The sequence below is a fragment of the Pelophylax lessonae genome (genome assembly GCF_965119305.1).
Source record: "Pelophylax lessonae genome assembly, chromosome: 6".
Taxonomy (NCBI): domain Eukaryota; kingdom Metazoa; phylum Chordata; class Amphibia; order Anura; family Ranidae; genus Pelophylax; species Pelophylax lessonae.
In genome coordinates this window covers 173,921,979-173,982,926 of record NC_138773.1, presented here as the reverse complement: position 1 = coordinate 173,982,926, position 60,948 = coordinate 173,921,979, and the positions used below count along the sequence as shown (strand labels likewise).

The following is a 60,948-nucleotide window of genomic DNA, read 5'->3' as shown; positions in this document are numbered from 1 at the left end:
TTTATTTAGGTAAATTTAAATCTGATCGCCTATATACTAACTTGGACGTTACGACCAGGTCCATCTGAAAAACCTGATTGGACCACCTGTGTGAAAGGAACCTAACGATAAGAAAGTTACATAGTTAATCTGGTTGAAATGAGATGAAGTCCATCCAGATTAACTTAGAGTCGGGCTTTCCAATTAATTTTTCCCTTGGAACCCTTTGACATGGTATAGCAAAACTTTGGAACCCCAACAAAAAAATGGGTGCCGTAGAGTAGTGCGGGGCAGCACAGCGCAAACCTTTCAATGAGCAGGGTGTATTGTTCTCTTTTGCTGGCAAATTCATTTTATATATGGTTTAATTGTTGACAATTGTATTCGCAGTTCTGCAGTTACTATACGTCCAGTCGATTTAGAAACGTTGTTTTTGTTGCAGAGTAAAGCGAGAATCCAGTTTCAAATAAGTAAGTGCTGGTGAATGGCAACAGAACTTTGATTGCCCGCTTGGACAATTCTGGGCATTCTTTGCGTAAATCACCCCGAAAGCGATAAGAGAAACTTCTTTATATTTTTTGCTTAGTTAACTGTCAGAAGTTATATCGATCAGATTCTCAAAATCTACATCAGAACCATTGGCTGGCTTGTCTTTTATGAATGGATTTCAAACCAAGTCATTATTGTTTTCATTCCAGATTGGAAAATACTGATTAATAGATGTGATTAAATGGTGAAGATGATCTACAATTGCATTGCTAATTTCATCCTCAAGTTCAATTTCTGATTCTTCAAGAAAATCCTTTAGTGTTGGCAAAGAGTTCAAATTATTGAGGTCAAAAACTGCAGTTTACGAGACAGTGAAAATAATTTTTCACTTGCATGAAAAATATTAGTGTTTTTTCCTTGGAGTGATAAACATACGTCTTTTTAATTTTGTGAATATGTCTGCAAGATATGCTTCTTTGGATAACCACAGAGTGTTTGTTAATCGATAAGATAATCCAAATTTATGATCCTGGAAATATGCAAACAACTCTTGATGCAATTCATACATTCCAACAAGGGCTTTACCTCATGATAGCAAACGGACTTCTGAATGCAAAAGCAGAGCAGAGTGGTGACTACCCATATCTTCCCATATAATTTTAAATATTTGTGACTGTAATGGTCGACTTTTTATAAAAATAATAATCTGGATCGATTTGTCTAGCACAGGTTTAAGTGAGATTGAAATATTTTTACCTACCACTGCATGTCTTGTGAAGAACACAGTGGGAACTGGTGCCTTCTTTGCTACATTTCTTATTTGTGTCTCAGCACCTGACACTTTCCCAACCATTGCTTTGGCACCATCACTGCACACATCTACACATTTGTCCCAATTTTTACTTTGTGTGTCCATGAACTTCTGGATACAGTTAAATATGTTCTCACCAGTGGTATGAGTTTTCAAAGTTTCACACAGAAGCAAGTCTTCAATCTGTTTGTCAAAATGATATCTAACAAAAACCAACAAAATTGAAAGTCCTGCAACATCTGTGGACTCATCTAATCGCAGTGAGTACCCATCACATTGATGCAGTCGAGAAATTGGTTCAGTATGGATGTCATCAGCAAGATCATGAATACGACGCAAAATTGTGTTGTTGGAAAGTGGCACAGCTTCAATTTTTTTACTCAACTTCTCACTTAAAATTCATGATACTATTTCTTTTGCACATGGTTTTATTAGTAATTCCCCAATTGTGTGTGCTTTTCCTGCAAGTGCTATGCGGTAACTCACTCTGTTAGAAGCCTCTGTGGCTTTTTTATTAGCATTCTGAAATTTTTTGCTCACAAATTGTTTACTCTTCTGATACTCCTTTAACTTTCACTTAAAAAGGCAATGTCTTTATCTTTGTACTCTGCTTGGTTTTGCTAAAAATGATGATGTAATTTAGCAGGTGCTAATGAACTGTTTGGCAATATTTTATTGCAAAGTACGCATTGTGCTTCAGGACAATCTTCATTTCTGGCACTTGTGAATCCAAATGACAAGTAGCTATCATCATATTTTCTTTTCTTTGTTTGAGAAGATGATTGGCTAACATTGTGTGCTTTTCTTTTTTGACTTGTCACTTGTCTCTGCTATTTGAGGAACAGTAGATACAACTATTTCAGGCATGTTTTCTGGATTTTTAGTTGAATCTTCTTTCTCAGTTTCTATAAGTGCCGAACAGGTAGAAGTAGTAACAATTTTTCACTGAAGAGTTTCCAAAACACTTTGAAAAATACAGATCTCACAACCTGACTGAAAAGGATGCTGATTTTGATAACACTCTTAAAAAGAACTGAACTTAAGCAGGATTTTTGAGTTAGACGTAAAGTAAAAAGATTTAAACACTTTGAAAAATACAATTAACAGTTTTTTTCCTCTCACGGAGTCATTCAATACCCATGACAGAGTCTTTCCTTTCAATGCCTTTGACAGAGCCTTTTAATGTCCCTTACAGAGCCTTTTAATGTCCCTAACAGAGAATTGCAATGCCCCTGACAGAGCATTTTAATGTCCCTAACAGAGAATTTCAATGTCCCTAACAGAGTCTTTTAATATCCCTAACAGAGAATTCCAGTGTCCCTGACAGAGCCTTTCAATGTCCCTAACAGAGAATTTCAATGTCCCTAACAAAGAATTTTTATGTCCCTAAAAGAGAATTCCAATGTCCCTGACAGAGCCTTTCAATGTCCCTGACAGAGCCTATAAATGTCCCTAACAGCGAATTGCAATGCCCCTGACAGAACCTTTTAATGTCCCTAGCAGAGAATTTCAATGCCCCTGACAGAGTCTTTTAATGTGCCTGACAGAGTTTTTCAGTGCCCCTCAAAGAGTCTTTCAATGACTCTCAAAGAGTCTTTTAATGCCCCTGACAGAGCCTTTTAATGCCCCTAGCAGAGTCTTGCAATGCCCCTGACAGAGTCTTTCAATGTCCCTGACAGAGCCTTTCAATGCCCCTGACAGAGCCTTTCAATGTCCCTAACAGAGAACTTGAATGTCCCTGACAGAGCCTTTCAATGTCCCTGACAGAGAATTTCAAGGTCCCTAACAAAGAAGTGCAATGCCCCTGACAGAGCCTTTTAATGTCCCTTACAGAGCCTTTTAATGTCACTAGCAGAGAATTTCAATGCCCCTGACAGAGTCTTTTAATGCCCCTGACAGAGTCTTTCAATGCCCCCCAAAGAGCCTTTCAATGTCCCTGACAGAGCATTTCAATGTCCCTAACAGAGAATTTCAATGTCCCTGACAGAGACTTTCTATGTCCCTAACAGAGCCTTTCAATGTTCCTAACGGAGAATTTCTATGTTTCTAACAGAGAATTTCAATGTCCCTGACAGAGCCTTTCAATGTCCCTAACAGAGAATTTCAATGTCCATGACGGAGCCTTTCAATGTCCCTGACAGAGAATTGCAATGCCCCTGACAGAGCATTCTAATGTCCCTAACAGAGAATTTAAATGTCCCTAACAGACAATAACAGAGCTAACAGAGCTTTAGCAATGAACTCCACTCTCTATCACTCCTCTACCACGATAGAAAATGGCCAATGGCAGGGCTGGCTGGCTGACTGCTAGGCGGGCTCTCTTATGGACGAGCTTTCTAAGTGGCTGGCTGATCATGGCAGGGCTGGCTGGCAGACTGCTGGGGGGGCTCTCTCATGGATGAGCTTTGTAAGTTGTTGGCTGATCATGGCAGGGCTGGCGGCAGGGTGTGCACTAGGGCGGGCTGGCTAAATTCAGGGCTGACGTCAGGGCCGGGTTAAAAATCCCGCTCCCGCGATCTCATGATCGCGGTTGCGTAATCTCTTATGAGATCATGGTTACGTGATCTCTGCTGTTTCCGACCTTCCAGTACCAGCAGGCGGTGGCCATCTTGGATGTGGCAGACCGCTGTGGAACCCCAATTTTGTTCTCATGGAACCCCAATTGGCAAACGCTTACTTAGAGAAAACCTTTAGTTAACAAAGACAAAACTTGCAACTTTTGTACCTCCCTAGTTTTGTGATTTTACTTGTGGCGAAAATACATTGAGGGTCTGTGGAGCTTAAGTTATTGTAGTTTTTTGTGTACCTCATTCTCAACATCTGCAATAGTGACATTGGAAGCATACACTAGTGACACTAGTGACATTGGAAGCATAAAGATGAACTGGAGTTATGTACCTTCAGGTGACCGAAGTGGGGGGAGTTTTTAATTTCCTGAAGTGCGTTGATATGATACCTTTAGTGTTCTGTTCATAAGATCATCATTGTCCCTGCCAGTGTGCCATTCCTGAAGCGTGAGTGCACTCATTTTGCATGTCATTGCCTCTGCAGATTGACAGCTCTATCCCCAAGTGTGAACTGGATGATGTAAAAAGTGCTGCTAAAGAGGTATCTTTTTTAATATAAGTGAAGTGCATTTACTTTCCAGTTGTTCACATATCTCTCTCTTTCGTGTAACAAGCTGGTTTGTGTTCATTTGGCCATAGATGTCTCAAGAAAATCCTCAGCCAAAGAAGAGCACAGTGGGAATTCAAGATAGATCATCAACCCGAGAGGTAATTGGTGTGATAATAAAGCTTGTCGAAACCTTTCTCTGTAAACTTTTTTTATATAATCTTTATAAACACCTTACTGCATTTTCTGGTTATGCACTTTACTGCACTTTCTCTCCTGGCCATTTTCTGCATGTGTGTCTCCCTTGCACTTGTGTTCTCCGTATTTATTACCTGTTCTCACTTCTCTACCTCTGGTGTTTGTCACAATTCTTCCCCCTTTTCTACAAACTCACCCTTTCTCTTTATTTCTCCCTTCATCTTTATCTCCTCATGTTCTCCCTTTACTGTACTTTTTTCATCTCTCTTTTGCCCTTTGCTATCTTTTCACTTGGTTTCCTTCTTTCCCCTTTTTCCTCCTTTCCCCTCTTTCCTTATTCCTCCTTTCCCCTCTTTCCTCATTTCCCCTCTTTCCTCATTTCCCCTCTTTCCTCCTTTCCCCTCTTTCCTTCTTTCCCCTCTTTCCTTTTTTGCCCTCTTTCCTTTTTTGCCCTCTTTCCTTCTTTCCCGTTTGTCCTCCTTTCCCCTCTTTCCTAGTCACCTTATTCAAACATTGGACTCCACACAGACAATAGAAACAGACAGGTGTGTACTACAATTTTCCTCCTTCCAATAGGGAGGCAGCTGGGGGTGCCCACATTTTTTCAAATGCAACAACAGTGATGAAGCGCAGACCTTTCATTGTGTCTGTGTCAGTCCTAAATTATGAACTTGTATGTACGTGTAAACGCACAACTCCTCCGTGGACAATATGAAGAAAACGCCAAAAAGGCTCAAACTTAACCAAAGTGTGTGCAACCGTCACCATATATAAGGGAAATTATAAGTGTGGCATAATCCTAATAATTATAATAATCCAAAAGTCTATGAATGTAAAGGATAAACAAGGTCAGCATCAACAGGTTCTTTCCAGATGGCAGGATTGGGGTGACCTCCGTTTGCAGACTCACATATTTGTAAAAGACAAAGGGCAGTGTAACAGCACCACCGACTGGGGGGGGGGGGGTGTTTACTAAAACTGGTGCACACAGAATCTGGTGCAGCTGTGCATAGCAACCAGCCAGCTTCTAGGTTGTATTGTCAAAGCTTTATTGAACAAGCTGAAGTTAGAAGCTGATTGGTTACTATGCACAGCTACACCTGATTCTGTGTGCTCCAGTTTTAGTAAATACCCCCCTAAGTGAAGTAGTTTATTAGTTCTCATAAAAACAAAGATAATATGCACTCACAGTGTGTGACCAAAAAGCAGCATGTAATGCCGTTCCAGTTGATGCTATCTTTTCCCCAGCCCGGGTGCTTCCTTATGCAGATAGTCTTTTGACAAGAACCCGAAGGACCACCGTGGACTGCATGAAGATTGTCAAGGCGGAAGCAGGGGCACTAGAATGGCGTGATTGTGTCAGAGATGGCATGGCAACATGTTTTGGGGCATCCCTGTCCCTTTCTCAAGCCTGTATAACACTTACAGACTTCGGAATAAATAGACCCTGGGGGCAATTTCGAATGATATAAAATCAGTGACCGCCATATTGATGGAGAACAAATGTAAAATGCATAGCGGCGCCATCTTGGTGGAGATCAAATAAAGGAAGCTTTAGGGCGCCATATTATCAGAGAACAAACAGACTGTCTCCGGGCGCAATTTTGGGACAGAAAAAAAAGGAACTGCCATATTTATGGTGCCCAACTAGAAAGGGCATTTAAGCACCATCTTAGTGTAGACAAAATGTGTGATACTTTTTGGGCCAAATGTTTGCAGAGTCCACTTAAGCCGAAAATGTCCTAAAAGAGGATGAATAAATTGTTCTATACGTAATAAAAAAAAAAGCACAATAATAAAAATGACAGTACTTACAGTATAATATTGATAATCAAAAGAGGAGACTATTGCCAATCCATGTAGAAAATATAATACAATAAAAGATGATAAATATATATATAATATATAATGGGTTAGTGCATGTACTGTATATATGGCACAAAATTGTTTATACACATACTATATACACAGCCAAAATTTAATTGGACTGCAGTCCATGGACTTGGGCACCATCAGACGTTTATATATAAAAAATACAAAACTATTCATGCACATTAAAATCTTAAGACCATAACATATAAAAACACAGTAGCATTCTGCACCCTATGTCAATGAGGGTGGTGGCCAGGTACACATATAACAATGAGATAACTACACACTGAGGGGGGGGGGGGGGGGGAATGTTATATAGCAGAATGTAAATGTTTTATTTTTTGTTTATAGTGCAACAAAAAAAAAAAATCGCACAGGTGATCAAATACCACCAAAAGAAAGCTCAATTTGTGAGGAAAAAAAGGACATCAATTTTATTTCGGTACAGCGTCGCACGACTGCGCAATTTAAGTAACGCAGTGCCGAATCGCAAAAAATGGCCTGGTCATTAGGGGGGCAAATCCTTCCGGTCCAGAACTGGATAAAGCTCGACATGTTTCACGTAGTTCTGCTTATTCAGGAGTAGAAGGTGCAAAGATACAAATGCTACAATAAAATCAGCTGGAGGGATTATCCCAGATGTGGTATATCACACGGTAAGTAGTAGATAGAAAGTCAGGATCCCAAAAGGCAACAAGCATCAAATAAATATATAGTTGGGTCTAGATATAAGCATGAAGACCAGTCCTAATAATAAAGCCAGGAATCTTAATCCAGCATTCAGCTTCACTGCACAGATTCAAACAGATAAGCCTAATTAGTCAACTCAAGGTTCTCATTTTTATCTAAAGCCCTGATGAAGGGGGGGTTCCTATGATCCCCTAAACACGTTGGATGTCTTTTAACACAATATCAATAAATTATTTTGGACTCTTATCTTCCATAAATGCATATATTTTTCTAGTAGCTGTACTATCACCTGTATAAATTAACACTTTTCCAGACATACAATTTATATTTCAGTCAGTACTCCCATTTATGCCAGTGCAGTAAAAAAAAAAAAAAAAATCACTGCAAAAATAAGCTGGCCATACACAACTAAATGTTCTCTTGTTTAGCCTGCAGCTGAATAATAGTAAATCAATTTATTCCCTTATCCATGCTGGACAGGCAATACTCACAGTTGCCTGAATACCTGTACAGTGACTGCATCTAATAGTATGCAGTCACTGTTTGGTCAATTTCCATTCTGGCATTTGTTGAGCAAGCACCACCCAGGACTCAAATTTTGAGCCATCTATGGCCAGTAATAGTCTTTCACAGCTGATAATCCGAGATCTGCTTTTAGGTTACATGCATGTAAAGGGGAAAAGGGGAGGATGACATTACTTTAAAAATAAATTTTAATAATTTCTAAAGTGCATTTTTTGCAAAATGTGGATGGATTTTTTTATTTTTTTATTTTTAATCCTAGAAAAATACTTTACAACAAGGAAAAACTGTGGTTGTTGAAGAACATCATAACTCCCCTAATTGTTCAAGACCAGTAGCAGCTGTAGCGAAAGTGGAAGTTAACGATAACTTGCCTACTCCTTACCTCATTAATAGAAAGGTAATTTGCTCAAAATAAAAAAGAATTGTATATAAATTGTCCAAATTAACTTGTTTGTTAAATTTATAAGATCTCTTGTGCTGCTATAAACTAATTATTATTATTATTTTTTTATTATTTTTTTATTCAAGCTACCCATTGACCTAAGCGGACAGTTGCTGAATGCGAATTCTAATGGATTTGGCACACCTTTGTGACAAAAGCTAAATCTGACTGCACAACCTTTTGTACTGTCTCATTTAGATTTACCAAAGAATACAACCTGTGTGGTGAGCTTAGAAACAATTGATTAGGCAGGTTTTAAGACCTTCCAATATTGTTGTTTTTTATATTGTGATAATCAATTACAGTTCTTGCTCTGCCCCTTCCCAACAGATCTCCATAGTGCTATGCTGGAAATCTCAGCGGAGCTGATTTTCAGCTACAGTTAGGGCCATATATATATTTGGACGCAGGCACAATTTCATACTTTTTGGCTCTGTATGCCACCAGAATAAAATTAAAATGAAACAATCCAAATGAATTTGAAGTGCAGCTTTAATTCAAAGTGTTGAACATAAATATCAAGTACACATTTTAGGAACTGCAACCATTTTTAAACACAACCCCCCCATTTTCAGGGGCTCAGATGTAATTGGACAAATTAATATAATCATAAATAAAATGTTCATTTTTAATATTTTGTTGAGAATCCTTTACTGGCAATGACTACCTGAAGTCTGGAACCCATGGACATTACCAATGACTGGGTTTCCTCCTTTCTAATGCTTTGCCAGGCTCTAACTGCAGCTGCCTTCAGTTGTTCTTTGTTTGTGTTGGTTCTGCCTTTAGTTTTGCCTTTAGCAAGTGAAATGCATGCTCAATTGGGTTGAGATCAGGTGAATGACTCGGACATTGCAGAATATTCCACTTATTTTCCTTCAAAAGCTCCTAGGTTGCTTTTGGAGTGTGTTTTGGATCATTGTCCATCTGTACTTTGGAGCGCCGTCCAATTAACTTTGCTGCATTTGGCTGAATCTGGGTTGACAGTATATCTCTAAACACTGCAGAATTTATCCGGCTGCTTCTGTCTTCTGTCACATCATCAATAAACACCAATGACCCAGTGTTACTGGAAGCCATGCATATCCATGCCATCACACTGCCTCTACCATGTATTACAGATGATGTTGTGTGCTTTGGATCATGAGTTGTTCCAAGCCTTCTCCACACTTTTTTGTTCCTGTCATTCTGGTACAAATTAATCTTATTTTTATCCCTCCATTTGATGTTTTTTGGCAAAGTCTAATCTGGCTTTTCTATTCTATAGGCTTATGAATGGTTTGCACCTTCACCTTGTGATAAACCCCCTGTATTTGCTCTCATGAAGTCTTCTCTTGATTGTAGACTTTGACAATGCTACGCCCACCTCCTGGAGAGTGTCCTTCACTTTTCTGAATGTTGTGAATAGGTTTTTCTTTACCATAGAGCAGATCCTGAGATCATCCACCACTGTTGTCTTCCGTGGACGTCCAGGCCTTTTTATGTTGCTGAACTCACCAATGTGTTCTTCTTTCCTCAGAATGTACCAAACTGTTGATTTGGCGACTCCTAATGTTTCTGCTACCTCCCTGATGGATTTGTTTCATTTGTGAAGCCTTACAATGGCCTATTTCACTTGCATGGACAGCTCCTTTAACGCATGATGTAGGTTCACAGCAATAGATTTCAAATGCAAATACCACACTTAGAATCAACTCCAGACCTTTTACCTGCTTAATTGATGAAGAAATAATGAAGGAGTAGCCCACACCTGGCCATTAAACCGCTTTTGATTCAATCGTCTAATTACTTTTTTTCCTTGAAAAATGGGGGTGGTTAATCTTAAAAGCTGTAATTCTTAACCACTTCTCGGCCGCCCTATAGACAATTGACGGCGAGAAGTTGGTTGCATTATCCTGACCCGCCGTCATATGACATCGAGCAGGATAATGCACTGTACGCGCCCCCGGGGGGCACGAAGAGCATCGATCGGTGCTGCGGTGTGTCACTCTGACACCCTGCATCTCCGATCTCGGTAAAGAGCCTACTTATGTAGGCTTTTTACCATGTGACCTGCTGTGTCCAATCACAGCTGGTCACATAGTAAATAGGAAGAGCTGTTGATCGGCGTTCCTCAGTTCGTGCCTGACAGGCACGAGTAGAGGAGAGCCGATCTGCAGCTCTCCTGACAGGGGGGGGGGTCTGTGCTGGTAATCAGAGCATTGATTACCAGTGCAGACCCTTGGGGGGGTGCCACTAGAGCCACCAGGGATGCCCATCCATGAGCCTGCCAGTGGTGCCCTCCCCATCAATGCTGCCCACCATTGCCACCTATCAGTGCTGCCCACCAGTGCCCATTATTGCCCATCAGTGCCGCACATCAGTGCCCATCAGGGCCACCTATCAGTGCTGCCCATCAGTGCCGCCTATCAGTGCCCACCAATGCAGCATTTCAGTGCTACCTATCAGTGCCATATATCAGTGCCATATATCAGTGCCACCCCATCAGTGACTCCTCATCAGTGCCTGTCAGTGCTGCCTCATTAATGCAGGAGAAAACGTATCTATTTACAAAATTTTATAACATAAACAATAACATTTTTTTTTTGTTTTTTAAAACTTTTCGGTCTTTTTTTATTTGTGTAGCAAAAAAGAAAAAACCTTGCGGTGATCAAATACCACCAAAACAAAGCTCTATTTGTGGGGGAAAAAATGACATAAATTTGGTTTAGGTACAGTGTTGCATGACCGCCCAATTGTCATTCAAAATGCAACAGCGCTAAAAGCTGAAAATTGGCCTGGGCAGGAAGGGGGTGTAACTGCCCTGTATTGAAATGGTTAAACCCTTTCTTCTGATTTGTATATACACACTCTCAAATTAAACCTGTGAGTGTGCACTTTCAGCCCATATCCATTATATAACTATAGCTTGAATATTTTTTGGTAAATACCTGAAAACTAAAATTGTGTCTGCGTCCAAATATATATGGACCTAACTGTATATGTCCTTGTCTTGCAGTCTTTTTTTTTTTTCAGGGTGATTGGATTATGCACACACAAACTGTCCTGCAGTGGTATAGCATGGGTTACTATTACTCTGGGTCATCCTCATCTGCACCTAGCAGCGCACTGCCCGTCCTCTCTCTCCACACAATTTAGGAGAGTGAGAGGGGGGAGCGCGCTGCTGACAGGACCAGAATGGGAGCGCACATAAACCGATCTCCCGCCTCCTTTCACCCTAAATCCTAACTAATCTTGTGCCTCGATGAATTGTGTACCGGGGTCAACCGACCCTGTGACCCCCCCCCGCCCCCCACCCACACTATGCCATTGCTGTCTTGTGAAGTATGTAGCCATTGTTACTGAACTCTTAATTTAAATTGGAACTTAACGGTATCTGAGCACCACAAACCAAAAACACTATTTCATTTATTTTATCATTCAAAGCAGACTCACCCATCCTTATCCCCATGGTTTATGTTGTTGTAAGACACCCCCCCCCCCCCCTCTCCAAACATTGTTGTGGCAGGCTTGATGTATGAGCAGACAATTCCTATAGCATTTGCTTCCTGAAAGCCACCTGGCTTTAGCTCAGGCATGCAGCCAGAAGGGCGTGCTTAGCTGACAAAGCTCCTCACCCTCCTCCAAATGAAAGAAAAAAATACCCAGTCATTTTGGCCTCGACCAGAAACCAGGTTACAACTAAAGAATGTAAAAAAGCTTAAAACAAGTGTATATATAATATTTTGTCCTAATGTATTTACTAATTCTAGCTGCATAAAGATTAAAAATAGTTCATGTTGATTGAGAGAGTAAAGTTCACTTTAGTTTCAATGATTAAACCTGGCTGGTTGTTGTCACTGGGGCTGATTTACTAAAGTGGGAGAGTGCAAAATCTGGTGCAACTCCGCATAGAAACCACATTTTTTTTGTCAAAGCTTAAAGTGGTATTAAAGGTTCAGCTTTTTTTAAATTGAAAAAAAAAAATAACAAACTTGTCATACTTACCTGCTTTGTATAATGGTTTTGCACAGAGCAGCCATAATCTTCTTCTCTGGTCCCTTGGCGCTCCTGGCCCCTCCCCCTTGATCAGTGCCCCCAATAGCAAGCTGCTTGCTATGGGGACACTGGTGCGTGCTCGCTCTTGAGCCCTGCTCTATTCGACTCATAGAGTCGTGGCCCGGTCCAGTCCCCTGATCCATCCTCATTGGCTCATTGGCTGCGACTCATCAATGAGGAGAGGGAGTCCGGGAACAGCATGAAGGTAAAAAGCCTTCTGCCTTTACAACCATTTTAATTAAACAGGCTGAAGTTAGAAGCTGATCGGCTACAATGCACAGCTGCACCAGATATTGCACTCTCCAGTTTTAGTAAATCAGCCCCATTATCTATCAAATTTATCAGTGTTGTGATAAACCGAACTGTGGAGTTAGTAGGAGTTATTTTCTTTGCTTATAGCATTTTAAGTGTCCTCATGATATATGTAATTTTTTAAATATTTGAAAAACATCTTAATCTTGATGAAAAAGCTTTCTTACTAATGTTTCTTCAGGCGGCCACACAGTTAATTCCGATTGTAGACACTTGCAGAATTGAAACCACTCTTGCACAAATGGTAGAAAATAAAGTGGTTAACACCTCAAGAAAAGCAGCAGCAGGACACAAGAACATCAAAAGGCGAGCTAATGAGGACAAATATGTATCGGATTTTGAGAGGGAACTAATGAATGAAAAACATCACAGGAAAAAGAAACCTCTGGACCCAAGACATCGTCTCAGAAATGCCAAATTTACTGCACATGAAAACTTGGTCCTTGTGGAGAATCTAATACCGGTTTTTAATAAACTCGCTGGCAACAATTTGGCCACCACAGATACAGCCTGGAAGCATGCATCCTGGCTAAAAATCACTGCTGCAGTCAATAGCTTGGGTGTTTATCCTAGGCATCACGAACATGTCAAAAAAAGATTTCATGACATTAAATTTGCTTTGAGAAAAAAAATGTCAGATGAACAGCAAAGCAGGTAATTCACGTTTTCAAATAATCCTTATGGTATAGTTGCTTATTGTATCTTTTTTATTAATGTTTTAATTACCTAAAAATTTCCTCAAATTTTTTTCTTTTTGTCTGTAGGAGATCAGGTGTTAGTATACTAGGAAAAAAAATATTCTATCATGACTATGAGGAATTGCTAAAACCATATATTTATAAGGAATCATTTATTGGAATAGACGGAGGCTATGATTCCTTAAAACATGTTAAGGGTAAGTTGCACAATCACTTGTGTTTGTTTGCTTTTTTTAACATTTAAAGGTGTCAATGTACTTTTTTTTTCTTTCTTGAATATGTCTTAACCAGGCACTGTCCTCATCAATTAATGCATTAGCCTCATGAGACCCAACACACACCACCTTGCCCAGCAATGTTTTCATGACTTCCAGGAGTCGAAAATCATAGATTGTGCTTTTGTACAGAAGATGTCCTGTAAAAGTGGAGCTTCGCCTTGCAACCCCTTTAGCCTCCTCAAGCCTCTGTATTGGTCCGTAAAGCTAACAGTCCCATTAAAGGAGACTAATAAGACGCGTAGGATGGTGAGAGGGGTTGCATGTTGAGCTTCACTTTCACAGGAAAGAATATCAAGCTTGTTCTCTGCCGCTATCTGTGGATCCAATGAACGTTTTGACAAAAGGTTTTCACTGAAGGTAACCTCTGCTTATGGTTTGTTAGTTTTCCTATAGAGGTCATTTCTATTTATACCCAAAATTAATACATTACTGGAAACCATACAAGCCATGTGTTGGGACCAACAAACAAACTATGCAAATGCAAACTATGACTTGTTTACAGCAGCTATTTATTATGCATTGTAATAAAGATATATATAAAAAAAAAGCTGCATCCCTGATTTCTATTGTACCGTGTTTTTTAAAATGTTGATCATAGAGCTTTTCATTGTACTGGGGTTTGGTTACTAAAACTGGAGAGTGCAAAATCTGGTGCAGCTGTGCATGGTAGCCAATCTGCTTCTAATGTCAGCTTGTTCAATAAAGCTTTAAAGTATGGGTGTCCAACCTTTTGGCTTCTCTGGGCCACATTGAGTGTAGAGAAATTTTCTCGGGCCGCATATAAAATATTTACTATAGTTAAGGTATATAAGTAATAAAATGCTGCTTCCCCCTTCCTATGCTAAAGCCCCCCGCCCCCAGCACTAATTTAACACAACTAGTGGATGATCCCCTCCGAGGCAGCCTCTGTGGCCGTGCCCCCAACTTGACTTCCTTCCTCCCCAGCAAAAAAAGAAATTGTCGGGGGGCAGTGGGCCGCATTGCTTGCGGTTCCAGCCGCATGCAGCCCCTGGGCCGCATTTTGGACATGCCTGCTTTAAAGGCTTTGACAAAAAATAAAAAAACCCAGAAGCTGATTGGTTTCTATGCAGAGCTGGCACAGATTTTGCACTCTCCAGTTTTAGCAAGTCAACCCCACTATGTATTCCCTTTTTAATATTTTATTCAAAAGTGGTTTCACGCTCCCAAATACTAATGTGCTAGTATGTCTTTAAATCTGTTTGCATAGCAATTTTCAGAATCAGAATATCATATCAAACCATATATAACATAAACAAAACAAAACAAACAATGCATTAGTCCATAAAGTTTTCTTTGGTATGAATTTGCTTGCATATGCTCAATCTTTCATAAGAAACAGGCTTGTATTCACATATCCAAACGGCTGCTTCCTTAACCATTTGCCGACCGCCGCACGACTATTTACTGCAGCGGTCAGCCCCTACTGGGCAAAGCGACGTAGGGCTACGTCGCTCGCCCACGAGCCTCTAAGGGGCGAGCGCACGCCGCCGGAGGCGCGCTCCCGCCCCCCCTTGTTCACTAACCCCCCGCGCGCAAGTGACCGGCGGCTCCGATGTCCGCCAACCACTCGCAATCTCCCGCTGGAGAGGGAGAAAGGCAGGCGGCTAATGTAAACAAAGCCGCCTGTCATTCTCCCTGGTGTAACTGCAGAGACTATACGATCCTGCTATGTAGGATTGTATGTCTCTGTGGTTACATCACAAACCATGCCCCCCCACAGTTAGAATCACGCCCCTAGAGATACATTTAACCCACTGATCACCAGTGTCATTTTTACAGTAACAGTGCATATTTATAGCACTGATTACTATAGTAATGTCACTGGTACCCCCAAAAGTGTCTTAAATGTCAGTCAAGGGTCCGATCTGTCCGCAGCAATGTCACAGTCCCGCAAAAAAAATCGCAGATAGCCGCCATTACTAGTTAAAAAAAAAACTATAAAAATTACATAAATCTTTCCCGTAGTTAGTAAACGCAATAACTTTTGCGCAAACCAATCAAAATACGCTTATTGCGATTTTTTCACCAAAAATATGTAGCAGAAAACAAATTGGCCTAATATGTTAAAAAACTTTGATTTTAAAAATTTTTTTGGGGGGGGGATTTCATATAAAAAAAAAAGTGAAAAATATTGTTATTTTTTCAAAATTGTCGCTCTTTTTTTGTTTATAGCGCAAAAAGTAAAAATCCCACAGGTGATCAAATATCACCATAAGAAAGCTCTGTTTGTGGGAAAAAAAGGACGTCAATTTCATTTGTGTACGACCGCGCAATTGTCCGTAAAAATCACGCAGTGCCGAATCGCAAAATAGGCCCTGGTCTTTGAGCAGCCAAATCCTCCGGGGCTTAAGTGGTTAATTGGTGTTCACCACTATGTGCTCCAATCATCCACATACATTAGTGATAATCCCCTCATCCGATGTGCCCTCATCTGGGGGATAAGACCAACCAATGGTCTATATGCGCTTTCCTTCCCTCTCTGGAGATCTGTTTTATGCTGTTTCACTACTTTGGTGGCAATCCTCCTTCTCTTACACTTATCTCCATACGCCCAAATCATAAAGATAGAATCTCCCTGAGGAAGCAACGTGATCCTGTGGCATAGCACGTAGGGGAAGGGCCAATCTGTCATCATGCTGAGGCTCGCATTGTGAGCATACTCTGGTAATACTGTCTGATTGTCTTATACTCGCACTGTGTGGACTGAATGCTTTTTACAGTTTGGTGCACTCTAAGCACCAGGAAAATATGAGTGTTTTTATATTTGGTGCCTAATAAAAAAGCCTGTTTTTTTATGAAAGATTAAGCATATGCAAGCAAATTCATACCAAAGGACACTTTATGGACTGATGCATTGTTTGTTTAGTTTTGTTAATGTTATATATGGTTTGATATGATATGCTGATTCTGAAAATTGCCATGCGATCAGATTTAAAGGGATGCTAGCACATTAGCATTTGGGAGCGTGGCACCACTTTTGAATGTAATTTTGCACATTGATACACGTTTAGAGAGTGTGTTTAGGTGTGAGCGATCCGATTTGTAAGTTTAGTAGTCTTATAGCATTCAATAGCACAAACATAGCAGCATGCAAGTGCACCCATTTTTAGTTGTCACCTTTTTAATATATTTACCTGGTTAAAATACCGGTCAGGTTTTTATGCCACCTGTATGCCATTAGGGTGATTACCATTCATTTCCTGTCCTTTAGTTAGAAATGGAAGTGGGAAAAAATATCCTCAAAGTGAAGGTTATGCTCTTAGTTGTTACCATACAAAGTGTCCCAAATACAAAATGTACCTGTTTTCTGTTCTGAAGAAAACTCGAAATTTTAGATTTTTGCTCATTTTTAGTCCTGGTTGAAAGGGTCACTAGTGCAGATAGAGAGAGTTTGGGTCTCCCCAGCAGGGACACAGACCGCAATGAAACCCTGATAGGGATTATACCTTAATACCATCCAAATAATTTTGGATTCATACACTTACATGAATTTTTGAAAATGAACCACTCAATTGTTGCTATTTCCTAAACAGAGCAACCCGGAACATTACTCTTGTACTCCGAAAACTCAAGTGAGAGTGGACTTTCTGTAACTGCTCAGGGATTCGATCTGGACACAGATGAAGATGAGAACACCACAAACATGGATGCCCCTATAACTTTTTATCAACAGCTCTCTTCTCATCTAGTTGGTAACTCCTCTGCAGCAGAACCTTTTACTAACTGTGCTAACTCTGTTGCACCAGAAAGTGCTGGAGTAGCTGATTCTGATGTTACAGATGCTGCTGTTGTTCCTCCAGCTCCTGCATTACACAATCGTACAGTATACGGTACAAGAAATATGGATCATCAGCAGTATGTGTTTGATGTTCCACAAAGTGAAAGATTGCAGGACAAACAAAAACAAAAAAGCCATCGCAAATGTTTATTGAGTAGACTTGACATTTTGAACAATCACCTCGCCAAATTTAATGCCTTGTATGAGCAACAAATTACAACCACTCAGATCTATAGACAGCAACAATTAAATTTCATGTGCAAACAAAATGATCTGCTCACAGAACAGTTATCTAAGTTGGACTCAATAGCCACTCTACTTGGTGAAAGGAACAACAGCAACATATGAAATACTAAGGTATATAAAATAGGAATTGACTTATGTTGTTAATGTTTTGTAAACATTTTCAATTAAAGTTAACGCACATTACTTGTATAGGAGCTGGTTTTTGTATTGATTCTTGTTAATTTATATTGTCTAATAAATGTAAAATAGTCAAATTGAGTCATGCCGTGGCATACAGGACCTTTAATGCTTATGAACGTAACACAAGTTATAATTAAACAGCAATATTTAAAGTGAATATTATGGGCTCACCGTTCTTAGGCCCATAGTACAGAAGCTTCAAGGATATCTTTAGAGGACACTGAAACCCAAAAGTGAGTTTCTTTTGTGCTAAAATAAAAACTATTGTGCCAAATATGAACAAAACCTAATTCCCTACCTAGAAGGAAGTCGCTGAGGATGGAAGAAAAGGAGGGATGGAGGTCAACCCTCAACCGTAAAAATTTGGCAACTGTTTGTGTAAAAGCGAAATCCAGGAGGGGTACCTCAAGGTGCTCACGCTATGGACCTCGGTGTCACCTTAGAATGTGGGTTAAGTCATGATTTTACTGCTACTCAGACTACACACAGATTAACATTACTTTGGTATTTTGACCAATTTCCTTTTCTTCACCAAATGTGATAAGTAACCATGCAAAAAGAAGGACATAGATCTAGATTTGTTTTCTGCATAGCAGTTAATGGTGCCATGCATATAGATGTTTTCATAAACTGCACAGTATTATTTAGTTTGTGTTTATTCAATCAAATGCCCTTAGCAAGTAGTTATAGGTTACCTATAATTGGATTGGCAAAGTTTTTTTTTCCAATAACAGGTATTTTACACATACAGTTGCTGTTGGCCACCATGACTTTTTTTTTAAATTGTTTAAATGGCTACCCAATGTAATTCTGTATTCTACGCTGCAATGGGGTTGGTGTTTAAGCTCAGTTATGCAAAATGTATCAGGCCACTCTTCTTCTAACCTTGCTTGTCTGCCTTTTGCTTGGTATTTTTTTAATAAATAAAATAAAGTGAAAGGACATGTAAATTCATGAAAGCTCGTGAATGGTAAAAATGCATAGCAATTACATGTGTAACAAAAACAAAGCCATAAATGATATGCTCATGTAAGGTTAGTAGTTTACAAAGGGCGGCATAGCTTCACTTAATGTATGCTGATATGAACATTTTTTACTCTTATTTAAAATTGTGCAGATCTGTGCACAAAACGACATAAATGGGCACCCTATTGCTCAATATTCTCTATAATAGGTTGGAAATGATACATTGTTTTTTGCACTAAGCAATAGGTTCATAGTTAATTTAAAGTAAACCAATTCTTTGCTTTTGCAGGGAAAGGTTACCCCTATCAATTCAATCCCTCCTCCTCACCAGCACATTTCCAGCTGGGAAAAGAGGCACCACCTTGTCTAAACTGCTGATTAGTTGTAGCTTATATACCGCTATGGACCCATGTGATAGCACTGACTGAACCAACACAGTCAAATATAGTGGGTCACATGCTTTGCCATACCTTAAAAGTATTGGGTAGGTTCTTCACTCCCAGCAGCTAAACAGAGCAGAAAGGTATGTGCTGCTGGTAGAGGAGATTAAAGTAATGCTATTTTCTGTATCGTCTATTGAGGGACACAGAAATTTATAGAATTTTTAGACAGTTGGATTGTACAGCCACGTACAGGAGAAATGGACACTGATAACAAAAGAAGCTGTTGGCAGCACAGGATAACCCTGTCCACAACTATCAAGCCAAGTTTTTTGTTATTGTCCTCGGGAGATTAGACGTGTTTCCTTTCAAAATCTTGGAGCTTTGGGCACATTGGCTGTTCCTGCAGTGTTGAACTGTCCAGTTGGAAGGTATCTTATCCAGGTTCAGTCAGACGATGCCACAGTGGTGCCGTGCATTATCCATTTTAAAGTGACTAGAAGTCTCACCATAGAAGAAAAGGTAGATTGATTCCTGTCCTGGTCAGAATGTCACGTTCTATATTTGTCTGCCATGCACATACCAGGAGTACACAATTCAGGGGCATGTCAACGGGTCTGTGGTAGTGAGCCCTTATAGATCCCCAGCTCAGGATTCCCCAGGGCACAGAGTCTAAGCCCCAGCCTGCTTCTTCACCAGGGCCCCTGATGGTGGGGATGGACTTGCAGTGCAGCAGACTGGAACCAGGTCGCGGCCCCCAGGTAGGCCCAGCTGAGAATGTGGAGACCGCTGGCGTGTGCAGGGTAAACAGGAGACTATAAGGAGATCCAAGAGACAAGCCGAGGTCAGGACAGGCAGCAGACAAACGTAAACAGAGAAACAAAGCCGGGTCGGTACACAGGAGATCAGATACAATAGCCAAGGGATACACGGATGGGAGCTCAGAGAACAGCGAAGTTGCTCAAGCAAGGAACAGTGCACTGAGCATGTGTATATATAGGGAAGCAAACAGGGAGGTGACCCAGGAAGTAATTGACAGGAACAGGATATAACTCACAGTGGAGCAGGCGACGCCCATAGGAAACAGAGAAGCCTAAACACCACATGTGAAGGGAGGCAAAACAGAAGCACTGCAGCAAGGAGGTAAGAATATACAGACAAAGCTATAGGCTAACTTGTGACAGTACCCCCCCTCTTACGGGGCCTCCCCACTCGTTTGGGCCCAGCCTTGAGAGGAAACTTCTGATGAAAAAGTTTCACCAAACGAGGTGCAGAAACATCAGTGGAAGGAATCCAACAACTCTCCTCAGGACCATATCCTTTCCAGTCCACTAGATACAAGAGCCTTCCCCTGGAGAATTTGGAATCCAGGATTTGCTTGATTTCGTACTGATCTGAAGTACTGGCTATTGGAGAAGGACGACGAATAGGACGAGAAAACCTATTGATGATGTATGGTCTCAGAAGAGAAACATGGAAAACATTGGGGATTTTTAGATGTGACGGGAGATGGAGCTTAAAAGCGACAGGGTTAACCTGGCAGAGGATTGTAAAGGGACCCATGAAACAAGGAGCAAACTTCATAGAGGGTACCCTGACATGGATATTCTTGGTAGAGAGCCAAACCTTATCACCAGGGAGAATTTTGGGGCTCACACGGCGATGACGATCTGCAGCTACCTTGTACCTGGAAGCCGCCAGATGTAAATTCTTGGAAACATCTGCCCAGATAGAATTGAGAGACCGTTGCACCTCTGCGGCTGCCGGCACCTCAGCAGAGATCAGAACAGGAAATGGTACTGAAGGATGGCGGCCAAATACCGCGAAGAAGGGAGACTCACCAGTGCTGGCATTAGCCTGGTTATTGAGGACAAATTCTGCCCAGGGTAAAAGGTCTACCCAATCATCCTGATGGGCAGAAATGAAGGCACGAAGATAGCGTTCCACCTTCTGGTTAACCCTTTCCATTTGACCATTTGACTGCGGATGAAAAGCTGAGGAGAAATCCAACTTGATTCCAAATGACGTGGCCAGGGCTCTCCAGAAGCGGGCCGTAAACTGAACTCCTCTATCTGAGACAATGTGTGAGGGCATACCATGGAGACGAAAGATTTCCCTAATGAAGATGGAAGCCAAAGTGACAGCAGAGGGTAGGCCTGGAAGTGGAGTTGTGACATTTTAGAAAACCTGTCCACCACCACCCAGATAACGGTGGCGCCCGCTGATGGGGGTAGTTCAGATATAAAGTCCATAGAGATGCAGCGCCACGGTACATCTGGAACAGGTAGAGGTAACAGGAGACCTGCTGGAGCTGAATTAAAAGACTTAGACTGCACGCAAATGGAGCAAGCCTCAACATCCTTCCGGAGTGAGGGCCACCAGTAGTAACGCAGCAGGAAGGCACAGGTGCGTTGCACACCAGGATGTCCAGAGAGTTTAGAGTCATGTGCCCATTTGAGAAGCTTGGGGCGAAGGGAGGGCCTCACAAAAGTCTTTCCGGGGGGGATACGTGGAGACTGAAGGTGAGTGGAGGCCAGGAAACAATTGGCAGGAATAATATGTTCAGGTTCAATATGACACTCTGAGTCAGCAACGTCAAATGATCTGGACAAGGCATCCGCACAAGCATTCTTGGAGCCGGGTCGGAAGGTGATGTCAAAAATAAACCTGGCAAAAAAGAGAGCCCATCGTGCTTGCCTGGGATTTAAACGTCGGGCAGACTGCAGATACTGGAGGTTCTTATGATCGGTATAGATCAGAATACGATGAGGAGACCCCTCCAGTAGATGTCGCCATTCTTGCAGTGCCAGCTTGATAGCCAGAAGCTACCGATCCCCGATGGTGTAATTTTTCTCTGCATCAGAAAACTTCTTAGAGAAAAAGGCACAGGGGCGGAGCTTACTGTCATGCCTTTGGAGAAGGACGGCCCCCACTCCCAAGGATGAAGCATCTACTTCCAAGAAGAAAGGCTGAAGAATGTCAGGACGTTTGAGAATAGATGCCGATAGGAAGGCCGATTTGAGTTTGTGGAAAGCCTCAACAGCTTCAGGAGGCCAGGTTCTGGCATTGGCACCCTTCCGGGTCAAGGAGGTAATGGGTGCCACCAGAGAGCAGTAATCAGGGATGAACTGGCGATATAAATTGGTGAATCCCAAGAACCGTTGCGTTGCTTTTAGACCAGAAGGCTGAGGCCAGTTGGACATGGCCTGAAGTTTGGCAGGATCAATAAGCAGCCCTTTATCTGTGACTATGTAGCCTAGGAAAGGAACTTGGGTTTGCTCGAAGAGGCACTTCTCCAACTTCACATACAAGCGATGGTCCCGAAGACGTTGAAGAACCGTACAAACATGCTGGCGATGAGTGTTCTAATCTGGAGAAAAGATGAGTATGTCATCCAGATACACAATGACACAAACATATAGGATGTCATTAACAAAGTTCTGGAAGACAGCTGGGGCATTACACAAACCAAAAGGCATTACGAGATATTCATAGTGCCCATCTCTGATGTTAAAAGCAGTTTTCCATTCATCCCCCTCTCGAATCCTAATCAAATTGTATGCTCCACAGAGGTCCAACTTGGTGAAAATATGAGCATCTCGTAGCCTGTCAAAAAGTTCGGAAATCAAGGGTAACGGGTACCGATTCTTAATGGTGATGGCATTGAGACCTCTATAATCAATGCAGGGCCAGAGTGTATCATCCTTTTTCTCCACAAAGAAGAACCCAGCCCCAGCAGGAGAATTGAATTTACGTATAAATCCTTTCTGCAGATTTTCCTGGATGTACTTGGACATGGCTTGGGTCTCCGGGATGGAGAGAGGGTAGACTCTACCTCGGGGTGGTGAAGCCTCGGGTTGGAGGTCAATCGCACAATCGTAGGGACGATGAGGAGGCAAACTGGGAGCAGCTTTTTTGCAAAAGACATCTCGATAGGCCAGATACTGCCGAGGAAGAATTGGAGAGGTAGAGACCTCAGCCACAGGTACACGGAGAGGTGGAGACACCTTAGGGAGACAGGTCTGATGGCATTGCGACCCCCAAGATAACACTTGGCCAGAGTTCCAATCCAGATAAGGTGAGTGTTTCTTCAACCATGGAAGAAGACTTGGGGAGTATCAGGAAGGAGACTTCCTCCCGATGAAGGACACCGACATGCATGGTGATGGAGGCTGTTCTGAAGCGTAGGGGTCCGAAGGCCAAGGTCGAGCCATCCACTGCCGAAACAGCTAAGGGCATAGCCAGGGGAAATAGAGGAATGCCCGGTTCAGTGGCCAAAGACTGCTCAATGAAATTCCCGGCTGCTCCAGAGTCTACATATGCAGAAACTTGATATGAATTTAGGGCCCAATGAATAGAGACGGGTATAACAAATCGAGGGTAGGTGGCAGAGTTCAGATTCTGGTCTAGATCCCCTCCCTCTGAGCGACCTAGACCTGAGAGTTTCCCGGACGGACGGGGCAGGATTTTATCATATGACCACCAGCTCCGCAGTAAAGACACAGGCCGAGTCTCAGGCGACGGGACCTCTCTTGTGGAGCGAGGTGTGTCCGGCCTAATTGCATGGGTTCTTCAGAAGCCAATACTGCGGGAGAGATGGGTTGTTCCAGAATGTTCTGGACAACAGGAGCAAGGTGACCCAGTGGGAGGTGACGTGACACAGTCCTTTCCAGATCTCGCTCCTGGAAGCGGACATCAATTTGGATTCTAAGGGAAATCAAGCCATCCAAGGTGGTGGGTATAGTTCTGCCAGCTAGTTCGTCCTTAATACGATCTGCAAGACCTTGCCAAAATGTTGCTGTAAGAGCCTCGTTGTTCCATGCCAGTTCCGAAGCCAAGGTGCGAAACTGAACTGCATATTGACCAACAGTCATGTTTCCTTGACGAAGACGAAGAAGGGCTCCAGAAGCAGATGAGGCCCTGCCAGGCACATCAAAGGTATTACGGAAAGCTTGTAGGAAGGCAGAGAGACTGGAAATGGTTGGATCTTGACGCTCCCACAGCGGCGAGGCCCAAGCCAAAGCTGGTCCCGACAGGAGTGAAATCATGTACGCCACCTTGGAACGATCAGTAGGAAAGTAATGGCCTGCTAGCTCGAAGTGGATTGAGCACTGATTGATGAATCCCCGACAAGCTTTGGGGTCCCCAGAGAAGCGAGATGGCGGAGGCAGCTGGAGTTTTGCAGGACTGACCTCTGCTGGAGGGACTGCGGAAGCAGAAGCGACAGGGGCGGACACAGGAGCTGGAATGGAGGAAGCGGGAGTAGGAACAATCTGCAGCTGATCCAAACGGGAAGAAAGAGCCTGCAGACACTGCATAATCTGTTCTTGATAAGCCTGCTGAACGTTAACTCTCTGCTCCAAACTCTGAAGTTGATCCTGAAGTGGCTGCGGTGTCTCCGACAAGCTCATGGCTTGAGCAAACTGTCAACGGGTCTGTGGTAGTGAGCCCTTATAGATCCCCAGCTCAGGATTCCGCAGGGCGTGGAGTCTAAGCCCCAGCCTGCTTCTTCACCAGGGCCCCTGATGGTGGGGATGGACTTGCAGCAGACTGGAACCAGGTCGCGACCCCCAGGTAGGCCCAGCTGAGAATGTGGAGACCGCTGGCGTGTGCAGGGTAAACAGGAGACTATAAGGACATCCAAGAGACAAGCCGAGGTCAGGACAGGCAGCAGACAAACGTAGACGGAGAAACAAAGCCGAGTCGGTACACAGGAGATCAGATACAATAGCCAAGGGATACACGGATGGGAGCTCAGAGAACAGCGAAGTTGCTCAAGCAAGGAACAGTGCACTGAGCATGTGTATATATAGGGAAGCAAACAGGGAGGTGACCCAGGAAGTAATTGACAGGAACAGGATATAACTCAGTGGAGCAGGCGACGCCCATAGGAAACAGAGAAGCCCAAACACCACATGTGAAGGGAGGCAAAACAGAAGCACTGCAGCAAGGAGGTAAGAATATACAGACAAAGCTATAGGCTAACTTGTGACAGGGCAGACTTCTTTAGTCAGCAGGGCATGGACCCCGGGGAACAGTCCCTACACTTGAAGTTGTTTCTAGACCTTTATCCCTAGTAGAGGGCACCAGATGTGGCTCTCCTAGTTTTCAGATTTAACAGATAGGTTTGTCCCCTGGGTAAGAGATCCTCTAGTGCCAGTAGTAGATGCTGCGGTGACTGTGCGATCAGTATACACATCTTCTTCATTTGCTTTGGGTGATTGAGAGAGCTTTCCAGTAATCCTCATTGTTCCATATAGACCCAGGTACATGCGATACAATGACCTGGTAAGACACCTAGCAGAAACTCCATGGGCCCTGTCGGATTGTAAAGATCTTTTGTCTCAATTACCTTTTTTACCATTGTGCTTAACGGCGTCTGGCTTTACCGGTCTTAAGGGGCATTTTGGAATTACTATGATAACGGCTAGAAAGGCTGCTTCCAGTGGGGTCTATTATTGGAGCTGGATTGTATACTTCACTTGGTGGAGCCTCTGGAATTCTGCCCTAAAACATTCTCTTTCCTTCACAGGGGCCTGAACCAGTGTTTGGCTCTCTGAATTTTGGGGATGTAATTGTGCCGGAAACGGAAACGACACGCAGCGAGGAGAGCGAGGAGATCTGAGAGCTGTGTGTGTGTGTGTAGAGGAGGAGGAGCCGCCGCACGTGCGGAGGAGAGTGGGGGAAGCCGCACTAGGAAGCCGGGGGCCGGGGGCAGGAGCTCGGAGCCTCGGACCAGGGAACCAGTGCGGGGGACAGCCGGGGACAGGAGACGCACGTGCGGAGGAGAGCGGGGGAAGCCGCACTAGGAAGCAGAAGCAGTGCGGGAGACAGCCGGCGGCAGGAGCCGCACGTGCGGAGGAGAGCGGGGGAAGCCGCACTAGGAAGCAGGAGACAGGAGCTCGGAGCCTCAGACCAGGGAACCAGTGCGGGGGAGACAAAGACCGGGACCAGACTGAGACCGAGGGACGTAAGTTGGAAACAATCTGATCTGATCTCCTGGTAGGGGGGCGGGCTGGTGGGGGGACTACAAGTACAAACACTACAGGCAATACAGGCTACTAAGGGGTTACTATAGACTGAGAGGTGCTCTGCGACTTGCGACTGGTGAGTATCTTGCGACTGGTGGGTGAGCATCTTTGCGACTGGTGAGCATCTTTGCGACTGGTAAGTATCTTTGCGACTGGTAAGCATCTTTGCGACTGGTAAGTATCTTTGCGACTGGTGAGCATCTTTGCGACTGGTAAGCATCTTTGCGACTGGTAAGTATCTTGCGACTGGTGAGTATCTTTGCGACTGGTGAGTATCTTGCGACTGGTGAGTATCCTTGCGACTGGTGAGTATCTTTGCGACTGGTGAGTATCTTTGCGACTGGTAAGTATCTTGCGACTGGTGAGTATCTTTGCGACTGGTGAGTATCCTTGCGACTGGTGAGTATCCTTGCGACTGGTGAGTATCTTGCGACTGGTGAGTATCTTGCGACTGGTGAGTATCTTTGCGACTGGTGAGTATCCTTGCGACTGGTGAGTATCCTTGCGACTGGTGAGTATCTAGTGACTGGTGAGGGCATTAGCGACTGGTGGGTACCCCAGGTTTAGTACCAGGGAAGTTAGAGGTAGTGTAGGTAAGGAAGAGCAGGCCGTTAACATTATCCCCATAGAGTAGTGGGTAATAATGTCCGACAGGATTGGGGATGCCACTCAGTGCACTTCTTGCGGCATGTATGCGTTCCTTGATGAAACAATCGAGGACGAATACTGCTGTGCAAGATGTGAGCGACTTGTTGCTCTGGAAGCCCACATCGTGGATCTAGAGAGCACAGTGACAAGACTGCGTGGCATCTACAACCTGGAAAGGAGCTTGGACTTTACCCATCAGGCGCTGGCAGGGGTCAGCATAGAGGAGGAAGGAATAGAGGAGACGCAAGCAGCAGAGGTACGCAGCTGGGTGACTGTTAGGAATGTTAGGGGGAGGAGAGTCAGGGAGGCCAGTCCTGAGTTGGTACACCCTAACATGTTTGCCGAGTTGCAGGTTGAGGGGGATATCAACTCAGGGGTGGCAGAGCTGGAGCATGCACCCTCCCCCAGCTGCCAGGGGATGGACGGCTCCAGGAAGAAGGGGGGCCGTAACGCAGGAAAGGTTAGACAGGTTGTGGTAGTGGGGGACTCAATTATCAAGAGGACAGAGAGGGCAATCTGTAAAAAAGATCTCGTGAACCGAACAGTTTGTTGTTTACCGGGCGCCCGAGTTCGGCACATCGCAGATCTGGCAGACAGATTGATGGGGGGGGCTGGGGATGACCCAGCGGTCATGGTGCATGTGGGCACTAATGACAAAGTTAAAGGTAGGTGGAGGATCTTTAAGAACGATTTCAGGGACTTAGGTAATAGATTGAGGACCTCCAAGGTGGTTTTCTCTGAAATACTGCCTGTACCTCGAGCCACACAGGAGAGGCAGAAGGAGATTAGGGAAGTTAACAAGTGGCTGAGGAATTGGTGTAGGAAGGAGGGGTTTGGGTTCCTGGAGAACTGGGCTGACTTCTCAGTCGGCTACCGGCTCTTTAGTAAGGATGGGCTGCACCTTAATGGGGACGGTACAGCTCTTTTGGGGAGAAAGATGGCCACCGAGTTGGAGGGGCTTTTAAACTAGGAGACGGGGGGGAGGGCTCAGAAGTAGAATCAGTCAGGAGGGAGCAGAGGACTGAAGGCAGTTGTAGGGTCAGCAGCGACATTAGGTCAACAACATCAATTGGCGGGTCTGTGCGGGAAAACAGCAGACCAAACAAAAATAAACATAACCGCCAATCACGTTTAACTTCCGTAAAACTAAGAGGGGTATATGCTAATGCCAGGAGCCTAGCTAATAAGATGGATGAGTTGGACATGTTAGTACATGAGGAGGACATAGACCTTGTGGGAATAACAGAAACTTGGTTCGACCCCTCACATGACTGGCTGGCAAATATCCAAGGGTATTCTGTGTACCGGAAGGACAGGGTAGGAAAAAGAGGGGGAGGGGTATGTCTCTATGTCAAGAACAATATAAAGGTGATAGAAAGGAGTGACATTACGGATGGGATGAGCATGGATTTAGAATCTGTGTGGGTTGAACTCGATAGGGAAGAAGATAAGGGAAAAGTAGTTGTGGGGGTTTGCTATAGGCCACCTAACCAAGGGGAGGAGGTAGAGCTGGAATTTTTAGCACTAATAGGTAAAGCGGCAAAACTGGGATCAGTCATCATATTGGGGGACTTCAATTATCCCGACATTGACTGGGAAGAGGGGACTGCACACTCGCATAAGGCCCGTCTATTCACGGAAACCTTACAGGATAACTACATGTCACAGTTGGTGGATTCCCCTACTAGAGAGAATGCAATCCTGGATCTATTGATCACTAATGACCCAGACATAATCTCGGAGGTAGGAGTCCAGGACAATCTGGGCTCTAGCGATCACAGGATGATCACATTTAGTATAAATAACAATATAAAAAGGCAAGTGGGGAACATAAGAACCCTAAACTTCAGAAGGGCAGACTTTCCAAAATTGTACTCAATGATGGAAAGGGTAAACTGGGACCAAACCCTGGGATCCCTGACCACTGAGGAAAAATGGGAATGCTTTAGGAACATATTAAGCAAAGGCATCTTGCAGTGCATTCCTATGGGGAATAAATTTAGAAGAGACAAAGCCAAACCTGGCTGGCTAAACCGTAGCGTTAAAAAACTCATTAGGGGAAAAAAATTGGCCTTCAAGAAATATAAATCAGAGGGCACAGTATCGGCCTTCCAGCAATACAAGGAGGAAAATAAGAAGTGTAAACACGAAATCAAGATGGCTAAAATCAACTTTGAGAGACAAATAGCGGAGGATAGTAAAAAAAACCCAAAGAAATTCTTTAAATATATCAACAGCAAAAAAACTAGGGCAGAGCATATTGCACACATAATTAACGATGATGGGAGGATGGTTACAGAGGACACTGAAAAAGCAACCGTGCTGAATGCTTTTTTCTCATCAGTCTTTACGCAGGAAAAGGAGGGGTACACTGACCATGACTGTATGGTTAGTAGTAATACACAGGACTTGCCACTATGGCTAACAGAGGGGGAAATCAGGGAAAGACTGGATAAACTTAACACAAACAAATCACCAGGCCCGGATGGCGTACATCCGAGAGTGCTCAAGGAACTCAGTATGGTTATATCTAGACCACTGTTCCTAATCTTTGCTGACAGTATTAGGACAGGAGATGTACCAGGGGATTGGAGGAAGGCTAACGTGATTCCGATATTCAAAAAGGGCCAGAGACATATCCCGGGAAATTATAGGCCTGTCAGTTTGACATCAATAGTATGTAAACTTCTGGAGGGGATGATAAGGGACTATATCGTAGAGTATGCTAAAGACAACAACATCATCAGTAGTAACCAACACGGGTTTACAAATGGGCGTTCTTGTCAAACCAATCTCTTAGCATTCTACGAGGAAGTGAGCTGTGAGCTAGATAGGGGCAGACCAGTGGATGTGGTGTACTTGGATTTCGCTAAGGCGTTTGATACAGTTTCCCACAAGCGCTTAATTTATAAAATAAGGTCTGCAGGTATCGACAGCAGGGTTTGCTCTTGGATACGGAACTGGCTAAAAGGCCGTGTCCAAAGGGTGGTAATAAACAGCGCATACTCAGACTGGGCTGAGGTAGTAAGCGGGGTGCCCCAGGGCTCAGTCCTGGGACCAACCTTGTTCAATTTATTCATAAACAGCATTGAGGACGGGATCAGTAGTTCGTTATCAATTTTTGCAGATGACACAAAATTGGCCAGGGCAATAACTGCACAGCATGAAGCAGATATCCTACAGAATGACCTGGACAAAATTACGGAGTGGGCAACGACATGGCAAATGAGGTTTAATGTGGAGAAGTGTAAGGTTTTGCACTTGGGGACCAAAAACATAAAAACACAATACATGTTAGGAGGGGAACCCTTGGGGGACTCAAAAATGGAGAAAGATCTGGGAGTCTTGGTTGATGATAGATTAGGCAACAGCATGCAATGCCAAGCGGCAGCTTCCAAAGCCAACAGAATATTAGCATGCATAAAGAAAGGGATGTATTCCAGAGATAAGACTATAATCCTTCCACTTTATAAAACTCTGGTCCGACCGCATCTGGAGTATTCTGTCCAGTTCTGGTCGCCAGTCCTCAGGAGGGATGTGTTGGAGCTGGAGAGAGTCCAGAGAAGGGCAACTAAACTAATTAGGGGATTGGAGGACCTTACCTATGAAGAGCGGCTGCAATCGCTCGATTTATTTTCCCTGGAGAAGAGACGTCTGAGAGGGGACATGATAGCAATTTATAAATATCTTAATGGGGATCTCAGCTTAGAAAAAAAGCTGTTCATTCGAAGGAATTGCATGAGGACTCGAGGACATACAATGCGATTAGAGGAGAAGCGTTTTAACCTCAGGCAACGTGGGGGGTTCTTTACTGTTAGGGCTACAAGATTGTGGAATTGTCTACCACAAGAGGTGGTTTCTGCGGGTAGTATGGTGACTTTCAAAAGACTCTTAGACTTACATCTCAAGGATCAGGAGATAAAGGGCTATGTTAGATGATTACAGTCACACACACCTACACAGGTTGAACTGGATGGACTATTGTCTTTATTCAACCTCACCTACTATGTAACTATGTAACTATGTAACTATGTAACTATGTAACTATGAATTTTATAAGACTAGGTTTCTGCCTGCTCTGTTTTGCTTCAATGTCCATTGTCTTTCACTCTTTGAATTAGACCTTTGTCCAAGGGGTCCCTATGTAGTTACCACTCTGTTACCCTGTGACCCATGGCATCTAAATCGGGTTCCCTCTGCACTTCATCTATCACTGTGTAAACTAATTAGAGACATTCCTATCTGCTTTGACCGCAGGTGGCGCTTCTTGTAGCCATCAACACTGCAGGATAAATGTCTAAACTGGTGACCTTCTCCTGCAAGGAACCTTATCAGAAATGATGTTGCCTAGGGACAGGGTGGTGTTGAGGCCCAGGACTTCCTTTTTGCGTACGATACTGGATTTGTGAGTGCTTTTTTCCTTTTTTGTGCATGAAGCATTCTTGCTAAATCTTCTATTTTTCTAAACTTTTCAGAGCTCATCTCCAGCTTTAGGCATTGGGTCTTTCAGGCAGCTCCCTAATTTACCAGTTTTTTTCTTTAGCCTGTTAGCTTTTATTACAATGTTGCCCTCACCTCTGTTGGACTGCTTTTGGATGTCCCAACTGTCTAATATTTCCTGTTGATAAAGAAAACAGGATATTTGCACATAATATAAATCCTTTTCTTGGATGCCATTGACGGACATAGCTCTGTCTTTATTTCATGCTCTTGGCAGTAATACCTGACTGTCTAGGAATTTCTGTGTTCTTCAACAGACTCCAAGAAAAGGATTTTATGCTATGAGCAAAAAATTGTATTACTTTGTTCTGCATGGGCAAAACACAGGTTTTCTTTGATGATTGCACTTTTTTTGACTGGAAAAAAAAAAAAAGAACAGCGCTCTGGTGTGCACATTTGCTTTATTTATACTACTTTAAAATATAAAGTGGAAGTTACCTTTAATAGAATGGCAGTGTTTCACTGGTTTATTCTTTACTCGTCTAAAACAAATCTGTTGGAATGTTACTAAGTGTACTGCATTAGATTTAGATTGCAGTAAATGTGACTGTCATCTTTATTTATTCGTCACCTTTTATCAATTACTACTGTTGAGAAAGAATGTACATTTCATGAGATTTACGTTCAAAGAATGTGTCCTTTCACAATTTGAAGAATTACACTTAGCTTTATAAATGTATTTATAAATAGCTTTATAAATTAGGCATATTTAAATGAAAGGATAAGTTAATCTTTCGTAATAGGTTACATTACACCCATTTTCAGGGTGTAACATGTTACGAATGGACCAGCCCGCGCTACCCCCCCCCCCCCCCCCGATTCCCCGCTCTAACAGCTAGCAGGGATCTTCTCCCACTAAGTTGGCGGGGTCACTCATTCATAGTCCTCTGTGAATGGAAAATGGCTGTCGGCTTGTGGTTTTCAATGAACCACCACGGTGCTGTGGAGCACTCTGGTAGTTAATTTATATTGTATTTGCTCGCCCAGACGATGTAAGGGCACACATACACTGGCAGATCTGCCAGGAGGTGTGCATGGCAACAGCGATCTGCTGATTGCTGGTGCAATGCTTCAGAGGCTTCAGAAACAAAAAATAATAAATGCACAGTTTTTTACCTTTAAATGAGCATTTATTATTTTTTCTAAACGGTGAACCTATCCTTTAAATAAACTAGCATCTTTAAAGTGGTATTAAACCCCAAACCAAAAATGTAATATATTGCAGCTTACCAATCATTAGTTGTGGTGACTGCATCAATTTTTTTTATTTTATTTTTTCCCTCTGCTTTCACCTGGTGATCTGGCAAGTAACACAACTCACTGTATTTGTGAGACACAACTCTGAAGGAATAAACACAGGAGGCACAGCGGACGGCAGCATTGTCAATCTGGGTTGGGGGGGGAGGGGTAGGGTTAAATGTATCAGCAGATTTACAGTAGATTACTTTATATTTAGACACTAATAATTTGAAACCAAGCTCCAGCTCAAACTTTAATCAGTTACAGCAAACAATTTTTTTTCAATTGGTTTTGCATGAAAAAAATAAAAGCTGATCATTATAATCACCCCTGCCAGTGTTACGTGGTTTATCTCATCCATGTACACTGATACATTCTGCTGGAGAGCTTGAGATTGTGAAAAACAACAGACTTGGTGACTAGATCACCAGATGAATATAAAGGAAAGAAACCCTTAAAAAAGGAAACTAATACTACCATCACATCTATGAATTGGTAAGCTGCAATACATGCACATCTTTAAAAATTTGAATATCATCAAAAAGTTTATTTATTTCAGTAATTTAATTCAAAAAGTGAAACTCGTATATTATATTGATTCATTACACACAGAGTGATGTCTTTCAAGCATTTATTTCTTTTATTTTGATGATTATGACTTACAGCTAGTGAAAACCCAAAATTCAGTAGAATACTGCATAAGACCAATAAAAAAAATAATTTTTAATACAGAAATGTTGGCCTCCTGAAAAGTACGCCCATGCACAGTATAGTATGCAATCAATACTTGGTCAGGGCTCCTTTTGTATGAGTAACTGCATCAATGCAGCGTGGCATGGAGGCAATCAGCCTGTGCCACTGCTGAGGTGTTATGGAAGCCCAGGTTGCTTTTATAGCAGCCTTGAGCTCATCTGCATTGTTGGGTCTGGTGTCTCTCATCTTCCTCTTGACAATACCCCACAGATTCTCTATGGGGTTTAGGTCAGGTGGGTTTGCTGGCCAATCAAGCACAGTGATACCATGATCATTAAACCAGGTATTGGTACTTTTGGCAGTGTGGGCAGGTGCCAAGCCCTGCTGGAAAATGAAATCAGCATCTCAATAAAGCTTGTCAGGAGAGGAAAGCATGAAGTGCCCTAGAATTTCCTGGTAGAAGGCTGCGCTGACTTTGGACTTGATAAAACACAGTGGACCAACACCAGCATATGACATGGCTCCCCAAATCATCACTGACTGTGGAAACTTCATACTGAACCTCACGCAACATGGATTCTGTGCCTCGCCACTCTTCCTCCAGACTCTGGGACCTTGGTTTCCAAATTAAATGCAAAATTTACTTTTATTCGAAAAGAGGACTTTGGATCACTGAGCAACAGTCCAGGCTCCTTTTTTGCCTTAGCCCAGGTAACAAGCTTCTGACGTTGTCTCTGGTTAGGGAGTGGCTTGACATAAGGAATGCGACAGTTGTAGCCCATGTCCTGGATTCATCTGTGCGTGGTCTTTCTTGAAGCACTGACACCAGCTCAATCCTCTCAAGGTTGCAGTTATCCCTGTTGCTTTTGCACCTTTTTCTACCACACATTTTCCTTCCACTCAACTTTCCATTAATATGCTTGGATACAGCACTCTGTGAACAGCCAGCTTCTTTAGCAATGTCCCTTTGTGACAAAAGCTGGATACACACTATACAATTTTCTTTAGATTTTTTCCTTTAAATTTACCAAAACCATGTAATATGAGGTAAAATCGAAACACTTTCAGTTTTTATGCAATCAGGTAGGCTCCTGCACTACATAGTTGAAGGTAAATCTAAAGGAAATCTAACAACAAAAGTTGTATAGTATATGATATGACAGCTTAAATGCCCACCAAAGACAAAATGAATGAAATAAGCTATCCCAAGCGCTCAAATTGAGGACCACTCACCTATAAATGCAATGGCTATGCAGCTACTTGACTGAGAAAATATGAAATAGATATATACTAGATAGATACTGCACAATATCTCTACATATATATAGTAGCGCAAACTAATCAAAAAGAGAGTGCCATAAATAATGTGCAAACTGCACAAAGTCCAATAGTTCAACAGATGTCACATAGGCAACAGGAAAAGATCAGAAATGTCATAAACAGTCCATATTCCTTCAATCTATCTCCTGGGATGACTACGTAAAGAAGCGTGTTTCTCAAGGGGATCACCGCCACCACCGTGCTCCAAGGGGGGAGGAGAATTGCCCACTCACCAGATGCTGTGGCCCAACCCACTTTCGTGTTTGAGCATTCAAGCTTATAATGATGGTCACTGGTCCAGAGTATCCACACCGGGAATCACACCAGCACAGTCAACAGAAGCTCAGCAGCATATGGAGAGACAAAGCATAGCCCCAATAGCGTGATACCGTTTTTAAAAGCTTTATTAAATAAAACATAAGGTAGCACACTCACATTTCTTGCATGTCATCAAACGCATATCACAGTCACCATTAGGAGAGGGATGCCCTTCGGGAGATGATGTCCAGGCTCCACGCCGTGGACGCCGCGCCTTCTGGGTATTCCAAACTCCTCTTATAAAACCTGGTTACACCGCCTGGTTACACCGTGATTTCCACTTCTTCCCACGCTCCCGGGGAAGAAGTGGAAATCACGAAACGCGTCGGGGCGTGACCAGGCGTGATCTATCTAGTATATATCTATTTCAAAAGTTGTATAGTGTGCATCAAGCTTTACCCACCTTGTGGAGGATGTCAATGACTGTCTATTGGACAATTGTCAAGTCAGCAGTCTTCCCCATGATTATGTAACCTACTGAACCAGACTGAAAGACCATTTAAAGGCTCAGGAAACCTTTACAGCTGTTCTGAGTTAATTCTGAGTTAATTTGCAGATTAGAGTGTCACACCATGAGTCTACTATTTTGAAGTTTTTCACAATATTCTAATTTTCCTGAGATACTGAATTTTGGGTTTTCACTAGCTGTAAGCCATAATCCTCAAAATGAAAAGAAAGAAATGCTTGAAATATATCGCTCTGTGTGTAATAAAGCTAAATAATATACGATTTTCATTTTTTGAATTGAATTGCTGCAATATATTAACTTTTTGATGATATTCTAATTTTTTGAGATGCACCTGTATAGTAAATGCTTTCTTTTGGGTTTAATTATGCTTTAGCCCTGGTTCACACTGAATGCAGCTTTGAAATCGTGCAACTTCACTTGAAATCGCACCATTTCAAAGCCGTATGTCAGTGCAACGTGCAACTTGGCTGACATTTGTGTGATCTTATGCACAGATGTCTATGCAAGTTGCACCTGAAATTGCCAAAAATAGTGCAGGAACTAATTTTTCAAATCAGTGCGGCACCACAAAGTCAACATCGCACCAATTTGAACAGTTCCATTGCCAACAATAGAGCGCAACTTGTCATGCAATTTGGACCTGTCAACTCACATCACAAGTCGCAACGATGTGAACGGGGGCTTAATGAAACTAGGTCTTTTTTGCTCTCTTCCTAAATTAGGTCTAAGTGGCCTTTCTTATTTACACAGTACATTTGGAGTGTGCTAGGGTGCCCAAAATTCATGCACCCTCTTATGCTAGTGTCAGTCACAGCTTGCATGGCTAATCTTGGGTCTTTCTGCTCCCAAAACCTGTGCTTTCCTTTTGGCCACCAAATCTAAAAGGTGGTATTACTGCCTAATAGAAATGCACAGTGTTCTGAAAGACAGGGCTTGTGGTTGATCAGTATTGGTATACCAGGGCACTTGGATTAAGGGGATTCTTGAACTCTCCAAACATAATTCAATAATGGGAGTAGCAACTTTAGAATTAGGTGAGCAGATTGGTTCAGTTTAACTTTTTAAATGTTGTTCTTAATGCCCAGTACACTTGATGAGAATATCAGATGGGGAAAAAAAACACATTTAAAGCAATCTTCCAATAATCTATTCATTAGCACACAGCTTTTGAGAGCCAAACACAGCAGTTTATGCAAAAATATATGAAGGTGCAAGCACAAAATTGTTTCTCATAGATAACAGAAGGAGTGATTTTTGTGTAATTAGTATAGCATTTCTACGAAAAAAATTGTGTGACCAAGAACACGCATGCTCGGAAACGAAAGAATACATTACAATACAATACATTACATCACTTCCGAAGTTGTATTCTGTCTTACGAGAATTTTCATAACTTTAGTAACCTATTTGTTTTCGATATGAGATTAGGTTAGCATGCTAAAAAAAATTAAATAAAATGGACAATCATTTATCTGATATTTTCATCGTATGTACTAGGCGTAAGGCCACAAGGCTTGGCTAGCACTTGCCTTTAAATAATAACACAGTTCTGCATTGAACAGACTTCTTACTATACCTTGCTTATATAAAAAAAAAAAAAACTAAATTTGGTAATAGTAAAGCAAGTTCAGTGTATACAAAGTTAGACAGGTTGTTTTTTTGCTATTATGACAACTGTAGGTGAGATTTTTTTGTAACAGTTTACTGTAATGGTTTCTGTGTCAAACAAATAAAATTTCTTTGGTAAAAACTTTTGTTAAAATCTTTCTTAAATAGAATAAATACATTATGTTTGCAAAACGTTTTTTTATTTTTTCTTGCTTTTAACATTATAAAATAATTAAGTAGGGTGGTTGAGAGGTATCAGGTTGAGCAAGTTAGATGGTTAAAGGTGAAAATAGTAGGATAAACAAAATGCATTCTTCAGTCTGGGAACTAAGGTAGCTAATAACTCATCTAAAGTGCATTTTGTACTGTGATTTTCCCTATAGAGATGGTAAAACTTTGTTTCTGCATAATTACAGCTACAAACCGTGATGACATTGTTTAAGCTGATGTTTCGAGTTTTTTTTTTTTGGAAAGGGGGTGGGTTACAGTTTCACGACTTACCTGTTGTCAATTGTGAATCATGTCCTGCTGACTGCTCCTTACTGTAGAGGTTTTCTTCAGTAAAACCAAACTCTTCAAAGTACTGAACTTCCATTACTGCGTGGGTTTACTGCCTCAGGTGTAACATTAAAGTACATTAAAGAAGTCCTGACAACCGCCTGATCCTTTCTTTCCTCTCATCCAGTCACAAAACTCTGCATTATTTTCATAAATGTAACATGCTCTGAGTGGGAGAGGGGATAATGTGATTCATCTGTCTCTGAAGCTCTACCCCAAAAGTTTTTTCTTAACTACATTTTAATCACTTCTGGACTGCCCCAAGTACATTTACTGCACCATGGCGGCCTCTGCCCGAAATTACATACCTGTAAGTGATTGGCGCCGTGCGCCTGCGGGCCTGGCGGTGATAGAATTTGATTCATGATTTATGGCCTGGACCTGCTGATTGGGTTCTGATGAATGGCAGAATGTCTCTGTGTAATGTAAACACATGCACAGAAAATGATGCAATCTTCTCTCCAGGAGCCCTTTTTGGTTCCAGCATGAGAGAAGAGAGCATCTACAGTGAGTACAAGCACTACACTGACACTAGAACACACAGCTAGGCACATGATTTAACCCCTTGATTGCCCCCTCCAGTTAACCCTTTCACTTTACAGTGTCATTAGGTACAATGCACAGATATTTTACTGATCACTGTATTCATATTCACTGGTAACGCTAGATAGCATTAGCGGCGGTCCCAGATAGGGTCAAGGTACCGGCCATATATTCCCTAATGAAGTTTTAACCCCCTGATCATCCCCAGTTAACCCTTTCACTGCCCTGTCACAGTGTCATTAGTACAGTGTACAGATCTTTTTTTCTGATCACTGTATTAATGTCACGGGTGACGCTAGATAGCGTTAGCATCAATCCCAGACAGCATCAGATTGCCTGCCACATATTTACCAATACATTTTAACCCTTTGATTGCCCGTAATACTAACACACACACACACTCTACACCTCCATTACTAGTATAGTCTGAATAGATCAATATATTTGACTAGATCAGAACTATACTAACGCCCCCAATACACAGCACACAAAACTGCAGAGTTAGCAGATTTGGGCTTGATCTCTTCTTAGTGCTAGTAGGTAAATTTTTTTTCGTAGCGGTTAAAACAGTCCTTAGCAACCAGGTGCTCTTTTACCTGTGAGTCACACTAGATACCTATAAATGTATTGCCCAAAATGTCAAACGAAAGATAAACTACTGAATACTGAGCATTAAAGATAAGAGCGATGGGCAGTCCTCGCTGCTAGTATCAGGCTCAGTATACAAACCGGTAGAGAGCAGAGGCACCCTGACAGATAGCTCTGATGACGGAGTATTGGTCCCTGCTAAAGTCAGGCGTACCCAACCCCGTTTCCAGGTTGCTGAGGTGCTACAATCGCATGGTTCTCCTATGCAGCAGAGTGCCAGTACTAGTGCGGCTCTACCTTCTGGTGAACTGGCGAGCACCAGCAGCCTGGTAAATCCTGGTCATAGACAAACCTGCAGTAACATTTGTTGTGGCGAGTCCAATAAGTGCAGTACAAGCTGGTGCGGTGGCTAGCACAAATAGTGTCCTGCAGCCACCAAGAACCCAAACACAGGCCTGTAGTGCCCTTCCTGATGTGCTTGCAAATCCTGATTGGCAGCCCACAGATTCTGCAGCGCCCGTACTTCCCCCATTCACTGTCCAACTCGGAATTCAGGCAGATTTAACTCCCCATGTTTTTTTTTTTAGCTGCTTTTCACTGAAGATCTGTACGGATCTATTGTGGACCAAAGCAATTTATATACCAATCAATTGATCGCCGCAAACCCAAATGTGTATGGAAACCTATCACGGTTTCCAAATTTAAGACTTTTCTGGGCCTATCCCTTAACATGGGAGTTACTAAAAAGAGTTGGGGTCATATTAGTCCACTTACCCAATTTATCATATGCTTGTGTTCTCTGCTGCCATGGTCAGGACTAGATACAAGCAAACCTTGCAGTTTAAGCAATTCAAAGACAATGAACTCTGTTGTCCTCAGGCTGACCCTGGATATGATCAGCTCCACAAAATGTGGCCCCTCATAAACCACCTGAACCAAAAGTTTGCAGCCTTGGATATGCCCTACCAAGCTTCGTAAATGAGTCCCTGATTAAGTTTTCTGGCCGCATTGTTTTCAAACAGTTTCTCCCCAGCAAGCTTGCCAGAAATAGGGTCAAAATGCTCTGTGACAGGACAACAGGCTATACATAAAGTTTCCTGGTTTACGAGGGAAAAGATAGCAGTGTGGAGACACCCAAATGCCCAGACTACATAGGGAGCAGCGGCAAGATTGTTTGGGAATTGGTGTCACCTTTATTCAGAAAGGGGTACCACTTGTACTTGGACAATTATTACACAAGCATGCCACTTTTTAGACACCTTTTTGAATTTGGAATTTGTGCATGTGGCACCGTGCAATCTAATTGCCATATCTAATTGTCTATATGGCGAAGCATAGGGGCTGGGATGGACAGAGGGTGAATTGCCCCTAAGCTTCGCCATATATTTTTCACTCTTTGTTTGGCACAAATTGCAATAAAAAAATGTTGTTGTTTTATTGAGTTAATGTTTTCTTGTTACTGTGTTTTATTATTAATCGTTGTTTGCTTTGTAGGTACGCCATTCAGCAGCAGCACTGATCTGTATATTTTGACAGCAACAGGGTTTGCTTTCAGCATACGCAAATCAGTGTCTGCAGCGCTGCAGGAGGTGATTTTACCACCTCAGTTAAAAAAATTGGATTTGCCAAAGCATAGGGGCTGAGGTGAACAGAGGACGGATCGCCCCTATGCTTCGGCATATATATTTTTTCACTTTTCTTAGCAGAGATTTCTTCATCCAAATCAATCAATGTGAATGGAGGAATCTGTTAGGTGCTATTTTTTAGTTCAGCACACAGGCTGCATAAAAATAAAAGAGCATTACAATATATGCCCAACAAGGACCAGCATTGTACTGGTACGTCGCTGGATTTTGAGTGGTCATACCGGAATGATGCCTGCTGGTTTAGGCATCATCTTGGTATCATTTTCTTTCAGCCAGCGGTCGGCTTTCATGTTAAAGCAATCCTAGCAGCTAATTAGCTTTTAGACTTCTTTTACAAGCAGTGGGATGGGACGCCCCCCCCCCCCCCAAGCTGCCTTCTACGGTTTTCTCGGGTTCTCCTGTCCCACTGGGAAACCCAAGAAGGCAGCGGGTGGTTCCACCAGCTGACCAAAGAGCTGATCGGAGATCAGTACGGCTCCAATCATCTCTATGACCTCTATGGAAACCAAAAGCTACAAGCATGTCATCACTTCAGTTTTACTGGATTTAAACAGTGCCATTTTTAAATTGGGTAAGCATCTTATCATACCGATCTTGGTGTAGTCATATGCTTTCAGGGCAGAGGAGAGATCTAGAGTCTAATAGATCCTACATTTTTCAAAAAAGAGTACCTGTCACTACCTATTGCTTTCATAGGGGATATTTACATTCCCTGTGATAACAAAAAAATGATAGAAGAAAAAAAAAAATGAAAGGGACTGTGAAAAAAATAAAATTAAAAAGCTAGAAATAATAATAAAAAAAAAAAATTAAACCACCCCTGTCCCCCGTGCTCGTGCGCAAAGGGAAACCCAAGCATCAGCCTTGTGTCAAATTTAAACCGCAATTGCACCAACAAAAAAAGAGCGACAATTTTGAAAAAATAACAATATTTTTCACATTTTTATATATAAAATTCTCAAAAAAAAATGTAAAAATCCACATTTTTTAACATTTCAGGGAAATTTGTTTTCTGCTACATATTTTTGGTGAAAAAAAAAATCGCAATAAGCGTATTTTGATTGGTTTGCACAAAAGTTATTGCGTTTACTAACTAAGGGAAAGATTTGTCCTTTTTATTGTTTTTTTCTTTAACCACTTAAGCCCCGGAGGATTTGGCTGCTAAAGGACCAGGGGTTTTTTTGCGATTTTTTACTGCGTGACTTTAACGGACAATTGCGCGGTCGTGCGACGCTGTACCTAAACGAATTTGACGTCCTTTTTTTCCCACAAACAGAGCTTTCTTTTGGTGGTATTTGATCACCTGTGCGATTTTTTGATCACGCGCTATAAACAAAAAAAGAGCGTAAATTTTGCAAAAATAACAATATTTTTCACATTTTTTTATATGAAATTCCCCAAAAAAAAAAGTAAAAATCAAAATTTTTTAACATTTTTCGGCCAATTTGTTTTATGCTACCTATGTTTGGTAAAAAAAATCGCAAAAAGCGTATTTTGATTGGTTTGCGCAAAAGTTATCGCGTTTACTAACAAAGAGAAAGATTTTTGTCATTTTTGGTGTTTTTTTTTTTAACGCGTAATGGCGGCGATCTGTGATTTTTTTTTCGGTACTGCGACATTGCGGCGGACAGATCGGACCCTTGACTGACATTTTTGACACTTTTGGGGTTACCAGTGACATTACTGCAGTAATCAGTGCTATACATATGCACTGTTACTGCAAAAATGACACTGGCAGGGAAGGGGTTAACTTTATTGGACAGGGAGGGGTTAAGTGTGTCCTAGGGGCGTGCTTTCTACTGTGTAGGGACATTGCTATTGGTGTAAAAGCAAAGATCAACCGTTCTACATAGTAGAACGGTCAGATCTTTACTTTTACACAGGGAGAACTGACAGGCAGCTTGTTTACACAAGCTGCTCTGTCTTTCTCCCTTCACAGAAGCGATCGCAGTGTGACTGGCGGACATCGAGTCCGCCGGTCACACGCAGTGACTTGCCTGTGAACGAGCCGCGGCGGGCGCGCGCCTCGGCGGGCGCGCGCCTGCTCGCTATAGGCTCGCAAGTCAGTGACAGGCGAGTGACGTACCGATACGTCACTCTGCCTGGCCGGGGCTGACCGCCGCAGTATATAGTCGTGCGGCGGTCGGCAACCGGTTAACTAGTAATGTTGGCGATCTGTGATTTTTTTTGCGGGACTGCGACATTGCGGCGGACAGATTGGACCCTTGACTGACATTTTTTACACTTTTGGGGGTACCAGTGACATTACTACAGTAATCAATGCTATACATATGCACTGTTACTGTAAAAATCACACTGGCAGGGAAGGGGTTAACTTTATTGGTGATCAAGGGGTTAAGTGTGTCCCCAGTGGCGGGATTCTAACTGTCAAGGGGCGTGGCTTGTTAGATCATAACAGAGACATACGATTCTACATAGCAGGATCGCATAGCCTCTGTCATGATCTAAGGGAGAATGACAGACGGCTGTGTTTACATCAGCCGTCTGCCTTTCTCCCTCTCTTGCGGGAGATCGCGAGTGGCCGGCGGACATCGGAGCTGCCGGTCACATGTGCGGGGATGTCAGGGAACGAGCAGGGGCGGGAGCGCGCCTCCGGTGGCGCGCGCTCGCCCCCTAGAGGCTCGTGGGCGAGTGACGTACCGGTACGTCACTTTGCCCAGGAGGGGCTGACCGCCGCAGTATATAGTCATGCCGCGGTCGGCAAGTGGTTAAAGTGGATATAAAGTCAGAATGTTTTTTTATCTTAATTTTATGCATTAATCTCCCTGGCGGTCTGATTATGTCAGAATTTTTGTGCTAAAAGCAGTACATTGTTTTGCATGGAAATATGTTGTTTTATATTATAGGCCTCTAATTCTTAGGAATAACCCACTTAAATCTGTCCAAACGAGTCTATTAGACATCCTGGGTATGATAAAGTTTGAAACACAAAATCATAAATTATAATAACCTCCCTAGCGGTATTCCCGAGTGTGGCTCGGGGTTTATAATAGAGTACCAAAAGTGGTAACCCCGAGCCACACTCAGGATTACCCCAAAATAAAGCTCACCTTCCCCTGCGATCCCTCCAGCCATCCTCCCGCTGTGTGCTCGGCCGATGCCGACACCTGTCTTCCGGTTCCCTTCCCTGCGAGCGTCGCGATGCAGGGGGATGGAACCCACGACCCGTGGAAATACACCAAATGACATGATACAAAGTTGTTATCCTAACAAATTACACTGTATCATGCCTTTTCACCACAGGATTTCACCTGGTGGCTTTTCCAGTGCCCTGCCTGTGCTTTTCTAGTTCTTTGTGCCTGGAAAATTGAGAACGACCATGGCGTCCAAAAAGCGTTCCAAAACAGCGACAGGGAAACTGAGTTACTTGAAGAATTGTACGATAGTGATTCGCAGGAAAAGTTGTCGCCAGGTACGGAAAGTGACGACAGCGACGATTCTGATGTCTCTTTTTGGCACATAGCTCTGTTGGAAATTCTGAAGAATCATTTGAATATACTTCGAAAAAAATGTTTTCCTTTTGGTGCAGAATGAGTAGTTTCATCAAATTCTTCATTATTTTCAAGCTACTCATTCTGCACCAAAGCTAAAAAAAAAATTTAAAAATTAAAAAAAAAAATAGACACAGGGAGCCATGGCTCGGCTTGGGTGCGACTTGCTATGGGGGGACTCAACAGGGGGGAGAGGACAGGAGCACCAGAGAGGGACCTGAGAAGAGGGGGATCCAGGCTACTCTATGCAAAACCACTGCACAGAGCAGGCAAGTATTATTTTTAACTAAAAAAACACTTCAGTATCACTTTAACCACTTCAGCTCCGGAAGGTTTTTCCCCCATTAATGACCAGGCCATTTTTTGCGATTCAACACTGCATTACTTTAACTAACAATTGCGCGGTCGTGTGGCGCTGTACCCAAATACAATTGATGTCCTTTTTTTCCCAAAAAAAGATCTTTTCAAAAAAAGAATGACAATTTTGAAAAAAACACCATATTTTTTTACTTTCTGCTATAAAATATATATTTTTTTAAAAAAATCAATTTTTTTTATCAGTTTAGGCCAATTTGTATTCTGCTACATATTTTTGGTAAAAAAAAATCCCAAAAAGCGTATTTCTCTATCTTTCATCGACAGACGCAGCTCCTTATCTTCATAACTCATAGGGTTATGCTCCTCCTACGATTAGGCACTAGGCAGGAAAAACACTTAACCACACCTATGAGGGCTGTCCCTGCAGGCATAACCCCTCAGACTCTGCTATCATCAGTTTGTTCTGCCTAGTGTTAGGAATAGGACCTGACTCCCTGCTGGGTCTTCGGTCTTTGCTGTAACAGGGAAAGTTTGTGATTTTTTATTTTTTACATAGTTAGTTCCTGAGGACCAAGATCCAGAGGAACTACAAGCAACAGCTGGCTGCGGTTTCGCACTGGATAATCTAGAACCTTAAGGTCTCCCAGCCTAGCCAGTGAGTGTGAGCAGGTTATAGTCCAGAACTAGGCCTCGCCACGACAGTGCCCCGATGGATGGGGACGAGTCTGCGAGTATACAGTCTCGCTGGGACGCATCGACCTGGAACGCCCTGAGTCGCAGCTTCCCCTTGGCTGACAGGTCCCCCATCCCGGGTGGGAGGTGATCTGTTTCGGAGTGGCGCCCACCTGGTACCGTGGTATGTTGAGTAAAATTGTCCCCCCAAAACTCCATTGGCGGTTGCTGGGCGGGCGTGAGACTCTCCCTGGAATGGTTGGACCTTAGGGGCTACCTCAGTTCCCTGGCACCCCGGAGGACTAATCTGGTGTACCCCTTGGCATTCCCCTACCCCTAGAAATCTGCGCTGACTCAGGCTTGAGACTGGATTATCTGAGCTTGATTCTGGATTTAGCCTTGGCAAGGGTTTTTCTTCCCCCGGACAAGCTGCAAAAGTTGCGGGGGTGATTCATTTGTTGTTGGACAACAATCTGTCCTGTCTACGAGTTTGCATGCGAGCCTTGGGTCTGATATCGACCTTCGAGGCAGTTCCGTTTGCTCAGTCCCATACAAGGCCTTTGCAAAGGGAGATTCCTGTAAAATGTAACAAGGTTCCAAAGTCCTTGGATTCTGTGATTTGGAGTCACAACATATCTGCTGTCTCAAGGTCTGATCTTCCATCCTGCTTTAAAGTTGCTGGCTTTAACGGCATGGCTTTTGAAAGTAGGGTGTTGAGAGAAAGGGGTCTTTCTGACTCTGTGATTCCTACACTCTTGAAGGCTAGGAAGTCAACTCCCAGGAAGATCTACCATTGTACGTGGAAATCTTACATTTCATGGTGTGAATTGCTGAAGGTGCCCCCTCGCTTGTTTTCGATCGCTAGGGTTTTGGCCTTTTTGCAGAAAGTGGTTGACCAGCGGTTGGCTTTGGGTACTATCAAAGGCCAAGTTTCGGCTTTGGCTATATATTTTCCACGCCCGTTAGCCACACATGTCTTAATCCGGATATTTATCCAGGGAGTGTGCCATATGGCTCCTCCGAGGCGATCCCCCTTACCTCCATGGGATCTAAATCTGGTGTTATCTGTTCTTCAAAAGCCTCCTTTTGAAAACAATTGGGAGATTTTGCTATTTTCTTTGTCTCAGAAGGTTGCCTTCATGGTAGCGACCACTTCTGCCTGCAGGGTATCTGAATTGGCGGCGTTGTCTTGCCGCTCACCATATCTGGTGGTACACAGGGATAAGGTGGTACTTCGACCTAATCAATCATTTCTTACTAAGGTGGTTTCTGATTTTCATCTGAATGAAGACATTGTGTTGCCTTCACTTTGGCGTAAACCTCAGCATCCTAAGGAATATGCCTTGCATTCTTGGGATGTGGTTTGGGCGATCAGGGTTTATTAGGAGACCACTGAGTCCTTTAGAAAATCAGACGCTCTTTTTGTCCTTACTGATGGACTTCGTAAGGGATTGGCTGTCTCTGCTGTGACCATTGCCAGATGGATTAGGCAGATGGTGGTACAGGCCTATTCACTGAGGGGTCAAGTTCCTCCCTTCCCAGTGAAGGCTTATTCTACGAGAGCGCTGAGTGCCTCTTGGGCTTTTCGTCATCAGACGTCGGTGCTACAAGTTTGCAAGGCGGCAACTTGGTCATCTGTGCATACGTTCACAAAATTTTACAAGGTAGATGTGTTGGCATCCGTGGATGCTTCTTTTAGCGGCAAGGTTTTGCAGGCTGCAGTTTAAAAGAGAACTCTGTTTAGCTTCTCTTTGAGGGTTCAATTTTTTTTCTGGTGAGCTCCAGTTGTTCCTGGTTGAGCTCCATGTTACTCAACCAGGTTGACTAAGTTTAGCCATTGGGGACTTATGTTATGTTTCTGCATGTTTCCCACCCCTCATGATTATACTGCTTTGGGACATCCTATGAGTCATGAAGATAAGGAGCTGCGTCTGTCAATGAACGATAGAGAAAACTGGATTTTTGTAAGAACATACCATAAAATTCTTTTCTTTGAAGTTCATCAACAGATGCAGCACCCACCCCTCTTCTTCTGAGGTATGGGGTCTTTTGTCTTCTAAATACTGCTTGTGTAATGTTCTGGTACCTCTGGTACCCTTTATTCCACTTTCCATTCATGTATGCGTCCCACCATTCTCTTTTGGTAGGTGCGCATACACCTTTAAGACCGATGCTGTCATCACTGAGCGCCGCAGAGCGGCTATTCCAACCGCCGGCGTTCTCACTCACATGTTCGTTCAACCTGCCTTGAAGCTCATATGCTTACAAGCGTGTCTCGCTGTGGAACCTCGCTACGATCCCTGTATCTCGCTACCAGGATCACTTCCTCAGAACCGAACCTCGCTACTGATCCCTGTATCTCGCTACCGGATCACTTCCTCATCACTGGACCTTCTACTGCTATACTATAGTGATAAGTACCCCGCAGGGGAAACCTCCATAACTTACACTACTACTATTTGCATTAAGGACTGTTACTACTATCCTATCATCTGCACTATCATATAGATTGCTAGCTCTTGAGACTATTACCATCTATCATCTGCACTGCTGCACAGATTGCTAGCTCTCCTGTCTACTACTATCTATCCTTGCACTGGGTTAGTCTATCCTGTATTTGTCATCTGCTGTCCTCACCACCTACTAACATACTCGATACTAACCTATCTGCATTCCTAAATACCATCTTGAACTCTCCTGTACAAACCTATCAAGTGCTTACCATCCTTGTCACTGTTCACACCTGTCCCTTCAGCACAACACCTTCATACTATCATATACATCCTATCACTCCAGGAACATCTCATTGAGTGTGTATATATCTGTATGTTGAAGCTGACAGGCCCACGGTGATGAGTCCTGGAGAGTTGGATCTGGTATTCAACATATCTCTACATGACTACTGAGTGGAGATTTTGCAGCTGCAAATCCAGCCTATATACAAAAACGCAGATGCGTTACAGCTTGCAACTAAACTGTTTGATGATAGCAGAGTCTGAGGGGTTATGCCTGCATGGACAGCCCCTATAGGCGTGGTTACGTTTTTTTTCCTGCCTAGTGCCTATTCCTAGAAGGAGGAGCATAACCCTATGAGTCATGAAGATAAGGAGCTGCGTCTGTCGATGAACTTCAGAGAAAAGGATTTTACACTAAGTTCTTACAAAAATCCAGTTTTTAATTGATTCGCGCAAAAGTTATAGCATTTACAAACTACAGAATAGATTTTTGGACTTTTTATTTATTTTTTTTTCATTAGTAATGGCGGCGATCAGTGTGTTTTTAGCGGAACTGCGACATTGCGGCGGACATTTTTGACACTTTTTGGGGACCAGTGACATTAATACAGTAATCAGTGCTAAATAATATGCACTGTTACTGTGTAAACGACACTGGCAGGGAAGGGGTTAACATGGGGGGGGGGTGATCAAGGGGTTAATTGTATGCCTACTTGTGCTTGCTAATTGTGGGGGGGCTCTGTGACAGGCAAAGAGAGATTGGTGTTTCAGCTAAGCTGAAACACAATCTCTCTCTGCCTGTCTGACATAAGAGCCGCCTGCTTTGTTTACATAGGCAGGCGGCTCTTCTGTCAGTGTCTCTGAAGATTGTGGGAGGCCGGTGGCGATCGAGCACGCTCCTCCCGCTGTCTGACTCCTGCTGTGTCTAATCACAGCGAGACCGCGTGCACATAATCACGTAGATTTACGTGATTATGCGCAGCCGAGCTGCCCTGCCGCAGTAAATCTGCGTGGGTCGGTCGGCAAGTGGGTAACTTTAACAAATAAAATGAGACCCGGTTCACACTTCTGCGTGTGCCGGGTTCGCATGTCATGTCGGAGCGCACTGCTCCGACATGACATGCGATCAGCTGTGCGGTGCGAGTTTAGCCATACAGTTTGTATGGCTAAATTCGCACCGCACCCGCAGCAAAGACGCACAGGAGGCATTTTTGCTGCCGCATCAGGATCGGATCGCACAGCGGTTCACACTTGTGCGATCCGATCCTGTGCGAACTGCAGGATCGCACTGCGATATGCGATCAAACTGGGGGTGTCGTTAAGATTACATTGACACCCCCAGCGGATCGCATATGGCAGTGTGAACTGCCGGGGGTGCGTGTGCGATGCGGGAACAGGCTGCGAATTCGCAGCCTTCCCGCATCGCAATAGTGTGAACCGAGCCTGAAAAGTTGATTTTTTCAATATTGTATTGCAAAAACAAATAAACAAATGAATAAAAAATAAATAAAAATAGTGAACAAACGAAAGATAAAAAAGAGTTGATATAAACTTGAGTTAACTAAGCATCTCTGCCCCAGGGTACTGGGAAGTCAGTTCAGCTCTGTGTATAACTATATTGGGAAATCTTAAAAGAAACATCTACTGAAAAAAAAATATTTAGGCTAGAGTTACAGCTGAGCTCACCTTTTGAAAATGCTGTTGATTCAGTGGCTTTAATTTGTTTGCATGAGTCACGGATCCAAAACAGTTATTAAGATCAATAGTTCTGATTTTCCAATCTAACTTCTATATACTTGTGTTGGGTCTCTGACTCAACGCATTGAAGCCATACATGGTGTGCTGGCAACTTCAATTTTCAAAAGTTTGTTTGCAATTGCCATCTACGTATCTTTCCTAGCACACATTTACTTTAAAGTTTTACTAAACCAACAACAGTATAATCAGTCTGAATATGCAGTAAAGCATGCTAGTTATACTCATTATGGAACCTAATGTTAATTCTCTGCATTGTGTAAAAAGGCTGTTTGATCCTGTTTTCACTGATCCTCCCCTTCTATTACTGTCCCCAATCCATCTGCTGATAGAAAAGGGCCCTAGGAGGCACTCTGCACATGCTCATTTTGATGTGTATTACTAGAGAGTTTTTTTTGGGGGGGGAGGGTGCAATGTAATCAGCACTGTCCAGACAGAGGGTCATGAGACATGAAGCCTCATAGGGCAGTCAGAAGAGATTGAAGACTCCTTCTACAAGCTTTAACCAGTGCTTGGCCAGATACCGATAGAAGTCATAAGGCTGCTATATACTGCTGATGAGAAAAGGTATTTAGCCGTTTAGATTTACTAAAATAATTGCATTTCCATGTTATGTGTATTGTGGGAGACCAAATATAGTGAATACCCTGATCAATGCACATCGAAACACGTAGCACACAAGATAACATAATAAAGCAAATGCTGTTCTACATGTATTGCAAGGTGTTTTTCCTCCCTGGACAGAGGTGACACTAGGGTTGGTGCCACTTGGCGCAGTAAAACATTGTGTGTCATCCCCCAACCCCCCTTTCCCTGGGGCTCTCTCCTGTCTGGCCTGCCACAGTGCCCTGCAGGGCGCTGGGCAGGCTAGTTTAGTGCCAGCAGCGCAATTCCTACTTGATGGTGTCACCCCTTTGGCAGGTGTCACCAGGGTGTGATCCGCACCCCCATAGCGATGCCACTGTCTCTGGCCCAGATCTATGCAGATGAGAACTTCTTTCCCCATCAATTTAAGAATTGAAGTATTTAAAGAAAAATTTTCCTGGAAAAAAAAATGGAAACTGTCATTTCTGACTTCTCAGAAAGTTGCCTGTCTGTCATACTGACTCTCAAGCTTCAATACTTCTCTGGTTTCAGTACTTAGTCACAAACCCAGAACAAGCATACAGTTAGAGTTTTTACTTTATTCTGACTTTTCTTATCTGCATACTTGTTCCAGTGACAAGTATTAAAGAAGGAGGGTCAACATAATAGGTGACTAGCATTTTATGAAGGAGGTCATCAATGGCGACTACCATATTTCTCTCCAGAGTAATTTACTATGAAGTGTACCTGTCAAGCTGTGGGCATTCAAGTATTCACATACAGTAAAATAAGTAGTAACTGCGCTTTAAACAAGTCCCACTAACCTCTGTAGCTACAGGCCCCTAAAAAACATTATCCACAGCTCAGTGCACCCTGCTTCCCCCTCCCAACAGTGACTGTAGCCTTTCAGTCTTTCAATGTCTATTGCAAAAAGAGCTGGAGATAATGAGTGTATTCCTATTATAGTCCTTATGTACATTACCAAAGCAGTCATAGAAATCGAGTTGGGTCTTTACTGCTCTCTGAGGCTCTGTTAGAGAGATTTCCCCTTCAATTACAAGGTTTTCTCTAGCCACTTACCGCAAAGTGACGTAGGACTACGTCGGCAAACTTTGCGGTGTTATACCGGGATGATGCCTCTAGCTAGATGCACCATCCAGGTACCGTGGTTTTCAGCCGATGGTCAGCTTTCCATCAGTAACGACCGATGCGGCTCGGGAGCCACTCGATCGTTACCAGGGTGAGCAGGAGGGGACGTCCCCCCCCTCCCGTGACTCTGCTCGGGGCTCCTGTCCCACCGGGAGCCCCGAGCACCCAGCCAGCACGTCCGCCGGCTGGATGGAGTCCTGATCAAAGTCGGAAACGGCTTTGATCGGGTCTCCGATGATGTAACCCGGAGGCGGCGTCCATGACGTCACTTCCGGGTTACTGTGCTGCAAAAGGCCGCAAATTTAAAAAAGGGCTGTATGCAAAAACGCAGTTTTCGGCGTTTTGCATACATGGAAGTGTAGTGGAGGGGTCGAGGGTCTTTTAGACCCTCGACCCCTCCATAAAGAGTACCTGTCACTGCATATTGGTGTCACAAGGGATGTTTACTTTGCTTGTGACAGCAATAAAAGTGATCAGATTTTTTTTTTTTTTTTTTAAAAACCTGTAATAAAGTTAAAAAAATAAATTAAATAAATAGGAAAAAAAAATTTTAGCCGCCCCGTCACCGTTAGCTCGCGCACAAAAAAAAAACGTATACAGAAGTCGCACCGCGAATGAAATCGCTGTTCAAACCACACATGTGAGGTATCGTCGCGATCGCCAGAGCATGAGCAATAATTAAAAAAAAGAGCTACACTCTAACTCTAAACTGGTAACCGTTAAAAAAATTTAAAGCGTCGCCTATTGAGATCTCTATTGACCGTAGTTCGTCGCCATCCCACGGGTGTGCGCAATTTTAAACCGTAACATGTTGGGTATATATTTACTCGGCGTGACATCATCTTTCACCATATACAAAAAAAAATGGGCTAACTTTACTGTTTAGTATTTTTTAAATGCAGTGAAATGTGATTTTTCAAAATGTTTCCAAAAAAATGGTGTTTTAAAGACCGCTGCGCAAATATCGCGTGACAAAAAGTATTGCAATGACCGACATTTTATTCTCCAGAGTCTTTGCTAAAAAATATATATATATAATGTTTGGGGGTTCTAAGTAGTTTTCTAGGAAAAAATACTGGTTTTAACTTGTAAACAAAAAGTGTCCAAAATAGGGCTGGAGCTTAAGTGGCTAGACAGGTAGTGATGGAAAATCTGCAGTAGGGACACAGACAGAAAATAAATGCTGTAAGTAGAAGAAGGTTTGGGATGCTGGAACTCTAATGGGTGTTTTTAATCAGGTGTTAAGCAGTAAAGAGGGATTCATTATCCTTGGAGGAATATTGCTTTACCAGCATCTTAAGCAATCATACTAATTTTATCAGATTAGTACATGCTTTATACAGAAGTACCAAGCCCTGATGAAGGGGACCCCTTGAACCCTTAAATGAATTGGATGCTTTTATGACACAAGAGTCTAAATAAAATAAAATCTGCACTTCATTTGTTCTACATGTGGTGTTTTCCTTCTTGCACACCCAGCAAAAAAATTGTGCTTTCCTTCTTGCACACCCAGCAATAAAATGCGGACAAAGGTTATATCCTTCCTCTACTTAAAAAAAAATATTTCCATCCATATTGCTTTTGAGAAATTTTCTCTTCACTTCTAGGCTGGTGGAACCATTTTGTCACTGTGATAGTCAATGAAGGGACAATTTTCCAAAGAACTCTATACAGCGGTTTTGGTCCGTGTATACAAATCTACAGTATCTCAGAAAAGTGAGTACACCCCTCACATTTTTGTAAATATTTTATTATACCTTTTCATGTGACAACACTGAAGAAATTACACTTTGCTACAATGTAAAGTGGTGAGTGTACAGCTTGTATAACAGTGTAAATTTGTTGTCCCCAAAAACTTAATCAACACACAGCCATTAATGTCTAAACCGCTGGCAACAAAGGTGAGTACACCCCTAAGTAGAAATGTCCAAATTGGGCCCAATTAGCCATTTTCCCTCCCGGTGTCATGTGACTTGTTAGTGTTACAAGGTCTCAGGTTCACAAAAATGTGAGGGATGTACTCACTTTTGTGAGATACTGTATGTTCATACAACTAAAAAAATTAATATATAATATGAATATATATTAAACAACAAAGGGCAAAAATAAAGTGTCCATTTATCAAAATTCCACAAAACGTTCTGTAGCGCAGATATCTCCAACAAATTCAGGCTCTATGCCCTTAATACAGTATCCATATAATGGATCCCATAAAAGTGCTTTTGTGTCCATTTCTTGAATACATGCAAACAAATGACACAGTGCTCCAGTGATCATCCACCACTAACACAGAGAGTCAAAAAACGCCTATTACACAGGGGGTTAAACACCATCCACCTACCACATGGAGCTACTTTTCTCTTCTCTTACTGGTGGTATAATCAAATAGACTCATATATTGACACACATAGGGAAGATACTGGAAAAGAGAAATGGACAGAGGGCGCACCAGCCTAGCGCATTATCTTTAAAACAATTTATTGTAATAGACATGTATACACATTATATACATGATATAATATAGACATGTATACACATTATATACATGATGAAGGGGGAACACCCCGAAATGCGTAAGCGGTTTTTTGGAGGTCTACATCCTTCCACGGCCTGCGGCAGCTGAGGATGCCCAGTGGAGACCCCTGGTGGTCCCTTATTGCTTATTGCCCATGTTTCATAATCGTTTTTTGAGTATAATGTGTATACATGTCTATTACAATAAATTGTTTTAAAGATAATGCGCTAGGCTGGTGCGCCCTCTGTCCATTTCTCTTTTCCAGACCCGTTGAGAGTGGCAGCACAGCCTGAATTTACTACAATTTGACCTGAATCGCATTTTCCGGATACCAGCCGCAAGGCCACCCCTTAAGTGCAGGAGTCATTTGCTCTTTGTACACATAAGGAAGAAACAGAGGTAGACTGCCATAGTGTGAAACCTTAAAAATCATTATTTAATGAAACCATTTCCACATTGCCTACTCACATTAAAAAGTACTATGCCAGCACTTTCTGAGTGAAAGAATTCCTCAACACAATGTACGATATCCTAATGTATAGCTTTGTGCTCATACATTAAAGGGTTTGTAACCCTAAATTATGCTTTGCTGCCAGCCCCTCTCTTTCAAACTCCCATCCTGCACTGTATAAGTGTTTGTAAGAATTGATGCCTCTAAATACCTTTTTGTGAAGTATCTTCAGGCCGGTCACATGACTCCCAGCCGCTCTGCTACTACTATCCAGGGCTACACAGGAGGAGCCAAGCTCTCCCTCTGACATCAGCCGGTAGTCATGTGACTGCCGAACTAACCGCTCGGCTCCTCCCGATGTAGTCCTGGATTGTGTTATCAGAGCGGCAGGGAGTCACGTGAACGGCCTGAAGCTACTAAACGGCACAAAAAGCTCACAAAATGGTATTTTAGAGGCTTTGTTTCTTAAAAACACTTATACAGTGCAGGATGGGAGCTTAAAAGAGAGGGGCTGGCAGTGACATTTTACTTTTTTTTAATAACAGCAGCAGGGGGTGGGGGAGAGAGAGACAGACTCCCGAGCTGACAGGCAGGGAGAGAACAGGGGAGAGCAGAGAGGAGACACAGCAGATGACGGAGGCACGCAAGCTGACCACGGTAATCAGGGTTCAGCAGCCATGATTATTGTGGTCAGCATACAGAGGGGGAAACAGGAAGTGGTAGGATCAGCTAGGTTTTTTTTTACAGTTTCCAGAGGGGCAGGTTAGACAGCACAAGCACTGTGCCATTTAATCTGCTATAAGGAAACAGGATCTCTAATTTTTTTTTGGGTAACAAACACGTTAACCTGGATATTGATGATGAGGTGCAATTTTCTTTTAATCTAAACGAGTAGACCATTGTAATGTTTGCGAAACAAGGTCTTCTTTTTAACAAATACTTGAAATGCTAATTGTGACGTGAGTCACTTTGGCTGGGGGGCTTTTGGAACCCAGATTGCTTTAGGGAGGTTGGGAGACTACTTGTCCAGCTTCCCCAGCCCCTCTTATGTGTAAGTCCCCCCGTGTCTATTAGGGGCACAGGGTGATCAAGAACCCCAGTCGGGTCTGCACTAATCAGACTCGCTGTACAACCACACTGGACTAAGCCTTTTGTGTTACCCCAGTTATCCTGGGTTCTATATGTGTGGTTTGTGTTGAGAGAGTGAGGGGCTCTTTCACTTGGGATTGTAATATTTCTGAACAGTGTCCCTCAGGAAATATATAAAGATATATTGCATAAAGTGTTTTCATAGACCCTTACTAGTGGGGTGGGGGTTTGTTATTGTTGAATACCTGCATTCCATTGTTCTATTGTTCATGTCTGCCTTGAGTAAGCTTATTATGGGATGTGTATGTTTGTGTGGATTGGCTAAGGGGGAGGGGTTGTCAGGGTGTATATCTCCTTCTGCTTTGTGTTTCAATAAACAGTTTTGATTCTGGTTTGACTCCAAAACTTGTACTGTCGGGTTCTTGGGGTAACTATAGCCTGATTCACAGATCTCGGATTCCAGAGCTTAGGAAGCAGCCTCTTGGCGGAGATACCCAGTCAGGGTGTCCGGATTCCATCACACTGATTTATTATGTAATGTTACATATTTGTTATGTTTTTTCTATCAATAAAAGGAGACTAAACTAAAAAGTGCTATTCCTTACACTAAGGTACATTAGCTTGTTTGCTGACATCAAGAGTACTAGGGTCCCTTCCTACTCTTCCCCGGATGTATGATGCGTCACTTCCGGCACAACACACCTGGAAGTGATGCATCATACACCCAGGGAAGAGTAGGAAGAGACTGCTCGTGGCCACAGAATATAGAGCAGGTACCCTAGTACTCTTGTTGTCAGCAAACAAACGAATGCACCCTAATGTGAGTAGGCAATGTGGAAGTGGTTTTATAGTAAAAAAAATAAAATGTTTTTAAGTATTCATACTATGGCGGTCTTCCTCCTCCTATTTTTTCCAATGTTCCATAAGTCTATATGATTATAACACTAGCAAGAGGAAACAAAAAGGAGTTGCTCCAGGTGGAAAAAGAGCTTTTAAATTTACAGACTTTGGTTAGACATTATTTTGATCTCTTCAGGAGAGAGAGGGGGGCTATGTGAGGGATCAGCACTTGCTAAACAGAGAGGAGTAATCAGACGGACTACCCTCTATAGATGGGAAAATTGGGCTCACAGGTCTATGTGATATTCTTTACCCACAAGTGTTACTGGCTCGTGACAGATACCCCTGAATTTGGAAATACCAGAGTAATATTTCTGGTGTTTGGGCTTTCTGCCCTCCTGGCTGGGACAGGTGTGTCCGGGTCCCCCCTCTTTTGTTCTCTCCATCTCACGGCTCCAGATGCTCCATATTTATCCCCTTTCCTTTGGATGTTGGCTTTGACAGAATCTCCTGAAGAAGCTACAAGCGAAACGCGTGAAAATTAGTTATCCTAACCTATCCATATACATCACATGTTAATATTATGGGTATTTCTATAGGTCTCTCCCTTGTATTTTAGCCTGCTCTACTATGGGGAGATATTATATATGCTTTGTGTACTGATTTTATGTAATCTTTTAATAATGTTTGAATAAATTGTATTTTTTTATCTAAATACTTGAGTTCTTTTTCTCCATGGGGTTATGGGTGGCTACCTTTAAAGTCCCATTTCTTTTTTCTTGTTTTCTTTACCAAATTTACAGACTACTGAAGCAAATCACTGTCTTAGACAATGGAACTGAACCTTTGAAAACTACACATGAGGAATTATTACAAGTACACAATGCTCTATGTTTTAAATTTAAAGCTATGGGATTGTGAAATGCTTTTATGCAGACACCCATGAAGGAAGTAGTCATGTATTTATCTGACTTTATTGCAAGACTACTTTTCCCTACGTTTTCAAAACTAAAGTAGAAATCTTCTATGTAAAGCTCAATTTGGAATACACAGAGCTCTGGAACCGATGGGCAGTTACAACACAAGGTCTAACTTGGAAAGGCTAAGTCTGAATATTTGAAAAAATTGGCAATGAGCATTGCACTGAGCAGACGCTCCGCATCACCCAGTCAGACCAGCATATCTAGGAGACACCCGATTCCCACATGCCCAAGAGAGAAAAGCAGAAGCAACCCAGCCACATTGACAGGCTACTCCATATCTGCCAGTACTTCACCCTACTCCTTGCAAAACAAATCAACCATGTCACATCCAAGATGGTTCCCACCCATCATGCTTCTCCTCTGACCAGCAAAGACTGAAATCTCCAATCCGCTCCTACTCTGAGTTGTCTGAATCTCAGGACTATCCACTTACATTCCTGATCCCCACTACACAGATCTCTAGGGTGCATTCATCTACACCCCCAGAATCCCCCCCAGCACATGTTAAAGTCAGCTCTCACAGAACTTAACCACTTGTTGACCAGTCGCCATAGTTTTACAGCAGCAGATCGGCTCTGCTACACAAAACGACATACCTGTACGTCGCTTCATGTAGCAGATAGTGGGGATGTGCCTGCGCCGCTAGAGGTCTGCACACACCCCGATTGGTTAGATGGGGAGCCAATCAGCAGTGTCCACCGGGCACCCGCGATCGCTCCCCATGGAGACAGAACGGCGGTCTGCCGATGTAAACAAGGCAGACTGCTGTTCCGTCAGTGATGAACACAGGGATCCTGTGTTCCTCCTATTTAGGAACACAGGTCTCTGTGTTCATCCAGTGAGTACATCCTCCATACAGTTAGAAAGCATCCCCTAGGCACACATTTAACCGTTTGATTAACCTGGTGTTAACCCCTTCCCTGCAAGTGTCATTAGTACAGTAACAGTGCATATTTTAGCACTGACTACTGTAGTAATGTCTCTGGTCCCCTCAAAAGTGTCTGTTAGGAGTCCGATCTATCTGCTGCAATGTCGCAGTCCTGCTAAAAATCACTGATCGCTGCCATTACTAGTAAAAAATAAATGAAAATGACATAAATCTATCCCTTAGTTTGTATACACAATAACTTTTGCGCAAACCAATCAATATACACTTATTGGGATTTTTTTTTACCAAAAATATGTTGCAGAATACATATTGGCCTAATTTGATGAAAAAATTAGATTTGTGGAAAAAAGGACATCAATTTTATTTGGGTACAGCGTCACATGACCGCGCAATTGTCAGTTAAAGTAACGCAGCGTTGCATCGCAAAAAATGGCCTGGTCATTGGGGGGTAAAACCTTCTGGTCAAGAAGTGGTTCAACAAAATAATTGCTACTTCGTTTCCAAATAACTTCTTTTTTTTTTTTTCTCTCTCTCTCCTCTCTCCTCCCTGTCCCTTTTTCCTCCCCCTCCTCTTTTCCCCAATCAATTTTCGCTTCTTCCTTTTCCCCCTTCTTTCTCCTACTTTCTCTCCCCTTTTCTTTACTTGGTCTCACCTCTCTTTCCCCATCACTTTTTCCCTTTTGTTTCTCCCCTCTTATTCCCTTCCTCCTTTCAGACTTCCTTTTTCCTCCCTTTCCCACTATTTTTTTCTCTTCTCTTTTCTTTATTTTTGCCTTTCTTTCTCTCATTCCTCTCTTTCCCTTCTCTCCCCTTGTCCCATCGCATTCACTTTAACCATTTGGCCCCCTTCAACTTACAATGTGTTCCAATGCATCTTTTCAAGATCTTTTCATCTGGCACAGGCTGTTTATTCTGCTTGGCGGTCCTTTTCCGTGTTGTTGCACAAGGTGGTCCCCTTTCCCCCATCATTCCTGGACAGGCCCTGGGAGGTAATGGGGGGCAGCCCATTGAGACCTAATGCCTACCTACTGCGTTCTTTAGATTTTTTCTTAACTGTGACTGTACATTGTGAGTATTATGCTCATAGCAGTCTGGTAGTGTAGTACTGGTACCTGTACTGCTACTGTATACTGTATGATATTTACATTTTCATTATTGTAACTTACATTATAGATTGTGTAGCAGGGCGGTACTCTGCCAGAGACTAATTGAAGAGTACAACACAGAATTCTCTACCAGGAAGGTTGAGGAGCTCCAGTCGGTTTGCTTAATGCAGAGGAAACTGGCTTTTCAGTTTCCTCAGTGTTTGTAAAAGTCAGTTTTGGGACCTGGAGATTTCAAAGTGATCCATGTGGGATGAAATCTCCAGTCCTGGGTCCAGGTTTTCATTACTACCAGCACACTAATTGGTCAGGTGTGTGCTGGGCTTTTATTAGTGACCTGACCATGGTTCTGGGCCCCACCCCAGCAGACAGGAGGTTGTTGCCCAGGACTCAGGAGGGCTCCACGTGGGAGCCAAAACAACAAGGGGTTGCATATTTGGTGCGCAGAGTGTGTACGAAGACTGTCTGTGAGGGACAGACAAGGGCCTGAAGTGGAAGGCTTGAGTGGCAGTATTGTATGTATAAGCCAGGAGGCTGAATGTCTACTTCTTTGCAAGAGTGAAGTTGAAAAAACTTGCAAGGAAAACTGAGTGGTTTTGTCCTTAAAAGCTCTACCTTTGATGCCAGGTCTCACAATTGCTATACCCTCCTCTTCCCCTGAAGAAGGAAAACAATTTCCGAAACACGTCGGGTTTTATCCTATGAACACCCTGACTGACCAGGCCTTATACCTCAGAAGGCCGGTCTGGTGCTCAAAATATTTAGAGTAGCAGGGTAGTTCAGATCTGAATTGTACATTTACTGTTTCCTCCTCCAATTCAGTCACCGATACACTACTGTCAACGGGTTTGTATTTTGAATTGGAATCTGACAGTGAGAGCTCCCTGCTGCTCTCCTCCTTCATACTGAGGATTTGATATGCCTTTTCTATATAATATTTTTTGGACATGGTGGCTCTGATGATTGCAGCTGTATGACGGGTAAACCGCTGATGGGTTGCACTGATTGCTGTGATGACAGGTACACTGATAGGCTGCACTGGTGGATGTGCTGACAGGTACACTGATTGGCAACTCTGAGGGATGCGCTGACAGATACACTAATGGGTGATTTAACAGATACACTGATGGGCTGCACTGACAGGTGCACTGATGGCTGCACTGACAGGTACACTGATGACTGCACTGTTGTACTGCAATGAGAGGTACACTGAGGCTACACTGATGTATTGCACTGACATATACAGTGATGGCCGCACTGGTGTACTGCGCTGACAGGTACACATTTAAGTGTTGTGGTGCACAGTACTGAAGGGGTTAATTGTGGTAACTTAATGTTCCCAGGTTCTCCTCCTCACACGGTTACCACTGTCTGTTTACATTTGTGATTGGACACAACCGATCACATGGTAAAGAGCCAATTTCATTGGCTCTTTATCCTGATTGGTGATGCGCTGTGTCCAAGGGACACAGCTTACCAATGATCGCTGTTCTGTGCACCCCCAGGGCTGCACACGAGTGGCGCGATGATGAAGACGTCATATGACATCCACTCAGAGGGACAAAAGGCCCGGCCGTCTGTCAATCTGCTATTGGAAGGTGGTAAAATGTATTATCAAAAGGGAATCTCATAAGAAAACAGGAGATTTGCAATGTAAATTGTCACAGACAGGGTCACTGCAAGTCCCATAGGTGTACATCATGACATGACTAGCCAAACCTCAGCCTTCTGCTTTTCCTCTTAACACACATCGTTAGAGATGGAGTGCATGTATTGTCTGTAGTGATTCATAATCTGCATCAGGCATTTTGGGATCTTTCTACTGGAATTGATCACAGAAATGCCCCTTTGTGGACAATATGCTTTGTGGACTTTTTTCTTTGTCACATTTTGGTATTTACAGCTTTATTTATTTACACATATATGTTAAAGACTGTACATTTTTTATATTGAATTTCATAATTTAAAGTGATATTTTTTGTGATTATAAGTATTTTAACTGCTTCCACCCAGCCTATTGGAATATGACAGAAGCTCTCCCTTTCTCGTAGATGTCATATGTCCTCCCAGGATCGCAACTTGTGCACGCTTTAGGTTGCGATCTGTTCCCGACTGTGTTCACACAGTGGATGACAGATCAGTGTCCTGGGTTCACTGCTGTAACCATGTGATCACAG

At 42.9% G+C, this 60,948-nt stretch overlaps 1 protein-coding gene across 1 annotated transcript; it reads left to right on the top strand.

Moving 5' to 3' along the window:
* Positions 1–4,312: 4,312 nt before the first annotated feature.
* Positions 4,313–17,746, top strand: LOC309558689 (uncharacterized protein; the record flags this gene model as incomplete). Its single annotated transcript, XM_082261747.1, has 6 exons — positions 4,313–4,387; positions 4,486–4,578; positions 7,938–8,075; positions 12,649–13,121; positions 13,232–13,362; positions 16,998–17,746. The coding sequence occupies 6 exons, from the start codon at positions 4,313–4,315 to the stop codon at positions 17,588–17,590; spliced, it is 1,503 nt and encodes a 500-aa protein (XP_082117873.1). The 3' UTR covers positions 17,591–17,746.
* Positions 17,747–60,948: the final 43,202 nt, after the last annotated feature.